We start from the raw sequence: 68,330 nt of genomic DNA on the forward strand, positions 1-68,330 counted from the left end.
TGACTTCATCCACCAAGAGAAGGAAATGGAAGGAGAGAGGGAGCCGGAAACTGAATCGTCAACCACTGAGCAACAGTCCTAAACCAAATCTCTGCCCATTTTCCCCCTACATCTGTACAGCTGAGCACAGCTAGAGAAAAATCTTGCAGCCATGCTGCCCGGTCTCAGCATAAAGTCATGGTTGCTCTCCTAAAGGTGAGCCTGCAGTACTGCCCAGGACCCATCTTGCATTTTCCCTAGAGCATCCAGTCCCCTGTCCTCCTGGGTGACTGTTCCTTTCCTGGTCCCCTCTACTCAAACCCTAAAGCCACCTTCTCCTGCATCAATCATCACTCTCAGCTGGTGACCTGAGTAATTAGAAGCATTCAGAGGAAACAAGTTCCCACCACCCACTCCTCCACCTTCTACCTCTATCCAGTTACTCTATGTTCTCCCCAGTAGCTGGGTGAACTGTTTACACAGCAGGCAAAGGACAATTCCCAGAATGATTTCTCACACACGACATCTATTTCTTCAGGAATATTGCTGCACCAATTCTCCTCTGTCTCTTCTACACCAATTTTCCCCTTCCTATGGGATCTTTCCCATCGGCATACAAACACACCACTATTTCTGTCATTTAAAATTTTTTCTCTTGATTCCACTCCCTCCCACCCCTGGCCACTACCCCATTCCCCCGTGCTCTTCTAGTAAATCCTTCAAGAGAATTGTTTTTGCTCTCTCTTTCCCCTAACCTTTCGGCAGCCCACTCCAACCAGGCTTTTGCTTCCGCCACCCCATTGAAACTGGTCTTCTCAAAGTCACCAGTGACTTTGCATTGCTAAACCCAGTGATCAATTCTCAGTCCTCACCTTACTGGATCTTGTCACAGCATCTGGCACAGCTCGTTCTCCTCCTCTCCCCTCTAAATATCGGCATGCCCAGGACTCAGTTTGAGTCTCAAGCCTCAGACCCTTACTCTTTTCTACCTACACTTCAAGTCTTGTGACTTTAAATTCCGTCTTCATTTCTCTTGGTGCCCACATTTATATTTCCAGTCTGGAACTCTCCTCTGAGTTCCAGGTTCATAAATCCAATTGCTTACCCAGCGTCTCCATTTAGATGTCTGGCACGCATCTCAAACTTAATAGATCCAAAGCTGAGCTCCTAAACTTTCCTCTTCTCAACAAATGATAACTCCATTCCTCCAGTTGTTCAGGCCAAAAACTTTGTATCGTTCTCTTCCTCTTCAGGTGGGGATGGGTCCATTTATTGGCTTTAGCTTCAGAATAGATCCAGATCCTGAGTCATGCCCCAATCATCTTGAACAAAGATTATTTCAATAGTCTCCCATCTGGTTTCTTTAATTATGCCTTTATCCCCTTCATTTCGTTCTCAACACAGCTGCCAGAGCAACTCTTTTAATACGTGTCAAGTCATGTCACTCCTCAGCTCATTATAAGTAAAAGCTAAAATTGTCACAGTGGCTATAAGCCCCAACAGCATCTGTCCCTGTTATCCCTCTGACTCCCTCTCTTCTTCACTCATTCTGTACCAGCTATGCTGGCTGCTTTGCCTCCTTGAAAACTCTAGGCATGCCTCCGCCTCAGAGCCTCTCACTGGTAATTCCTTCTGCCCAGAATGCTTTTCCCTCAGATAACCTTCCTCTCTCCTTCATGTCATTTCTAAAATGTTCTCTTCTCAAGATGGCCATCCCTGACCACCCCATTTAAAATTGAGTGATCCTCTATAATCCTTTCCTACTTTTACTTTCTCCCCAAACACTGATTTCCTTCTAATAAACTGTACTATTTTTACTTTTTTTTTTTTTTTCTATTATCTTTCTTCCTCCACTAAAGCATCAACTTCAGCTGGCTAGGAGATGTATCTCTTTTTTCACTGCTATATCCTCAAGTCCAACACAGTGCCTGGCACATGGTAGGTAGTCAATGACTGAATGAATGAATGAATGAATGAGGCCACAGAATCAAACTTGTCTGAATCCTACCCCACACCTGGACTTCTTATTATAGAAGCAAAAAATGTCTTATTGTCAAGTCCAGATTGAGTTGGGTTTTCTGTTTTCTTGTACTTTTAGCAGAAGTGAGCTGAACTGATGCCCATGTATTATCTGACTTAGTCCTCATACTAACTCTGAGGATTAGGTATGTTCTCTCCGTCTTCCAGATGGGAAAAGTGAACCCTGGACAGATTAAGTTATATGCCAGAGATCACACAGCTAGTAAATCGCAGAGCTGAGATCCTCAACCCATCTGACTGATGCCAAAGCCATGAGTTCTTGGCTGCAGCACTCCGTGCAGACCACCCTCCTGAGAAAGGACACCAGGGCTGAGCTGAGTGAGGAGCTAAAAGGTCTGGGTCAGTACTAAAAGGTCTGGGGCCACCAGGGACCTCCATAAAAGAAACACTTGCTTTTTCAAAACTCTCAAGTATCAGATGTTAAAATACCATCGTGTTTCCTGCATTTCACCATTTGTCTTGTTGTTGTTGCTTGCATCTTTATTGTCTGTCTCTCCCCTTAGACTGCCCCCCATTCTATATATCCCCAGCACATAACACAGTGAATGGAAGACTGAATTGATTCAGGTATAATTCTGCTTAATGTCATTAATTCATTCAACAAATCCTGATTAAGAACTTGCCTGTACTAAGCACTGTCCTCATGATGCTTACAGTCTAGTAAGACACTAAATAATCACATACAAAAATCACAGAGAAAAAAAAAACCTGTGACCAATGCCAGAAAGGAAAGGTATGGGGCACTGTGAAAGTATACAAGAGAAGTCCCTAATTTATTTTTTTAAGTTTATTTATTTGAGAGAGAGACAGAAAGCCAGCACAGGAGGGTCAGAGAGGGGGAGACAGAGAATCCCAAGCAGGCTCCACACTGTCAGTGCAGAGCCTGATGCGGGGCTCTAACTCATGTACCAGGAGATCATAACTTGAGCTAAACCAGAGTCAGAGGCTCAACCAACTGAACCATGCAGAAGTCTCTAATTTAGATGGAAGGCTATCAGATCTGAAGGATGAAAGGGGGGTGTGGTCCTAGGGGAGGAAATAGCCTATGCAAAGATCCTAGGTAGGGAAAGAGCCTGACACCTTCGAGAGACTGAAGGATGGTGGGTGAAACTGAGGGTCGCATCTTGCCAGTGGTGGCCTGTGCTTCCTAGGATCTGCTTGCAGGAGAGGGGAAGGAAAGGCGAGGCAGCCTCCATGTTCACAGTTTAACAACCTTCTGCCAAAGACAGGGAGCACAGGCCAGCTTGAGCTTGGCCCAAGGACAGAAGGAGCTTTGTCCTCAGTGTCTCTATGTTCAGACATTTGGATCCTGGTCACTTTTCCTTGGGCCAGTGTAATTCAGAGAACTAGTCACAGAAAGTCACTCTGTCTGGGAAGCTATTGTGATGGCTCCAGAACTGCACAGGGTGTTGGGGGGAGGGGAGGGGGTAGTCAAAGGATTCCAGCAAGGAAGGCTTTGCAGAATATGTGGTTTGTGTGATCAAGGCGATGGGTTTCACCCGGCAGGGCTAGGGTGTGGCCAGTGCAGCACACAGGGTGGTGGAGGCCACTGCCCGATGATAACGACCTCCTCACTGCAGCCCTCCCAGGGGCGGGGGGAGCAGAGGAGGCTGGGGTCCCAGGACCGGCTTGCTGCTAGAAAGCTGGAGGAAGGAGTTAAGAAGGACGGGCTGATGACCGTGGAGACAGAGCTCTGTTTATCCAGGAAAAGAGGTCGTACGTAGGCAGCTGAGGCCCCTGCCAGCTCCTCCCAGAAGGACTGGGCTGGGGGAGCAAGCCGGAGAGGAAGCTACTCCCCTCCTGGCTCTGAACGCCTGCTGATCAGAGGCCAGGAACCGGCGGCGGCCTACAGGTGAGGCCTGCACCCCGGACGTCCGACGGAGCCTGCCATGGGCTCGGACTCCCAGGCGGACGGCCGGAACGCCGCGGTCCCGCGGGTGGGGCGCGGGGGTGCGGTAAGCGAGCGGCAGCGGAGCCTCTGAGGGAGCCGCTCTGGGGGTGGCGGAGAATCAATACCGCCTTTGTGCTCAGTGGTTTCCTGGGGAGAAAAGGAGTGGAGAGTGGGAGTGGCGGCCCAACGGCCGGGCCCGCCCGGCAGACTCGGGATGTAGCGGGGCGGGGAGGCTGGGAACGGGACAGTCAGGGATTGGGGTGGAGAGGATTCTGTGTCCCCTAGAGGTGCATCTCCTTGGACGGCCCTGAGTGCTCGCAGGACAGCGGCCAGGTGTGCAGCGAGTCCGCTTCTGGCCTCGAGCCGCTCGGAAAGGAGAGGGAGGAGCAAGAGGAGGCAGGTGGGGCTGGGGCCAAAGGATGGCTCAGTCTTACGAGGATTTTGCCGAGGCGCGGGGAAGGCAGCCAAAGGGGACGCCGGACAAGATCTTGGAGGAGAGTCTGCGTCTTCGGGACGCGCGAGGGAGAAGGGGATGAGCTTGCCCAGGGCCTCTATGCCTCTTCAGGGGAGCAAGATGTACAAGCGGAGTTTGGGATCTGGGTCCGTGTTTGTGACTACAGACCTTTTGATGATTCGAGAATGTCCCTCTAATTCTCCTAACAGTAGCTAGAGTTCTTTCTAGTGGGTATGTTGGGCCTTCTTCTAACTCTTTAGAGTGAACACCGTTAGCACTAACTGCGGAGTCTGCATTTGCCGAGGCCTGCATCTGAAAATGTGACTGTCCGGTGTCCTCCATTTCTCCCCAGGCCTCCAGGCTTCACAGCCCCGTTTTTCCCGCCCAGAGAGGGGCCCGCGCGCTGGGGGCAAAGTGCTCGGCCCACCCGGTGTATGTTCGGAGCATCACCCACCTCAAGCCCTCTTCTCTCCTCCGAAGGCCTCCCCTCCCGGAACGCTGAAATTGCACTTTCTCGGCCTCGCGGAATTCGGACTTCCGCCATCCTCACCCCACTTCATGTGGCTCTTGGAGAAAGCCGGCTACAGGCTGGGGGCCCCGGAGTCCGGGCCCCGATGGGCGCCGTCCAACCTGCTCCCCAAGCGCCGAGCCCGGGGCCCTCCCGTGCGCGCCTGTCCTAACGTCCTCACCCCCGACCGCATTCCGCAGTTCTGCATCCCGCCCCGGCTCCCAGACCCCGGCGGCGCCCAGCCCCCGGCTGGGCGCGGCCTCCCCGCGGCCTGTTCGCTGCCGCACCTGGCGGGCCGCGAAGGCTGGGCCTTCCTGCCTGAGAGCCCGCACACACGCCGGCGCGAGTCCCTGTTCCACCCGCCGCCCCCCGCCGCCGCCAGGGGGCTGTCCCCGGCGCACGCCCGGCTGCACGTATCCGCCCCGGACCTGCGCCTCTGCCGGGCCCCCGACAGCGACACGGCCTCGTCGCCCGAGTCGTCGCCCTTGGGCTCGCTGCGGCCAGACCCCGGCCGGCCCCGGCCGCGCTCGGCGGCCCGGGAGGAGGCGAGCTCCGCCCGCACCAGCCCGTACGCGCCGCGCCGCGCAGGGCCGCCGCTCTTCCACCCGGACTTCCCGTGCTGCCGGCTGCGGCCCACCAAGGAGAGCGTGCTGCGCCTCGCGCCCGGAGGGGGGCAGCTGCGGCTCTCCGCCGAGTACCTGGCCGGGCCCGGGCGGCTGCGCCTGCGCCTGGTGAGCGCCGAGGGCCTGCCGCGGTCGCGGGCCGGGCCCGGGAGCGGCGGCGGCGGCTGTTGCGTGGTGCTGAGGCTGTGGCCGCGCGTCCGGCCGCGGGGCCAACGGAGCCGCGTGGTCAAGTGCAGCGCCAACCCCATCTTCAACGAGGACTTCTTCTTCGACGGGCTGGGGCCGCCAGACCTGGTGGCCCGCAGTCTGAGGGCCAAGGTGCTAGACCGGGGCGCGGGCTTCCGCCGAGATATCCTGCTGGGAGAGTGTGAGACGCCTCTTATGGCCCTGCTGCCCCCCTTGGGTGGGGAGCTGGGTCCAGGGGCCTCCCTGGCGCCTGGCCATCTCAGCCCATAGGCTGAGAACCTGTCTTTTCCTCAGGAGGCCTCCACTCGATCTGCAGTATTCGTTCTTTTCAGGCTGCCTGGCCGGTATTTATTTTTGCTAATAAAGTGCCTGCTTCTAGCAGGGTTTCTCCCCTGTTGGCACCCTATACTCTCAGATCTGCAGCCTACTCTCTTCCCTCTGCCATGGCTGTACCAGGGATGGAAGAAGCGCATTCACACTGAGTTGGAGCAGACCTCAAGTGGTGGTTCTCAAACTTGAATAAGCATTAGAATAATCAGACATCAGCAATGCTGAATGAATGTGTTAAATATGCAGACTCCTGGGCTCCATCCCCAAGAGACCCTGAAGCTAGTTTAATAGGTCTGGGCTGCGTAGGTCCTAAGATCCTGTCCAAAAAGGCCTCCACCCCTCCTGGGGGCCCTCCAATCACTGAGTCACTCCAGAAAAAAGCTCTGTGACTGAAACAAACATCAGCCACACTCCCCCTGCCCCCCACCAGTCCCCCTATCTCCGGGGATTCCAGCAGTCCTCCACTCATCTACTCCCCACTTGTACCCACATCTGTCATGAAAAGAGATGAAATTTCTGTATCTTGATGAGTGAGTCAGGAGACATCAGACACAGTGCTGAGTTAGGTGTCCTGTCTCTTGCTTATTCCTGTGCCATCCTAGGAGGCAAAGCAGGAACCGAGAGTCAGACCAGCACGTGGGGACTGAATGATGGAGATAAAATGTCCCAGGGATTCATATGGGGAGGGAGTCCCACCTGAGTGTGAGAGCACTTCTTTTTTTTTTTTTTAATGTCTTTTAATTTATTTTTGAAGGAGAGAGAGAGACAGAGCATGAGTGGGGGGAGGAGCAGAGAGAGAGGGAGACACAGAATTCGAAGCAGGCTCCAGGCTTGATGCTGTCAGCATAGACCCCGACATGTGGCTCGAACTCATGAACTGCGAGATCATGACCTACGCAGAAGTTGGATGCTCAACCTACTGAGCCACCCAGGCACCCCGAGAGCACTTCTTAAGGATGCCCAGTGAATAGGGGGAGGGTGGGGATGATGGATAAATGTAGGTCAGATTCTGTCTACCTCCTACCTAAATGTCCCGATGTCAGCAGTGACCTTCTTCTCTCTCCACCTTCCCTGGAGTAGGTTCCTCTTGGCTCAGGCCAGGCTTAGAGAAAGGAAGGAGGGAGGAGGGGAAGAAAGGGAGGAAGGGAGGGAAGGAGGGAGGAGGAGAAGACACTGGGCCAACCAGCTTCTTTCCCCCTCCCCCTTGGGCCCTTTCTCAGTTTCCATGGTGCCCTGAATGGGGGCGGGGAGGGGCGGGAAGAGCCTGCTGGATCCTGATAGCCCTCGGTATGTGTAATGCTAACACAACACACACATACCTCCATTCAGATCGCCCAGATTCCTTCTCCATCCTCTAGTTAGGTACCCCCACCTGTTGCCCCAGCCCAAGACCAGTGAAATCGTGCTCCAGATGTCCACCAGGTGGTAGCATTGACCAAGCAATAATAAGTGCTAACAGCTACCAGGATTATCACCAAGCAAGGAACTGTTCAACAACTTGTTGACTCAGTTTCTTCTTCCCAGCAATTCCCAGAAGGGTTAAGTACTATTGTTATCCAATATGACCTTGGTCTTTACTCATCTACTGAGGAGTAAAGCTAGGATTTGAACCCAGAGAGTATGGCTTGAGTCTGGGCTCTTAATCCCCTCATTATCTAATATATAGGTGCCAGCTGCAAGTTCCCAACCAGGTCACTCTGAAAGGGGTCTCCTCCTGCCCTAGGATGACAGCACTCCAATTTTTTCAATCTGTGAAGTCACCCATGGGTCTAGCTCTGTCCTTAGAACTGTCCTACTTCAACCCCACCCCACCCCTGCCCCCATAATAACCTTTGGTAAGCAACTGCATTTGATGCCCAATTGAAAGTCCCTGGAAAGAAATGTAGAGGCCCTTTAACTTTCATTCCTGCATTCCTGCAATACAAGGTAGGGAGGCCCTACGAGGTGCCAGGCAGTGATCAAAACAGACATGAGGTTCAAACAAGTTACAAAATGAGTAAGTAAAATGTAAAAAAAAAAAAAAAGTTATTTGGTAAGATAGAGAAAAAGAAAGCAGGAAAGGGGCATAGAAAAGGGGAGTCACTGAGGCGCCTGGGTGGTTCAGTCAGTTGAGTGTCCGACTTCGGCTCAGGTCAGGATCTCACAGTTTGTGAGTTCGAGTTTGAGCTCCGTGTCGGGGTCTGTGCTGACAGCTCAGAGCCTGGAGCCTATTTCAGATTCTGTGTCTCCCTCTCTCTGCCCCTTCGCTGCTCATGCTCTGTCTCCCTCTGTCAAAAATGAATAAACGTTAAAAAAATTTTTTTTAATTAAAAAAAAAGGGGGAGTCAGATAAAGAGAAGGAAGGACTATAGGAATGGAAAGAGAGAGGGATGGACCAAAACATCTTTTGTTAACCACAGTACTTTGTACCAGGTCTCATGCCTTACCTGTGTTATCCCAGTAATCATCACAACCACTCAGTAAGGTAGTTATTGTTTGTTAGTCCCATTTTCCTGACAGGCAGGTCAGGGAAAAGCCAGGCTGCAAGGAAGGTTTAGGACCCTGGCTCCACCAGATGCCCCACCCCACTCTGCTGCTCAGAGGCAGCTGTGAGGTGGGAATTCACAGAGCAATTCACTCAGTTCAAAGCTGTCAGCTGGCCCCTGTGATGGGGGCCACAATGTCCCTGGAGAAACTTCCTGGCCAGCTAAAGCCACAGAAACATGCCCTAGGACAAATCAGGTCCTAAGAACCCCTCCTGTGTGCACACAGCTGGGGCCTCAAAGCCTCCAGGACAGTTATTGTTGTCCCCTTTTTACTGATGTGGTAACTGGAGACCAATAAATGGCAGGCCACCTTCTTATCCAAGTCTTTTGGCTCTAAAAACCAGAGCTCCTGCCTTTCAACCCTCCTTGCTGCATCCAAACCTAAGTGACCACAAATGTTAACTGACAGATGAGTGATACAGGCAGGGTCACCATAGAAAGTTCAGGGCCAGGAGCTGGGGTCAAACTCCTGCTGTTCCCTCCACCCACAGTGGCCTTTGTGACAGGAAAGGGGAGGGGTGGAGGCTGTGAGATCTACAGATGTTTATAGAGCACCGGTTGTGCTTCTTCTAATGGTTTGGGGAGGAGGAGGGACAACCCCCTCCTTGGGTCACTCCAGTGGGTTGGTGGGTTGAGGTCTCCCCCCCCCCCCACCCCACCCCCTGCCCCGCGTGGACCTCTTAGAGAAGACCCAGGAAAGGTTGTCCTAATCAATGAATCAGGCTTCCCAGAGGGGTGGCCCTTGGAGGATGGGGCTGGGGTAGTATGTGGTCCGCAGCCTGCCCAGGCCCCACATATACTTTCCACCTCCACACCCCCAGGCACCCCCCTGGAAGGGCAGGCTCGCACTGAGCTTCAAGTGGTTTCTGTGGCTTAGGGGGTGGGGGGGGAGGGAAAACAAGTTGGTGACTGCTCTCCAGTTCCAAGCCGCCACCACCACCCTCCACCCTCTCCAGGCTGCTTGCTGGCCCCCTGAGTTGAGATTCCCCAGCCTGATAAGGGAACTTGGGCACGTGGGGGGTGAAATGATTCTCAGATCCCTATCAGCCTCTTCCTTGCATAAGAATGTAAGAATGCATCGGAGGAAAAAACCACTGCCTGATTTTTGAAAGGACTGATTCCTCCAGAAAAAGGGGCTGTGATTGGAGCAGGAGGGAGGAAGGTTAGGCATGGGGGTGGGGGGTGGGGACTTCCAAAAGGATGACCATGGTACCTTCTTGCCCTAGGGAGAAAGAGCCCCAGGCATGTATGCTTAGGGCAGGGAAGGAGTAGAGACCTGAGAGTGTCCAGGAGGCACGTGACTCACAAAGACCCAGAGGCCAGGACCCTGTCTTCCCGACCCCCGGCACTTCATCCTCATCCTGCACAGTGGCACAATTAGCATGGCTAGGAGAGACAGCCATGCCTGTAGTATCTGGGGTGGGCAGGACCACCTGGCACAGTGCCAGGGCCTCCACTCTGTACCCACAACTGGGATGTCAGAAAAGACCCTGGGAGACCCAGAGTCACAGAGGAAGAGAGGCTGAAAGAGGAGAAAAGATGGAGAGGTACAGAAGACAGACCCATAGACAGGGAGGAGCTGGCAGGGAGAAACACAGATAGAGGATCCTGAGTGGAAGCAAAGCCAATCACCGGGCTAGGAAGTGGGGAGCAGTCCAACATGACCCCAGCCCTCCCCTGCAGCCCTGTCCCTCAGCCTCAGGCTGACTCCTCCTGTCTGCCAGGGGGCACTGGGTGCTTTGGAGAGTTTTGCCTCCCACTCCAAGCCTGCCCAAGGGGGAGAGCCCCCAAACCAGACCAGCATCCTGTTCTGTGCAAATAAGTATATTTAGAGGCATGGACCATGCATTTACCAAAAGGACACGGGCTACTCAGAGGCACAGGCACACACAGTCAGACTCTCAGCATGAAAAGGTCCCCAGAAGGGTCCACTCCATTCCTCCTCTCTCCCTATCCCCTTGCCCACTATCCTAGGAGTTGGGGAGTCCTTCTCTACTTTTAACCTTTGTCCCTCAAGCTGCAGCCATTGGGAGACACTGGGGGGCTACCCAGGAATGGAGGTGCTGATGGTAGCAAGAGCGTGAAGCCTCCAAAGTGGGGCAGGAGTGGAGAAGGGCACGGTGGGGTGGCAGGAGAGGGAAAAGACAGCTGCCTGCCCCTCTCCACGCCAGGTGCCACGTGCTGCGGCGTGGCTGGCCCCCACTCTGCTGTTTACCAGCTGGGAGTGAGAGCAGGGGGAGGTGCCAGGGAGCCGCCCCACTGCAGCCTGGCCCCTGGCCAGCCAGCTTGTTGGGTAACCAGGAGAGCCAGGCCCAGCTAATCAAACTCTGGAGAGAAGTGGCGTCCAGGACCTGCTCTGCCCCGAGGCCCCTCTGCAGGACCCTTCCTCAGTACCGGCCCTGGTGCAGGTCAACCCAGTCTAGGGGCTCTGCTTCCTCCAACTGGTGCAGAGCGCGGCATCTCTCCTCTCCTCATCTCTCCCCTCCCATCTTCCTCTGCCCCTGCACACTCCCCTAGCCCTGCCCTGCGGCCCACCAACAGACCTGTGGAGGCATCAGGGATTCAGAGAATTCTAGGGAAGGACAGCCAGGTGCAGGAGCTAAGCAGTCAGAGGCCTCAAGGAACTGAAGAACCATGGGAGGAGTCTGACCTCATCCTGGAGAAGAGTCACAGTCCGTGCTCCCCCACCCCACAGAGAAGCCACCCCTTTCCCATCTCCCCTTTGCACATCACCTATCTTGGTTCAGATAGAAAACACACCATTCCAAAGTCACAAAGTCCTGGGTTCAAATCACAGTGCAGCCACTTAGTGTTCTTGGGCAAATCCTTGGGCAAGTCAGTAATATCTTTGAGCATCACATAGCTTATGGGTAAATCTGGAATAATGGCGGATGCTATGAGAATGGAAGAAATCATGGGTTTCTAAAGTGACTGGCAAAGGGCCTGGCACACAGTAGGTGATCAATAAATGCTGGCCTCCTTCCCTTCACTTATCCTGTTTCTCTCCAAAGCTCCAAACTCTGTTCCTCAGATCTCTCTCCTTGTCCCCTCCTGGTGCCAGGCCACTCTGCCAGCCACTCCTTTCCCCTGCCTGCTGACAGGCCAGGTGCTCCCTCCCTGCTCCCTCCTCCCTCCCCTGGGCCCTGCTCCCTGCCCTCCTGGGCAGCCGGGGCAGCAAGGACGGCACCAAGGGAGCTGCCCCATGGACAGGGCCCCACAGAGACAGCACCGAGCCTCTCAGGGTAAGAGGCCCATGGCCCTGCAGGCAGGTGGAAAGGACTTATCAGGAGGTTCAGGAGAGAGAAAGAGAGAGAGAGAGAGAGAGAGAGAGAGAGAGAAAGACTCTGGTCAAGAAGGAGGAGGAGGACAAGACAAGAGAGAAGGAGAGAGATGGATTGGCAGGGGTTGCAGGCCAGTCCTGATGGAAACTGAAGGAGAAGCAGGAGGAGGGGCTGGGGACACCGCAGAGGAAGAGACTGTAGAAAGGGGGATAAGCAGGAAACACAGGGAGGGGAAAGAAAGGGAGCAGCGGGGAAGGAAGACAGGTGTGGGGTGGTAGGGGGGGAGAACAGAGTGAAGGAAGCTAGATCCAGTGAAGGGCCAGAATGTGGGCAGGCCCTCCCAATGTCAGCACCCCCTGCGATGAGGTGGGGACACTGCTTTACTCAGCTGGCAAACAGCAGCAGTGGATGGAAGGCTGGCCACCCCACCTTCTGTTCATTCACCAATGGAGGAGCCCCTCCTGCCTTTAAGGGTGACAAAGGGTGGGGGGAGGAAGCAACCACACCCTGTTCGCTGCCCATGCCCACTAGCCTGGCACTTTTCTCCCCACTGGCCCAGGGGTGCGAGGTTTCATTTGTGCAGAGAACGTGGGGAACCAGGCCGGGGGCAGTGGGATGCACAGAGTCAGGCAGTCCTTGTCCCCACCCACAGTCTATAACTCAGAGACCCTCTCAGAGCAGAATCCATGGCCACCTGCTTGGTCAGCTGTGAGCACCCAGGGGAGTGAGTGCCAGCAAGCTCCGGGGCCACCTGGTGGAGGAAGAACACCACCGCCTTGGCAGGGAAGCACCCCCACCCCAGGAGGCCAGAGAGAGGGTGCCACGTCAGGGAGGAAGCTGGGTGGGGCCAGGCAGGATCAGTGGGAGGGGGAGGGGCCGGATGGAGTCACTCCCTCTCTGGGCAGTCCTCCCCCACCCCACCCCAGCAGAGCCCAGCCCTTCTAGTGCATTCCCCCCCACCCCCACCCCGCCCCGTGAAGGAAACCTGCCTGTGGGGAGCATCTCCTGGGCAAAGGGACAGTGTGAGGGGGATGGTGGAGAGGTGTCCGGGAATGGCCAGCAGAAAGAAAACTCCAACAGCAGAGCAGATTCAGAGGTTAGGGAGCAAGCCTGTAGGGGGCCTAAGGCAGGGCTACAGGCTTTTCTGGTACAAAAGGCTAGCCTTGTGCTCTATGAGGAGCTGTTGTGTGGTTGTAGGAAATCAACCAACACCTGGCAGGGGAGGCCTCCTCCCAGGGTCTCCCTCGGTAGGTGTTCAATAAATGCCAAAGTGAATGACCATCGCCACCACGGGGTCGCCACAATGCTCTAGCAAAGGCTTGCTCCTCAGCAGCTGCCCCTCCAAGGTGTGTGCATCCCTGCCCACCCCACGTCAAGCCGCTGGGCACCCTACTGTCTGCTCTCTACCCAGACCCACCACAGGAAGGGACCCCCTCCTCTGCAGGCTGGTATGCCACAGGAGCCAGGGCTCAGAGGGCAGAGTCTGTGTTCCCAGTCTCCATCCTCTTCCTCCAAACATCCTCACGGCCTCTCAACCTCCACACCTCTGGCACTCCCAGGTGCTTTCGGGCACGAAGGAGAGACCACAGAGATGTCACTCTGGCTGCAGAATATTTATTGTGCACCTCTAACGGGCCAGGCGCCACAGGAAGCTCTGGGAATAGCAAGGTCAACGAGACAGACACAGTCCCTTCCTCCACAGAGTTTACCGACCGGCAGGAAAGCGTCATTTCACGGATAGTGACACAATGATAGCAGTTAGGGAACAACGTGGTGAGTGTCAGGAAATCAAATACAAGGTGCCGAGTGTCAGCATGAGGGGAGGGGAGAGGGGCATGTACAGCTTCTCCAACTGGAAACTTGAGGGATGAGGGGAAGTTGGCTACACTGACTAGGGTGTCAGGGAAGAGCATTCTGAGAGAAGAGAGAAGGAAGAGCTTGGGGAACTCCCAGAGGCAGTGAGAAGCCCAGCACTTCTGAGGACCTGAAGGGCATAGAGCAAAGAGAGGGGTGTGTGCAGGATGGTCCCACCTTCTGCTCAGACATCAGGTTCAGGAGAAAGGAATGGGGTGGGATAGGGCCAGTGATGGGGTGGTGTTCCTGGTGCCCATGGTCTTCAACTTTTGGCCCCGACCCTTCTCTTCTCTTTCCAGAGCTGCTGGCCGCAAAGAAGACCCACAGCTGTGAGTAGAGGGTTGGGGCAGCACCTGGTGCTGGGTGTGGAGAGATGGCAGGAGCTCAGCGAGGCTCCGGAGCTGGCCCAGAGACAGAGGAGCTAGGCAGAGGTGGCATCTAGGGAAACAGGGAGATGGGGAGCTGGGGGTGGGGTGTGAAGAAACCTCAAGATCAGGGTGATGGGAGGTCAGGAGGAAGCCTGTGGAGTCAGAGGGAGCACCACAGGCTGAAGGAGAGAGGGATTAGAAGAGAACTGTGGGAGAAGAAGAGGAGGGGTGCTGGACAGAGGCACAGGAGCTGGCAGCGGGAGGGAGGGAGACAGAGCAGGGGGAGGCAGGGGTGGCCTTTGGGACTCGGGGAGCCTGCACCAGGCTTTGCGACAGCTGAGCCACATTTGGTGTTCATCTTGGTGGTTAACACATCCTGAGGTGTGAACAAGCCAGGCAGCGCAGAGCTGGAGAGCAGGAAAACCTTCACCTCTGTAGGAAACATGACACACAGGGACACTCTGGACCCCGAAAGACTGAGGCCATAGCATGTAGGAAGGCTAGAGCTCAGGAAGGACTTCCCAATGGACACTGGTGGGGAAGCATCTCCTCTAGGGACCTTTCAGCACATGGGATCTAACCCCTTAGTTTGTAGAGGCCATTCCCCCAGAAAATGCACCCATCCAATCTCAGTCCCAAAGCTTATATCCCATCAGGGCCAGGCGCGCCCTTAACCGCCTGAGGGTACTCTGGGAAAGGCCTCCTCCAGAAGCACAGGTCCCCGCATTAATGAGAACCACTCTGGCGCAAGAGAGACCACCTGCCTTTCTCCATGGCGCTCCCCTGGATTGCCTACCAGTTCCTCCTGAGAGCTCACTGACCTTGCTCCGGCTGCCAAGATTGCCTAGAGCCTCCCTGTTCCAAGCAGGGACATCTCAGAGGGCAACAGAGTCCCCTCGTCCTTGAGCTGGGCGGACAGGCGCCGGGGGGCTATCCAGGATGCTGCGTCCTCCTGGGTGGGGGGTTGCTTGGCTCAGCACAATCCAGATCGGTGCCTCGCCTGCCCCTAGCCACAGGGCCCCACGGAAATGCTGAGCAGGGCCCTGGGAGGAAAGCAGGTCAAGGAGTGACGTGCTCAAGAACCGGGGGATGGGAACCAGGGACCATATGTGGGTGGGGGGGGGGGAAGAAGGGGGACTTTCGGAGCAGCTGGAACTGGAGGAGCCTATACTCCATCCCGACCTTAACCTCTTACCACAGAAACCTTGACCAAGACCACGCCCCCTTCCCCTCTCCCAACCCCACTGGGCCTGTGCAACCAAGCCCTCGCCCCCACCCCAGAGTGTCCTATGAGAAGCCAGGGTGACAGGCCTTCCGTGCATGTGCATTCTGCTGCCCCGAGAGCCAGAGGAAGGCCAGCAGGGAAAGGTACTGTGCTGGGGAGCTATTAGAGGCCCGGCAAGACCAGAGACCTCTTAGAGGATCAGAGAATCCGGAAGAGATGAGGGACTCCCCCAGGCCGAGAGCCTCAGAAAAATAGGTTCTGAACTGAGACAACCCAAGGAGGAGATCCAGGACAGTCCCAAGAAGGGAGGAGCCCAGGAGGGACTCCCAGACCAAGAGAGGGCCTAATCACTAAAGGGCCCTGAAGAGGGAACCCTCAGGCCCAGGTACCCCACAGAGCAGATCTGAGGCTGAGCGGGACCCTCAGAAGGACCCCCAGGCCAATAAACTCTAGCCTCAAGTGCCAGGAAACCTCCCAAGCTGAGACATCCTCAAGAGCTAGAGGATGAACCAGAGAAGCTCTCCCATTCCTCAGGTGGGATCTGGGGCCAAACTGCCTGAGTTTGAATACTGACCCCACCACTAACTAGCTGTGTGACCTTGGGCAAGTTACTTAACCTCTCTGTGTCTCACTTTCTTCAAAATGGGGATAATGGTGCCTACTTCATAAAGTATTTTGTGAGTATTAGATAATCCACATAAGAAATTAATAACCGTTTCTGGCACATAGTAAACATTATTATTGTTTTATTACCACCACCACCACCATCATCATCATCATTGTCGTTGCCAACATTATCTGCATTCCAGTTTCAGTAGTTTTGGTCCTGAGGAAATAACCCTACCTGCGGATAATGGATATTTGTCTGATGATTATTACTGCTGCTATTATCTTTAGTCCCTAGCCAAGGGCATATGCCATGTCTGGAGGGAGGTCATGAGCATGGCGGGTGGGGTGGTGGGGCGGCCTCTCAGACTGCACCCCACTGGGTGGCAGTTGACAGTCCACAGGGTCTCTGGTGGCACCAGCCACTGCCCCCCCGGGGGCAGACATCCTGTGACTTACCTCTAGAAACATCCCTGTCCCTGGAGTCGCCTGGCAAAGAGGGTCAGGCTGTGGTCCTCAGCGGGAGGGGGAGTAGGAACCTGGCCCCAGGCTCCCGTGAGCTCCATTCTGGCTCCCCAGCCAGAACTACCTTGACGGGTGGAAACAGCTTTTACCGCGTGTGGCTGTCGCATGTGGTTTTGGAATTTTCCAACGCCCCCTGCAATTGGCTGCCCCGCCCCTCACACCCTGCCCCAGGCCCAGATTGGCCACGTTCGGCGCCTGTCATCCTACTCGCTGCACCCCAGAGCGGGTGGGGATGGAGTGGGGGGGTTGTCACTAGGCCACCTGTGTGGTGGTGGCTTCAACCCCCCTGGCCCAGAAGAACTGAGAGGGAGCTAGGTGAGGAGCTACAGGCTGAAGCTCGGCAGAGAGGGCCTCACCCCCAACCCAGCTGCCAGCTGTGCCCCATCCCCGGACCACCCCCCACTGAGGACAGAAAGCCAAGGCAGCAAAGCCCAAGGCTCAATCATGAGAAGTAAGTGAATGGGGCCACCTGGGAGTGGGGAAGCCTAGATGCCACTGTCATCCCTGGGCCTCTGGAACAGAGAGGTGTCTTGGGAACAGCATGAGCAAAGCTGAGGGCTCTTCCCCCCACCACAGGGTGTGTCCCAGTCAAGGCCAAGTTCTGTTGGGAGATGGGTGGAGTAGCTGTGGAGTCTCACTCCCCAGGCAATTTTCTTAGGGCAGGGTAATAGAGGGGGCTGTGGAGGACCACATATGTCATGAGCCCTGGAAAGGGTCTGCAGGAGTGTCTGAGGTGCTCTGCCCCGCGTTTAACAAGAAAGGACTGAGCCCCAGGGAGGCCAGTGCTTCACCCAGATCACATGGCTGCAGCAGAGGGAGGTTGGTGACTGACAGGCACACTCTCCCACTGCAGTAACTCCCTCCATGCCGCCAACCTGCCTCAGAGTGGGCTCAAAGAGGAGCCAGAGGGGTTGCTGTGCCCTGAAGCAGCAGGACAGGGAGAGGAGAGCCAGATCGGCAGATAGAGAGGGTCAGAACCCAACATCCAGGTCTCAGCATGTGTGTGTGTGTGTGTGTGTGTGTGTGTGTGTGTGTGTCCCCAGTTTCCGTCATTCATTTGATGAGGGGGGATCAGGCAGGGGAGACAGAGCAGAAAGCCTTCAGTTTCACCCCTTCCTGGTGTGAAGCCATGGGCCAACAGCTTGCGGGCAGATGTGTACAGTTCCTGTGCCTTCTAGCAGAGCAAGCACAAGTAAATCAGACAATCCCTCTGTTCACGTCAGGAAAGCTGGAGGGCCTCTCAGAGCACAGGGCAAATGAGGAAAAGGGAAGCCCCATGTCCCTGTGGCCTGAGGCCTGAGGCAGGCCCAGCCTCAACCTGGGGTCTTCCCACAAACCACAGAAGGGAGGCCATATTGGGTCCTGGAAAGACCCATGGGCTGAGAATCTAAAGACCAGATTCTGATGCCAGCTCTGTCACCAACTAGCCACGTAGTCTTAAACAAGTCACTGGGCTCTGGTCTCCTCATAAGCAAAATAAGAGCTAAATTTAAAAACAAAACTAACTCTGGAGAGGGTCCCAGTTCGAGGACCCACGACCAAGGAGAGAGCCCTGGTCCCCAAGGTGAGCACCCCCAAAGCTAGTGAAGGCATCTCAACTCTCCCAGGACATAGAGAGGCCATAGAAGAGAAGGAGCTTGGGACAGAGATTCCAGTGTGGGTGTATGAGCTGGGATGGGTCAGGAGGGGCAAGGAAAAAAGCCAAAGATTTCCACAGGAAGAGGGGCCCTTTGGAGCTTCAGTTTCCTTCTAGCTTCTTCCGACTAGCAGCAAAAGTTAGCAAACCAGTCTTCCCAGAAATGGTCCCCAGTCAGCAAATCCACCCTGGGAAGCAAGGATTGGGTGTGTTTCAGAGCCTGGCAGGAGAACAGGAGTCCCCAGGACTGGAGGAGGGAGCCACTAGGCAGTTCTACATAATTTCCCCCCAACAGCTCCATCCAGTCTGGTAGATAAGAGAAGGGGGTCCCCTCCGATCTGGGGGTAGATGCCACTAGTCCTTCTCACCTGGACATCTCTGGGTATCTCATAGCCCCAGGTTACCTGGCTGCCCCCATTCCCGCCCACACACACACCTAGTGAGTGCCAGCCACCTCTGCGCTCTCTGACTATAGCCAGGGAGAGTCTACACACTGGGGGCTGGGGACTATGACACACCCAGAGACTGAGGGGCAGACAAACAAGGAGCAGAAACATACCAGGAAATAGAGAGAGGTGCAGAGGCCAAACCCAAAGGACAGAGTCATGAAATACTTGGGGAAAGAATGATGCCCTGATGGAGCTGTAAGTGGAGAACTACCACCCAAACAGCACCGCGTGAAGCCCGACACAGAGCTGGAGCGCAGACAATGGAAAGGCACACAGACACAGGGAGAGATGGGGAGGAAAGAGGACAGGCTGCAGAGAGGAGACGCTGAGTACTGAGTGGGTCTAGGAAGGCAGGAAGGGGGAGGCATGGATTTTATGGAGGTTCTGGAAGGGTGATAGGGGCTCCCTGCCATGGCGAGCTGCAGCTAAGCCAAGAGGAAATGTCCATTAGCCAGAAAGACTCCCAGCCAGCCAGAGGGATGGTGGCCCTAGTCATCTCTCTCTGAGGGCACGGCCAGTGTGGAGGCAATAGGCATGAGCTCCCCCCACCAACCATTGAGTGTGCATGGGGCAGTAGGGGGAAGGGGAAGGGGAGGTATGAGGTCGCATGCCAGTCTTTGCTGTGCCCTGATCTTTCCAAGTCTGGTCATGATAATGAGGAGCCGTGGGCCAGAAGTAGTCCAGGTCCCCAAGGGTGCCACAGCTATTAACCTGGGAGCCCTGGACCACCTGAAGACTTTACAAAGGGCCCCCTCCTTCCCTGCATCACCCCAGAACCTTTGCCTTTTCTTCTCTTCCCGTCCCTAACTGGAATCCCAAACACCCCTAGCCCAAGGTCCTAGAGGCCGCGGCGCTACAGCCTGTCCCATCACACTGAAGCAGTATTGCTGCCCTCCTGGGGGCCCCCTCATCTCCCCTGCCTCTGTGCCCCTGACTCAGACAGGGAACAGGGACTTTCCCATGCTAAGAGCCCTCTAAGGAAGGCAGCTCTGGGGTCTCCTCTTGTCCTCCACGGCCAGTCTTGAGATCTAATCTCTACTCTTCCTGCTACTGTAATGCTGTCCTGGGACTCTGGGCTCAGAAAAGATGGGGATGTGTGTTCGGGGCAGGGTCGGTTACAGGGCAGAGCGTCAGCACCCCAGCCAGAGTCTCTCTGGGTTCCTGGTCTCCTGGAACAGCAGAGCCCTGTGGAAAGGACGCACAAGGCTGGCGGCAGGGAAGGCCGCTGACTGTGTCTTGGGGCTCCCACTCCTCAGAGCTTCCTCCTGGTGATTCATCCCCTCCCCCCATTCACTGGTTGTTTTCACTCAATTCTTTTGTTTCCCCTCCTTTCTCCTGTCCCAGACTGCGGGGGTGGCGGGGGCACCCGGAGGGGTTTCAGGTGGCTGGCTGTCTTTCGTGGCTTTTCAGAACCCCAGACTCTCCCTCGCCCACCTGAGTTTTAGCTTCACTACTTTCTCAGCCCTGGGATCTGGGTGTATCAGCAGAAAACCCTCGCCCTACCTCGGGAGCAGTGTTCAGCAGATAGAAGTGCTTCTCTCCTGGCCCCCGCCACCCCTCCCCCTCCCGCTCCCCTGTGGGGGCACACACCAAAGTGGTTTCCAGCTTTGCAGAAGCTGCGGGAAGGAGAGCTGAGAAAGGAGGGAGGCTGGTGACAGGCTGGGGTACACTAGGACCCCTGGCCAGAGCTGTGGTCTCCATAGGGGTGGGGGTGGGGGAGCTAAGCTAAGAAAAGAGGTGCATTCCTCTTTCCTGTCCACTCATTCATCCCTGCAGAGGCCTACTACGTTGTATGAAAGCCAGCCCACACCCCCAGAGGAGCTCTGTTGGGTCAGGCGAGCTGGCCTTGGACACCTTGGCCCCAAGACATGAATACAGGCAGGAGGAGGTGGCACGGCAGATGAAGAGCAGGGAGCGAGGGGACCATGTCCCTGGGTGTCCTTACACCAGGCATGAGTCCCGGCTTTAGTTCCCCGGGGGGTCGTCTCTGAATTCTGTTCCCAGCCCACCTTTCCTCTGTGGCCAGTAACCTTGTCCCGTATCCCATTTCCTTGGTTCACTTGGGCATCTCATCCTTACAGGGTGTATAGCTTAATGGTTGGGGACATGGGTTACAGAATTACAGAGACCTGGGTTCAAATGTCAGATCTGCCACTTCAGGCTGTGTGACCTTAGTCAAGCCACTTACTCCCTCCTTGACTGTTTTCTCATGTGTAAAATGGGGACAGTACAAGCAACGCCTGGTCCCTAGGGTTGTTGTAATCATTAATGAAACACGTATGCAAAGCCTGGCACCAAGGAAAATTCAGCCACGGCTTATGTCTATCATTATCATTGCCCTTGAACCCCTGTCGGCTGGAGAAACGGGTAGAGAAAGAGAAGGAAGGCCCATCTGGAGACTGACAAAGCACCAGGAGAAGATAAAGACCCCAGGGTGCCTCTGGTTGCATCCACTCTACCAGGGCTGGTGGGGCAGCAGAGGGGGGGGTGGGGGAGTGGTTCTGGGGTTTGAGGGGAGAGATCCCCCTGGGCTAGAGCCCCTCCTTCGCTCCTACCACTTCCTCTCTGTGGCATAGGGCACCTGGACAAGGCCCAGGGCTGGCTTCCTAAGAGCCAGGCTCTGGATGCATTCAGAGAGCACTATCAATGAATCTCACAGCTGTGGGAAGGGTGAGATTAGAGGGGTTGGAGGGAGGGAAAGACCACCTCCTCGCTACCGGATTTCCCCCAGAGCAGAGCAGAGGTGCACACAGCAAGCTCCCTGGGGATGCTTCAGTCTCTGAAGCAATCGAGAAGGGGTTCATTTTCTTTTCCCAGTGTCCTATCAGAATGCAGCTTTAGAGGCCTCACAGGCTGAGAATAAATGAAAATGAGCTGGGGGAAAGACGGCCAACCCCACCCTTGTCCCCCAGGGAGGAGCAGCCCTGCACAAAAGCTTCAAGAGGGACTAAATTCTCGCTACTCAAAAGTACAGACTGAGGACCAGCAAGCTTGGGCACCAAGCAGAGCTTGTCCATATGCAGGATCTGGGCCCTCAGACCAGAGCAGGGACCTGCTCACAAAATTTTCACAAGATCCCTTGGTGGGGGCTAGAGCCATGTAATCACTAGCTGATTTCAGGAGCGTTTGTAAGTGGACACCTCTCTCTCCTGGGAGTGAGAGGGTTTCCTTTGATGGGCCCTGGGAGAGAGCAGCAGTGAGGTGCAAAGATCTTCCTGAAGCAGCGGGGGCCGCAGGGGCTGGCCTAGACAGTCCTGACCTTTGCTTGGTTCAAGTTCCTGGCACCATCAGGCCCTTAGACGCTAAGTTCCTGGCAGGCCAGGCTCCAGGGCAACCGTTTGAGTAATCCCGTGATTACTCAGCTCCCCCTCCCCAACCTGGGTTCCCATCACCTGCTGCTGCAGGCAAGGGCTCGGGGGTAGGTTGTGAAGGTGAGGGGTGCGGGGTGCTTTCAGCTCCTGTTCACCTCACTGCCACCTCTGCCGGTTCTTCCCGTTCTCTCCCCACTCTCTCCACTCCCCGCCTCCACAAGTCCCCCTCGCGCGCAACGGGACTTTCTCTTTGAGGTTTCAAGCAGATGGCACTGAAAGGGGTACAGGTGGCAGGGGAAGGAGGGAGCAGGGAGAGCAGGGGCCTGGTGGTGCAGAAAGGGCCAGGGGCAGGGCACTGGGGGCAGAACATCGGTGTGGGTCTTTCTGTGTTTCTGCACCTGCATCTCCAGCTCAGGTTCTAAGTCTCTGTTGTCTGTTAGTCCTGAACCTCTTGGTCTCTCTAGCTCAGAAGCTACAAGAGTCTGAGCCTCCCAGCTCGGAACTTCTGACTCTGTGTTCATTCTCACTGTGTACCTCTGTCTTGGGACTGTGGTTGGGGAGCCCTGAGGAGTGGCTGGCCTGGTGGCTGGGGTCTAAACTCCAGCGTCCCCCTCAAGAATAGGTATTTGTGAAGGGCATCCATGGCTGGCCACATCAGCCTATGAGAACAATAAGGTCTTGGTTATAGTTCCACGAGGCTCCTGGGGCCAGGACCAGCAGTGGGTCAGGCATAGGGCAGGGAGATGTGTCTGGGTCACCTGTGTGGTTGGTGCACACACGCACACGGATGTGGCTCTTGGAGAAGGGAAGAGGCAGGGAGGCCTGTGGTTGACTGCTGGGCTGGAGTCCGAGTTCCCACTGTGGCTTGGCCTAATCTCCCTGCCGCTTACTTTTTTGGGTGACCCAAGGTGGTTTCTCCCCTCTCTGGGCTGAGGGCCACTACAGAGGGAGACCCACACTGTTGAAGGGGAAGGTGTTGACACAAGCACAGACTCCATGGGGCACAGGTGTTTCCATCAGGCCTCAAATGCCCACTGGCCTTCTTCACCTTTGGCCCTGCTCTGTAGTAACAGCATATGTAGAGTTTTGCCTCTTACACAGTGCTTCCCACAGGTAATGTCATTGCGCCTGCGAAACTACCTACAATCCCCCCATGGACAAACAGTGTTATTTGTACCCCGGCCTCACTGGCAAGGGAACCGAGGCCTAGAGAATCTAAGTGACTTGACATGCAGTGTCTCCATGTTTTCTGTCCCTTTTCCAGCTACCAATCCCCCGTCTTGTTCTCTCTTCCCCTCCACGAATTCCAATCTGCTCCTAATTTACTGGAAAGAATCTGAAAGGCTCACTTTCCGTCACCACCACCCCCCCCCCACGGTGATCACAGCCTCCTGCGTGGGGTTTGGGCAGTCGGATGGGGGCTGGGGTGGGGAAGAGAACGGACTTCTCACGGAGGGGTTTCAGATACTCATGGGCCCAGTCCCCCATGAGGAGGCGGCTGCTTACTCTGACTCAGCTCAAAGCTGGCTTGAGGGGACGGTGGTGTAAAGGCGCCCACATCACATTGGGAGGCCCTACGCATATGCGTGACCAGGGCCCAGGCCAGAGCCAGAGGTAAGCTCACTGGAATATAGGTTTGCCCTATAGACAAGCTGCTGCTTCCACTGACCCTCAGAGTAGGACACGGATGGGGGACACGTCACCCATGAGCAGGGGCTGCAGTCCTAGACCACTTTTCTGGTCTGCTCCACCCCAGCCTCCCTGCTCAAAGGGGAGGCAGCAGGACACCAAAGGCACACAAGAGACCCCTGTCCCTTGGGAGGGACGGAGTCCCCCTGACATAGTGGGAATCCCAACTCCCCTTCAACGACGAGCTGGGAGAAGGCCAACTGCTGGTCCCTGAAATTCAGGAGAGAGCTGTGGGCATTGACGGGGCCAGGGCAAAGGAGAGAAGAATCTGGAGCCAGGTATAGGTCAGGGACCCTGTGGCCCAGAGAACAAACACTAACACGCCAACGTGCAGGTGAGACTGCTGGCTCAAGCAGACATGCCCACTGGCTCACAATTATGTGTACCTTCCGTGTGTACACACACCCTCAAACATGCCCACTGGTGTGTGTACCCCAAAAGCCATGTACACAGAACAGCATAATGGAAAGCAGGGGAGCTAGGATGTAGACCCGGCCCTGGGGCAAACTTACCTCATCTGGTCTATTCCCTCACCTGTAAAGGAAAGGAAAAAGTTTAAATGAGATGGTCCCTAGTCCCAGCCAAAGTTAGCATTCATGACGTGTGGGCATACAATGGGACCCAGAGGCCCTCGTGCACACGTAAACATCCACACTCTCATGTACTGATACACACAGAGCTGCCCACTCTCTGCTCCGGGGCCAGGAGCCTCAGCACCCTGTTTGATTCTCTCCCTGGGTCCCCGGCATCTGACAGACCTGGCTTGTTGAACCCTCTCCTGGGCTCTAACTCACTTCTCCATACCCCCTGGGCCCTACTCTGTGGACCCTGTCTGCTTGGCCCCGGGGTCTCTGCTCAACCCACCCCTGAGCCTTCACTGCCTTGCCAAGGATGGCTGGCATCTGTACCTGGCCCCCAGTGCCTCCTGGCTGGTTCACCACATCTCCCCCCCCACCCCGCCCCCACGCTTCACACTCTTCCCATGGAAGCAGAGCCCTGGTGGGGGAGAGGGGCCTAGAGGAAGCCCCCTGCGCGGGAAGCAGGTGTTGTAAAGCAGCGAGGACTCTTAGGTCCCCAGGCGGGAGGGAGGCAACTGGAGCTTTTCCTCTTGAAGGGCTGAGCAGGTGGCCTCTCGGCAGCTGCATTCTTGCCCCCTTGGGGCTGCAACAGCCCCCGGCTGCCCCACCAAACCAAACACAGCCCCCCTATGCCTGTTGTGGAGCAGTGTTTGGCACTTTTTTCCTTCCTTCCATCTTGCAAGAGGGGAACAAGCTGGAGAAGGGCGAGTGAGGGGGCAGGAGGCAGATAAGGCTCCTGGGCTGACCTCCCGTTCTTTCTTTCTTCCAGCACAAATTGAAGTGATTCCTTGCAAAATTTGTGGGGACAGGTCATCTGGGATCCACTACGGGGTTATCACCTGTGAGGGGTGCAAGGTGAGCATGTGCGCGCGTACGGTCTCTTCCGAGGTGAGGAGAAGGGGTTCTGTGGCCTTTATTCCAGGATGGTCTACTGAAGCAGCTAGGGAGCTGCTTGGGAGGTGCCTTACCTGGGAGGCCCTGTGCACAGGAAGGCCTTGTCCTGAGCTGGGAACATGATGGCAGGGCAAACTGTCATCATGCTAAAACATGGAGGAGAGAAAACTGATGGGGGGTCGAATCTGGGAAAGCTGGGGCCAGAGCCGGGGCTGGAAGCACTGGGGACTGAGCTGGGCCTGGCCAGGAAAGACAGCCAAGGTCTCCTCGCCTGCCTTCCCCAGGGTTTCTTCCGCCGGAGCCAGCAGTGTAACGTGGTCTACTCCTGCACCCGCCAGCAGAACTGCCCCATCGACCGTACCAGCCGAAACCGGTGCCAGCACTGCCGGCTGCAGAAATGCCTGGCACTGGGCATGTCCCGAGATGGTGAGGCCAAGCAGGGAGCCCCCTGGGGTTTCCCTGGAGTCTCCAAAGAGGCAGCCTGGCCTGCTGTGCTAGGCAGAGGTTACCCTGTAGAAACGTCCTTCTGTGGGGCATGGGCTGGCCATGCACAACGGGGGTGCCCGGTGGGGTAGGCCCACCACCCTCACCAAAGGACTTTGCCGTCCCCAGTTTTAGGGTCTGCTAGAACAGTCCTCCATTCCCCAACATCCCCGACTCCTCCCTTTCCTCTTCCTGTGATGGATTCTCCTCAGTCCCCTCACCTGTGGCCCAGAAACCATCCAGCTTCCACATCCTCCCTGCTGCCCTGCTGCCCCATGGCTCCAGTACTAGCTCATCTCCCTTCCTGGTCTGCCAGCCCTATGATAGGACACAGGATGGTGGCTAGGAAGGGAGCCAGAGTGGGCCTGAGAACAACCCAGAAGTCATGAGCGTGGGGAGGGCTGCTGTCCCTGGCGCTTTCTCGTGTCCTCGCCCCCGCCTCAGCACAGCCCCCCATCACCACCCAGAGGGAGCCCAGGGAGGGGCTGGGGGAGGCATGAGGTGATGAGGAGCCAGAAAGAGTCTGTCAGCACTTTTCAGCGCCCAAAATAACAAAGTGAAAGGAAACACGCTGGGGTGCAAAGGGGCAGGCGGGGCGAGGGGCTGTGCCCCCACACCTGGGAGGGGTGTGCGGAGGGGAGTGAAAAGGCAGGAAAGAGAGAGCAGAAGAGGATGTTCAGAAACAAGCCGCGGAGCCTGGGTTGGGCTGTGGTGAGTATCTAGGTCACCAGGGAGCCTGCAGGCCTGACCACAGGGAGACCTGTGTTTTCAGCTCTCCTCTTCCTCCGACCCTCCTAGACAGGCGAGGTGACCCCAATACAGCTCGAGGCCCCCGACATGACCACCCCCAGCCCCAGCATCAGGAGGCCAGAGTCCTCAGTCCAGATTCATGCCATTAGCAGAAGCCAGTTTCCAGCCGGGAGAGTTTGCCTGGGAGACCAAAATGCCTGGGCTGGACTGGCCCTGCAGCAAACACCTAAGAGGTGGCAGGGGTCTCAAGCAACAGTGGGGGCCCCCGAGGAAGCTGTGCTCGGTGCCGGCTATTTAGGGGACAGCAAGTGAATTTGTAATGATCAAAATGCATGTTGGTGCCGCCCAGCACCCAAGTCCTCCTGCCTTGAACGCTCTTGGTCCCCGACCTCTTTCAGCTGTCAAGTTTGGCCGCATGTCCAAGAAGCAGAGGGACAGCCTGCATGCCGAGGTGCAGAAACAACTACAGCGGCAGCAACAGCAGCAGCGGGGACAAGTGGCCAAGACCCCGCCAGCGGGGGGCCAGGGAGCAGATGCCCTCGCGTGCCCCGTGGGGCTCCCAGATGGGCAGCTGCCCCTGGGCTCTTCGCCTGACCTGCCTGAGGCCTCAGCCTGCCCCCCCGGCCTTCTGAGAGCCCCAGGCTCTGGGCCCTCCTGCCCCAGCAGCCTGGCCAAGGCGGGGCCCAACGGGGCCTCATACCACCTGGGACACAGCCCTGAGCGGGGCAAGGCCGAGGCCAGAGACGGCTTCTATGGCACAGGCAGCCAGCTGCCCCCTGACACATGTAGGCTTCATTTCGAGGACCCCAGGCATCCTGGGCTTGAGGAACCAGGACAGGGCCCAGACAGCTACTGCAGCCCCAGCTTCCACAGCACCCCAGAGGTGCCCTATGCCTCCCTGACAGAGACTGGTGAGCAGCTGGGAGGTGGAGAGGGCAGGGACCATGAGGGAGGGGCTTCCAAGAGAGGGGCCTGAGCCAGCACTCCATGTACACCGAACCTGAGCCCAAGGGAGCCAAGGGGTCGAAGGGGGGCGGGAGGCAGAGCAGGGGTAGGCCAGGCCAGGAGTGCCCTTTGTGTGGGTAGGGTGGCAGCTGGCTGACAGAGCCTGTGCCTTCCTCCTCTGGCCCCAGAGCACCTGGTGCAGAACGTTTGTAAGTCCTACCGAGAGACATGTCAGCTGCGACTGGAGGACCTGCTACGACAGCGCCCTAACATCTTCTCCCGGGAGGAGGTGGCTGGCTACCAGAGGAAGGTGAGGCCAGGAGAGCCCACGGGAAGGGGGGACATCCCGCCTCCACTGGGGGAGTGCAGAGATGGCCACCTGCACAGGCGAGCGGGCTGGAGCAACGCACAAGGGTGTTCCCACTTTGAAACATGGGGTGTGCGTGCGTGTGTGTGTGTGTGTGTGTGTGCATGTGTCTAGCCAATGGATGAGAGCTTTTCCTTGGCCCCTGCTGGTTAACATTTTGCCTGCCCTTCATCCTACCGCCTCCAGCACCCACACCTTGGCGTACAGACCTCGGCATACTCTCCTTCCTCGTCCTCTGATGGTAACAGTAGTCAGAACCCTGATGTTACACACCCCTTCTCTGCCGGGCGCTGTGCTGGACGCTTCACATAAATTATCTTCCATTCTTATGACAGCCACCCGGGAGCCTGGCATTTATTTCGGTTCTTAGCAGACCGGGAAACTGGGCTCAGAGAGGTTCACAGACTTTTCCTGGGCCACAAAGTCGTGGAGCCAAAGGCACGTTCGGATCCACTGGGCTCCAAAGTTTACACTCTTTTGCATCACACTCTCACAATACCACCTGTTCTAAAAATACTTGTTTGTCATTCAGCCTTCACTTCTCCAGGTTATCAAGACCTTTGGGTGTGTCTTTTTGGGAGAGGGGTCAGTGTGTCCTTCTCACCCCTACAAAATGCAAACTCTTTGAGGGCAAAGCTGCATCTCAGATGGGTTTTGTTTCCCCATGGACAGCTAACCGGGTGCCAGCTGCTGGTGGGGGCTCAGTGAGTGCAACCACGTGACAGGCATTGAACCCAAGTGTGCATCTGGGCTGAGAATAGGCTAAAATGCCGGAGTGGACAGTGTGGAAGTTCTGAACCTCACTCCTGATGTTTATCAGTCCGGGCTCCCGGGGGCTTGGGAGGGTGACAGGGTCATAAACCGGGCTACAGTGGGACCTCCTCCTTCCTTGCAGTCAATGTGGGAGATGTGGGAACGCTGTGCCCACCGCCTCACTGAGGCCATTCAGTACGTGGTGGAGTTCGCTAAGAGGCTCTCAGGCTTTATGGAGCTCTGCCAGAATGACCAGATTGTGCTTCTCAAAGCAGGTGCCCAGGGAGGGTGGGCAGGCCTGGGGGGAGGGGGACAGAGCTGGCTTCCTGCTTCGCTTGACTCCTGCCTGCATGTCCCTGCCCTCTCCAGGAGCAATGGAAGTGGTCCTGGTCAGGATGTGCCGGGCCTACAACGCTGACAACCACACAGTCTTTTTCGAAGGCAAATACGGAGGCACGGAGCTGTTTCGAGCCTTGGGTGAGGGGCAGGGGGAAATGGAGAGGGAGGGGTGGGATGGCAAGCCCCCTAGAGGTTCAAGAACCAGGGTATCCTCTTTTCAGGTCAGATCACCCCCTCTGCTCCAAACATCAAGAGGGTGGGTGTCCCCGGGCACCGTGGCCTCGTTCACCCAGCAAATCCTTTGGTTTTCCGTCCCTTAGGCTGTGGGGAGCTCATCAGCTCCATCTTTGACTTCTCCCGCTCCCTGAGCACATTGCGCTTTTCTGAGGATGAGATTGCTCTCTACACAGCCCTCGTGCTCATCAACGCCAGTGAGTGTTGCTGGGCCTGCCTGGGGGACATTCGGGTGGCAGGGGGGCAAGGGATAGTGAAGGGTCTGGACCTTCAAATGTGGTTAAGTCTGGAAAACTGCTTTAAAGAGCAGAATGAAGGAGGAGCCTGAGAGAGGGAAACGGCTCCCAAGGTGGAGTTGGGACAAGTGGGGGGCCAGGGAGCCGTGGGGATGAAAGGAAGTGAGCCACATCCCAGAGAGAAATTAGCTGGCCTGTGAGCTCACGCCAGAGTGTCCAGTGTGACCATGACCACACACTGTGATCACCCGGAAGCTCTAAAAATGATTCTTCTCCAGGCTCCACTCCTAGAGACTCTAAGGTCATTGATCTGGGGTGCAGCCTGTAGTATCAGGATTTTTAACAGCCTCCCACAGGTGATTGTCGTGTGCCACCAAATCTGAGAATCACTGCTCTGCGTGAGCTAATTTTAAAACTTTTTTTTATGTTTATTCATTTTTAAAAGACAGAGAGAGACAGAGCACAAGTAGGGGTGGGGTGGAGAGAGAGGGGACACAGAATCTGAAGCAGGCTCTGGGCTCCGAGCTGTCAGCATGGAGCCCGACGCAGGGGCTTGAACTCACGAACCGGAAGATCATGACCTGAGCTGAAGTCGGATGTTCAACCAACTGAGCCACCCAGGCACCCCATGCGTGAGCTAATTTTAAGACTGTGTGCCATCACAATGGAACTCTGGACACCCTCCCCACTGGAATGGGGCGGGCTGGGCTGAGCCAGGGAATGCTAAGTATTTGGAGAACCTGGGCTAATGAGCTGAGCTACTAACCTGAGTTTGCAGATGAAGACGATCTGTTGTCTGGCTCTGCCAATGAGCAGAGACCTAATCATTTGAACTAGAAATAAAGACTTAAAAGATGACTTCTGGTGGGGTGCCTGGGTGGCTCAGTGAGTTAAGCATTCGACTTTGGCTCAGGTCATGATCTCGCGGTCTGTGAGTTCGAGCCCCACGTTGGGCTCTGTGCTGACAGCTCAGAGCCCGGAGCGTTCTTCCGATTCTGTGTCTTCCTCTCTCTCTGCCCCTCCCTAAGTCACGCTCTGTCTCTCTCAACAATAAATTAACATTTAGAAAAAAAAAAAAGATGACTTCTGGCTATCTGATGGAGCCAGGGCAAAAGGTGCTTTGTCTGTTGAAGTTAGCCACCAATTGATGCAGAGGCCTTGATGCTGGCTTAGGAGGCTTCACCAAGGCAATCTCTCATCTGGTCTCAGCCTTGGCCAGGGGGCAGGGCTCTCTTCCATTTCATCCCCCCATAGTGGAATCCCAGCATCGAAAGGGCCATGTGAAATATCAGGGTATCATGGAGAAGGCAGCTTGGGCATCAGGAAATTGGGTGTTCTTATCCGCCTTATCTCTCCCCAGTTTGCCTTGTAGACAGCTAGCCCAGCCCCAGGCCCTAGAGCTCTTCTTTTTAAAAAAAAAAAAAATTTTTTTTAAGATTTATTCATTTTTCAGAGACAGAAAGTGAGTGGGGAAGGGGCAGAGAGAGAGAGGGAGACACAGAATGTGAAGCAGGCTCCAGGCTCTGAGCTGTCAGCACACAGCCCGATGTGGAGCTTGAACTCATGAACTATGAGATCATGACCTGAGCCAAGCCTGACACTTAAATGACTGAGCCACCCAGGTGCCACCCCCCAGCCCCCAGAGCTTTTCATTATCAAGCCAGGACACATGTGCATGTGCACGTGCACTGGAGGCCGTGCTCCAGCACAGATGCCCAACACGACACACCCTGTTGGGGGAATTTGACGTCCATGTTCTTTCTTCTTCTTGCCATGGTGCCGTGCCCTCCTTCAGACCGGCCAGGGCTCCAAGAAAAGAGGAAAGTAGAGCAGCTGCAGCACAACCTGGAGCTGGCTTTCCATCACCATCTCTACAAGACCCACCGCCAAGGTATCCTGGCCAAGGTAGGAGCAGTCCCCAAGGTGGAAGAGGTCAGGCCTGGCACGAGATCTGGGACCCTGGGGCTCTGTGGGGACAGAGTGCCATATGGTGTTAGAGAGCTTGCAGCAGCAGCACGGAAACCAAGGGGACAAGCAATCGCTGCCATTTGCGTACAGATGGAACATGAGAGAGCCTGGAATTGGGGGGCGAGGCCTCCAGGAATCAGTTCAGTTTAATATAGCCATCGCTTACCTAGCACCTGTTTGTGCAAGGCACCATGGAATGGAAAGCTACAGAGAAGTGATCCTTGCCCCCACTGAGGGTTCGTAGTGCAGTAGGAAGAGGCTCGTACTGGTACTCTGGTACAGAGTAGCATATGGTACGTGATAACAATAGTAGTACGATTAACAAGGTGCTGTCACAGACATGCTGTCATCCTCAGGGCAACTCAGTAATAGGACAGGTATTCAAATATCCCTTTAGCGGTGAGGAGACTTAAGCGACTTGCCGACGTTTGCATGATTGGCGAGTAATAAATACAAGATTGAATCCCAGTGCTCTCCCACTGTGTCCCCGCGCCCCTGATGGGTTCCTTCGGTAAGAGATATTGGGGAAATGTTATAAGCATAGAATAGGGATTAAAAATAATCTGGGGTAAAAAGAGTGGGTCATCAATGATTCCTAGGGAAGGTGGCATTTAAGGTAGGCCATGAAGTATGACAGATTTTAACAGACATTCATGGTGGTAGGACAGGCATGCCAGGCTACGGGAACAATATCAGCAAAAATAAGGAGGCAAAATAGTACATATATGGGGAATAGCTCATAGTACATTTTGACTGAAGCATAAGATTGGGAGCTGGCACTGACTGATGAGGGCAGGGAAGTAGCAGAAGACAAGAAGAAGCTGGAAATCAGGTCAGGTAGCAAATCAGAGAGGACTTTGAGTGCCATATTAAGGAGTGAAGGCTTTATTTCCAGGCAATGGAGAGCCATGAGGGCTGGAGGAATGATATCATCAGAGCTATTATTTAGGCAATTTAATTTGGAACCAGTGTAAAAGAACCTTTTATGTAATCATTCAAGCAATGGACCCTTGCTATGTGCCAGGCACAGTGAGTGCTAGGTGCCAAGGATACAGAAATGACTTACACAACGGTCTAGGCCCTAAAGAACTTCAAGTCCGGTTGGACAGCCTGGAAGGAGAGACTGACTGGACCGTGGTGGGGGGGGGGGGGCAGCTGGAAAGCAGGTCTGACTCCACCTTCAGAATCACCCCCTCCACCATCACCCCCCACCTCCCCCAGCTATCAGTTCTCACTTGGCCTGTTACAGTGGCCCCTGCTCCTCCCTCCTCTGCCCTGCAGTAGCCACACAGCATAAGTCTCAGCCCTCCTATAGCCACCCATCCTGCTGAGACTCACCTGTAGGGTCTGTCATGGCTGACTGGCCTCATGTACAATATGACCCTGAATTTTTCTCACCTCCTCTCCTCTCCCTGCCCTCTCAGTCGCCTCCCGGCTATTCCTTTAACACATCACACACAGTTGCACCTCAGGCTTTTTGTATCTGCTGTTCCTGCTGCCTAGAAGGTTCCTCCCCTAGTTTTCCAAATGGCTTGCCCCATCCCTCCATTCTGGAGAGGTTTTCTGATGCAAAAAGCCCTCGACCCCACCCTGCATTACTGCTCTTTAAGAAATTCTCAGGCATATTATATTTTCTGGCTCCCTCACTAGAATATGCATTTAATAAAGCCAGATATTTTATTCTACCTTATTTTATCCATTGATCTATCCCCACACCCCATCACAGTGCCTAGCTGAGTAGGTTCTCAACAAACATTTATTGAATGGAAGGATGGATGGATGGATGGAAGGATGGATGGAAGGAAGGAAGGAAGGAAGGAAGGAAGGAAGGAAGGAAGGAAGGTTGGAAGGATGGATGGATGGATGGATGGATGGATGGAAGGAAGGATGGAAGGATGGATGGAAGGATGGATGGAAGGATGGATGGATGGAAGAATGGATGGATGGAGGTACTGTGACAGTCCAGGCAAACTCAAAGTAAAGCAGTGGAAACGAAAAAAGAATGAATCTAAAAGATATCAAGGGATCCATGTTGCCTGGTCCTCTCTGACTGCCCCTTTGCTAGGAAACTAAGATGGTGGTGGGAGAGGAGGTGGGAGCTGGAGAGCTGGAGAGCGGTCTTTTCAAGCCTACTTTGGTTATACAGGAAGCTGCAGAAGATGAATGGTTTTCTTGGCCTTTCTTCAATAAGGTCTCCCTGCCTCTGTCTCCTCCTGGGTCTCTAGGAGAGACCCTCCAACTGAGTATTGGTAGCGTTGGGTACCTGCTTCAAAACTAGTTCAAATAGTTACTGAGCAACTGTCATGTGCCAAGCACTATGATAGGAACAAAAGGTACAGAGAGAGAGGCAGACAGGGAGAGAACCTACCTAAGGAGATTAGACCTAGGGTGGGAAGGCAGACAAATGAGACCATTTTCCTACAATCAGGTTTAAGTGCTACTACACAGAGAGAAGCCCAAAGGAAATGCCCTTAATCCAGGGAGGGGTAGTCAGGGAAATATTCCCAGAGGCGGTGACACTTGAAAGTGAGGAAGAATTAGCCAAGCAAAGAACTGGAAAGGCATTCCACATGAGAACAGCATCAATGAAGGCCAGTGATAGTACATAACAGAGTCGCAGGATCCAACCATCCTAAGAGCAGAAAGTGGGAGTTGGAGCACTTACCAGGTGAGTAGCGGGAATGTGATTGGGGGTTCACTCAGAAAACACACACCTGTCCTGCAGCAGCCCTCGCTTGTCTCCGGCTTCCTGAACACATACTTCCCCCGTGATGGGATCGAATCCGGCCACCCCTCCGATGCCAAGTGCAGAGGGGAAAGCAAGGAGGGTTGCCCTAGCCCGGGAGGGCTGAGAGGACATCTTGGCTCTGGGGAGGAGGCTGGCGTACTGACCCTCCCCCCCTGTTAACCCATGTCCAGCTGCCACCCAAGGGGAAGCTTCGGAGCCTGTGTAGCCAGCACGTGGAAAAGCTGCAAACCTTCCAGCATCTGCACCCCATCGTGGTCCAGGCTGCTTTCCCTCCACTCTACAAGGAACTCTTCAGCACTGAAATTGAGTCACCTGAAGGGCTGTCCGAGTGACCCAGAGGAGGGACTGCTTTTCCCTTCTCTGGAGCCCGCTGGCCCTCGCCCCAGCCCTCCTCCTACCCTCACCTTTTTCTTTCCTATGCTCTGAGAGGGTGGACCCTGCCTGTTCTTTGGGGGTGAGCGATTGCTCAGACTGGCTTTCTGCCCACAGGCTTGCCCAGCGGTGGGCCAAGAGCCAGAGAGGGTAGGGATGAAGGAACACCATCTCCAGCCTCAGCTTGGTCGCATCTCCTTCACCATGACTCTTCACCCCCAGCTTCTGAGAGGCCTAGGGTGGCACATAGGGACCTCTAGGAGGACCACAGTGTCCTCAGGACACCAGGGGGATCCAGGACACCCTGGATGAATGGAACTCAACTCTGGGCTCAGAAGCTAAGAACAGGACTTTAAAATACCTCATTGCATTTCCCTGTGGGCTTTGGCTGGGGAGGTATGTCAAGCTCAGAGACTGGCAGCTGGAGCCCAGAAGGACCTGTATATAACATGAACACAGATCTTTAGATTTTCTGCCTTCCCTCTTCCTCTCAGCTCAGCAAGGAAGTGGTTGGACATGCTTCCCTTTACCCAGGGTCTAAAAAAAAACTGGATATGTGGAGGGTAAGGATGAGATGGGGGTAAGGGGCTGGGATAATCTTTTACGGGATTTTATGGGATTTTTAGGGATAAGGTACAATGGAGGCCAAGAGCATCATAGATTGAGTTAGAACTCAAACCTCTTATGTGCACTTTAGAAATAGACTTTAGGGGTCAACACAAACCTGATGAGAGACACACACCCATGCACAGGTGAAACACATACTCACAAACTCAACCTGCAATTATGCACCTCTGCAGTACATTTAATCTGACACAGTCCCTGTCTTCCTTGAGGTCACAGCTCAGAGGTGCATAGTGGCCTCAGGAAAAGAGTCCCAACCCTGAGGGACCCCAGAACATTTTCATGGTGGTCCAGTCCACCAACCTTAGACCTGGGGTGGCCCAAATGCCATCCCAGCCCCAGATGTCTTCTAGCACAAGAAACCCCAGGAGAAGAAGAGATAGATGGCTGGACACTGGTCAGTCAGATGGTCCCAGACAGACGTTGGAGGAGTCCTGCTGTCATTATGGAGAAAGGAAACAGACACAATTTCTTCACTCTGTGACGGGGCACTACTGACTCTAGCAGGGAGGAGACCAGGGAACAGGGCAGACACCTGCCTCTCAGGCTGCCCCAAAACTTCTCTTGCTTGGCTTTACAAATAGCTATGAGCCATCCTGTGAGAGATAAACAGCAGGTGATGCGGGGGAGGGGGTTGTATTGCTCTCAGGGGAGGGTTTAATAGGCTAGACATAAATCCTAACTTGTGCTATTCTTTATAAAATGATTTTAAAGGCCAGGGGCATGTGTGGTGGGGGCCGGGAGGGGGGAGGGTCTTAAATCAGACCACCGACCAGCTGCTCTCTCCTGTCTCATTCCTGTGTGGAGACCCAGGTTTTCAGCCCAGCAACCCATGAGCATCAAAAGGATCGCAGCCCCCACTCTGAGCAGCCCCCAGGGAGGCTTGGGAGTTGCTCCTCAGAAACCCCCACAGGAGTCTCAAACTAAGCTCCACAGCAGATGTTCTGGATGGAGAACTTTCTCCACAAAATGATACCCATGGGGGGCATTTAGATTGAAAGGCCGCATCTGGGAGAGGAAGGTGCTTGTCCCTGAGCTCCCCAGAGGGCAGTCAGCATGTCCACCAGAGACCCTTTCGGAGCTGCTGGCTGCCTCCACTTCCTGACCCCTCCTAGACCCCAAAGTCTCCGTCTGCGCTCCCTCCCCTTCTCCATCCTGTAGTGGCGCTTGCTGCAGCCCTCCCTGGTTGCTTTATTTATTTATTTTGCACCAACAGGGTTGCTGCAGACTCATTCTCGCCTGGTTTAAAAAGAGAGAGAGGAAAAAAAAAAAAAGGAGAAATGCTTTCTGGCTCTTTTCTCTACCTCGGTCTTGGCAGCAGCGGCCACAGCAGCAACAGCAGCCCCAGCGGGCAGGCGGGCGGGAGGGCGGCCGGGCAGCGGGCAGTGAGGGAAGTGAGGCCCAGCGGCCCGGGGAGCAGCTTGAATGGGACGGCCCCCAGCCCTGGACAGAGGCAGTGTCCAACTTGATGCCGCCCTCCAGCTTCTCCGGTAAGTGCCCCCACCTCCTGTCCCAAAGCTGCAGCTGTCCTTCTCTACAATATTCTCATAGACAAGGCCAGACCAGCGTCCCTTTCAGGCTAGAGGGTTTGCGCTCCTCCTGCCCCTCCCTCCTGCACCACCCCACCCCACCCCACCCCAACCAGCCATTGATCCTGGCCCCACCGGACTTTGATGGGAAAACTAAAATGTCCCAGACACCTCTATGGGGAAGGACTCTAAAGAGACCTCCCTCCGTCTCCCCAGGGCTTCCTCTACCTCTGGGAAGGGTTTCTCCACAATCAGTATGGAAATTCCAGAAATCTTTCCCCTAAGAGCCCCCTCCCCACGCAAGTCCCCATGTCTCCAGTCAGGTCTGCTTTAAAGGTTCATATGTGTCTCTGGATTGCCACATAGAGACAAGAAGAAGAAAGCTTCCTACTCCTTGAAGGGTTGATGCCCGAGACCCCACCCCATCTAAAGAAAGAAGTGGTTCTGACACCCATTTCTTCCGGCAAAGTGGCTGGAAGCCAGTCTTGTAGCCATGGAGACTGGCGAGGGAAGTTTGGGATTAAATTAGCCACGTTATAAATAAAGAAAAGGGGTTGTCCCTAGATCCCCCAGCCCCTAGGCCAGCAGGCTTTGGGGACTAAGAAGAAACTGACAGAAGGGGGAGGGAGGGAAGCTGGGTTACATGCTTCAGTGCACTTTTGCTGAGTGCAGAGCACAAAGGAGGAGCAGTAGCTGCAGCAGTAGTGATAAAGAGCTAGCTGTCGAGTGGACTTCCCAGAACAGGCGTAGGGACGAGGGAGACTGGGACACGTCTGTCCCTGGAGAACTCTCAGCATGCCAGAGATACCTGCCAGGTCGGTCTAGGGACAAGAGGAGCCTGGTCAGCTGCCTTTGCCTGCCCCGCACCATTCTCTCTCCTCCCAAGCCTCAGGATGGTGTCCTACATCCCTCTGCTCTCCGGGCCTCTTTGCTCTCTGGTTTCCTGCTACTACAGCGGGAGAGGTGCCAGAACAACTCTTCTAGAGGAGGGGTGCAGATCCTCACTCCAATCAGGATCCAGGGATGTGATCCCCCCTCCCCGACCCCGCAATGGGAAGAAGTCACACCACCTCGTAAAGTTCCACGTGGGAGAAAATGGGGTGTGTGACAGAAAGCTGACCCTTCAGGGCACAGACAGCCTGAAGCCCCAAAGGCCATCTGGATCTGCAGCTAGAAAGAAACCCAGGCATCCTGCCTCCCAGGGAGCATCACTTACCTCTTGGTCCCAACACCTCCCCTCCATGGTTCAATGCCCTGCTGACATTTAACACGGTGAGGTGAGAGTGAGTTCACCACCTATGGGGCCCCTTCTCCTCTGTCACCTCGACCAGTCCCCAGTGGCCATGATACCTGCCATTATCCTGATTCTGCCCAGGCCCTTGGTTCCCAGAAACCCACTTGCAGTCTACATGCTTTGCACACAGCCTGTGCCCAGAGATCAGCTGTGCCAGCCAAGGGCTCCCTTGCTCCCCACCCACACCATCTGGCCAGGTGCTGTCTCTCCTCCTTGTCTATGCCTCCCTGGCTCACAGTCTGTCTCTTGTGTATTGTTTGGGGACAAGAGATCTCCCTCAGATTCCCACGTTGGACTAAATCAAAACACTATCGAGGAGGGATGTAACAGGAGCCTGAACCTGAGGACCAAGCAACAACACTCAAAACCCAGGCATCCCTTGGGTCCCTCACACACCACAGTGTCATCTATAGGGGCTGCGCGTAGGGTTCTCATGAGGGACTCGGGTGCCCCCCGGTAGCCTGTGCCATGGCTAACGTGTTGCTTGGCTGTCAGCCACACAGGCATTCAGGGAGATTGGGTCTTGCTAATTCAGGGCCCCAGGCCCTGGGCCAGGCTCCAGAAGGGCAGAGGGGCAGTAGGCGGAGTCCAGGGGCACAGAGCTGAGCATACTTCCCAGCCCTGGAGGACTTCGTCAAGGTGAGGACCGCGCTCCCATCAGAATCCAAGCATGTGATTCCCCCTGAGCTATGGACAGATAGACAAAGCTATGGATAGATAACATGGGAGAACAGGGTGGGCAGAGAGTGGAGGGCAGAGCTTGGGGAGGACAAGTGTCAGGGAGAAGGGACCTGCAGTATTCCTGGATCTCACAGATATAGGAAAATGGGAAGACTCAACGTTACTTTCCTGCTTCCTGTCCATTCACGTACAACTTTCCCGGCTGAAGTCAGGCTTCACTCACGTTCCATGAGCCAGGAGGCACTCGGCCTGTTACCCAGGGCTGGGAGGGAGAGCAAAGCAGAGATTCCCCAGAGAGGAGACCCAGGAGCCCCCCAAGGAGGCAGTCCCCCAGAACTGTTCCTGGGTCTGCCCTACTTGCTGGTGATGCTGACACAGGTAGCTCAATCTCCCTCTCCTCTACGGAGGCCCAGGAGGTCCAGGGTCACCATCGTCTGAAGTCACTTTCCAAACAGGACCATGTCATCATCTATTCCAGGACTGAAGAGGGGAAGGCTATGGGTCCAGCTCCAAAGCAAGCCTGGCCCCCATGGCCCCCTCTCCTGTTCCTGCTCCTCCTGTCTGGAGGCAGTTGTGGTGGGTGCCCTGCCGTGTGTGACTGTGCCTCCCAGCCCCGGGCAGTGCTCTGCCCCCTTCGGCGACTGGAGGCTGTGCCTGGGGGACTCCCGGCGGACACTGAGCTCCTGGACCTGAGTGGAAATCGCCTGTGGGGGCTTCAGCGTGGAATGCTCTCCCGCCTGGGCCTGCTCCAGGAACTGGACCTCAGCTACAACCAGCTGTCCACCCTTGAGCCTGGGGCCTTCTATGGCCTCCAAAGCCTCCTGACCCTGAGGCTGCAGGGCAACCGGCTGCGAATCATGGGGCCTGGGGTCTTTTCAGGCCTGTCTGCCCTCACGCTGCTCGACCTCCGCCTCAACCACATTGTCCTCTTCCTTGACGGAGCCTTTGGGGAGCTGGGCAGCCTCCGGCAGCTGGAGGTGGGGGACAACCACCTGGTGTTCGTGGCTCCAGGGGCGTTGGCAGGGCTGGCCCAGCTGAGCACCCTCACCCTGGAACGCTGCAACCTCAGCACAGTGCCCGGCCTGGCCCTGGCCCGCCTCCCAGCACTAGTGGCCCTGAGGCTTCGAGAACTGGATATTGGGAGGCTGCCAGCTGGGGCACTACGGGGGCTGGGGCAGCTAAAGGAGCTGGAGATCCACTCCTGGCCATCTCTGGGGGCTCTGGAGCCTGGGAGCCTGGCTGGGCTCAATCTTAGCAACCTGGCCATCACCCGCTGCAATCTGAGCGCAGTACCCTGCCAAGCGCTCCGCCACCTGAGCTTCCTCAGGGTCCTGGATCTGTCTCAGAACCCCATCTCAGCCATCCCCGCCCGAAGCCTCAGTCCCCTGGTGCGGCTGCAGGAGCTCCGGCTGGCAGGAGCGTGCCTCACCTCCATCGCTGCCCATGCCTTCCAAGGCCTGACTGCTTTCCACCTCCTGGACGTGGCAGATAATGCCCTTCAGACGCTGGAGGAAACGGCCTTCCCTTCCCCAGACCAACTAGTCACCCTGCGGCTGTCGGGTAACCCCCTGGCATGTGACTGCCGCCTCCTCTGGCTGCTCCGGCTGCGCAGGCGCCTGGACTTCGGCGTGGCACCCCCTGCCTGTGCCAGCCCCCGGCACATGCAGGGCAAGAGCCTGAGGGAGTTCTCAGACATCCTGCCTCCAGGGCACTTCACTTGCCAACCAGCCCTGATCCGAAAGTCTGGGCCGCGATGGGTCATCGCAGAGGAGGGGGGGCAGGCTGTTTTCTCCTGCTCTGGAGACGGAGACCCAGCGCCCACGGTCTCTTGGAGGAGGCCTCAGGGCCCTTGGCTGGGAAGGGCTGGGCGAGTGAGGGTCCTGGAGGATGGGACGCTGGAGATCCGCTCGGTGCAGCTGCAGGACAGAGGGGCCTATGTCTGCGTGGTCAGCAATGTTGCCGGGAATGACTCCCTGAGGACCTGGCTCGAAGTACTCCAAGTTGAACCACCAAATGGCACTCTCTCTGACCCTAACATCACCATGCCAGGGATCCCAAGGCCCTTCTTCCTGGATAGCAGAGGCGTAGCTATGGTGCTAGCAGTTGGCTTCCTCCCCTTCCTCACCTCGGTGACCCTCTGCTTTGGCCTCATTGCCCTCTGGAGCAAGGGCAAAGGCCGGGTCAAACATCACATGACCTTTGACTTTGTGGCACCTCGGCCCTCAGGGGATAAGAACTCCGGGGGTAACCGGGTCACCGCCAAGCTCTTCTGACCTTTACTTCCACATCGGAGCTCCAGCCAAGACAGCTTCGGATACCAAAAGGGAAGAAAACCAAGGTTGCTTGAACCAGAACCTAGGCCCACCCCCGCCTGCATTGTGCCAACAGCTAATGACGCCTCTCAAGAAGGTCTGCCTCACCCCTCCTTTTGCAGTTTGAGGATGGGAGCAGAAGCTGTAGACCTGTAGTCAGTCTAGCCCTCCCCGCACCCCCCTCCACCAAGCAGGAAACATCCCCAAGGCTCCAGTCTACTCGTTCACACACACTGACGACACCCTTTAACAACCAGTACCAATTGCCAACCACAGCTACGAGATTATTGCAGAGGTGAGGCTGAGAAGCGCCGCTTGCTTCTCAACCATGCAGTCTACCTCTCTTTTCTGGTCTGTATCCTCCCCAGGAGCAAGGAACTAGGGCCAAGGATCTCAGGCTCAGAAGATGTGAGTGTACAATGCAGGGGGGCGGGGGGGGGGGGGCAGACTGCACACTGGCTGTGTCTGCATGAGGCCTCCAGCACCTGCCCCATCTGTCACATCATTAAACTTGCTGCCAAAAGGCCATGACAGCAGCAGTCTAAACTAATGTGATATCCGGAGTTTTCTTTACTTCACTCTTTCTCCCCTCTCATTTTTATCAAATCTCTCCCTTCCTACCCTTTCTGCCTGCCCACTGAGCATGTACCCCAGCAGCCTCCCCGACATATAAGCTTAACACCAAAGGAGGCCCAGAGATGTTCTGGAGAAACTCTCAGTCTGTTTCCATTTCGGCCCTTTCCCTGTACTCTGGAGTTAGAGAAGGAGGGATCCTCCACCTTCCAAGGGATCCCTCTGAAGAAATTCCAGCCTGGGGTACCTGGCTCCTTCCCTCCTTTCCAGTTCTTGTTGGGATCCCCCAATCACAGACCCCTAGTACCCTAGGGGGAAAGTACAAAGGGAACTCCTAGAAAATGCCTAGCAAAAGCACAGATCTGCAGTTGTCCCAGCAGGCAGACTGAGAACCTGGCAGGACCAGGCTTGGAGGAACCAGCCAGGAAGGGCACTGCACACTGTAGGGAGAGCGGAGGGAAGGGGCCGCAGCAGGATCTGGCTGCCTAGTTAATTTCCACTGCCCTTTTGCAGGGGCCTCTTGTTCCCTGTTCAGTGCAGCCCAGGTGGGAAGCTGTCTCTGGATGGAGGCTACTGTCTAACGGAGACCCCAGATGCAGAGGCAGGCTGAGAGGAGACGCTGACTGCTCTGAGCATGCTTCAAATAGGTGGCAAAGCCAAGCCAGGGAAAAGGAGAGATTCAAGAGGCAGCAGCTTCAGCATCTCAGACAGGGAGGAGTGAAGGGACAGGAGGGGCAGGGAGGAAGGACTGAGAAGTGGGGAGTCACGAGGCCCTGGAGAGCCTCTCTCTGCAGCAGCATCTGCTCAGTGTCCTTAGCTCCCCTCCACCCTCGAGGGCCCCCACCCACCCCTCAGGATGCAAGCATCATCAGCTTCCTGCTGATTCCTGCTGCTCTTGTCCTTGCTCCGAGGAGACTCTACTCATTAGAAGATTCCCAGCTCAAACTATCCCCACAGGGGAGAGGAGCAGACGCCATCCAGGAGGCAGCCAGACTTGACCAGCAGGCAAGCTCTTCAGTGGGGCCCTGGTGGGCCTCTGGGGGTGGGTCAGAGATGAGAACAGGAGGTTGGGAGAGGGAGGCTGGAGAATCCAACAATCTAGAGAAAAGCGTATCCCTGAGCCTCCAACCCTGCCCCTGCCACGCACTCACAATTCTCTTAGCATCCTGACAACCTCCCCTCTCCAGTTTATAAGGCACCGGAAAGATTCCACCACGCTTCCCCCCAGCCCCCACACAGCCCTTTCTCTCCTCTCCAAAACCTTCCATCCACGGCTTACTAGGTTGGGACTTGGGGGTCAAGTACTAGAGGTTCTCACTCTCATTGCCCACCCTGCAATGCAGAAGACAGCAGAAACAGCAATATTGTGCAGAGAAATCTCAGGGAAGCCCCCAGAGACAGTGGGGCACAGGTGACGCAGGGAGCAGGGGCCACAGCTGCCGAGTCCCAAAGTCTCCCGAGCAGCTCTGCCCAGAAATCGAACGTGAGGCACCCATGTCATCTCAAATTTTCTAGTATCACGTTTAAAAAGCAAAAAAACCCAGATACAATGAACTTTGATACTATATTTTATTTAACCCAAGGTACCCAAACTATTATCATTTCAGCATGTTATCAATATGAAAATTACTATTGAAATATTTTACATTATTTTTTCATATTAGGTCTCTAAAATCCAGTGTATATTTTACATTTATAGCACATCTCACTGAATTTTCACCAGAAAGATCTGATCTGTTCTTAGGTTTCATAAAATTCATTGTTGAAAAAGTAGGTTCACACAAGTTGTTCCAAACATGTTAAAAAGTTTTCCACCAAATCAAGTATCAGTTTTAACATTTCAATTAACTTAACTGAAATAAACTTAAAATTCCACTCCTCAGGGACACCAGCCATCTTTCAAGTGCTCAAAAGCCACACGTGGCCAGTACCAATCTCCTGGACAGCACAGCTGCAGACACACCACCTCTGGGCATGACAGGGCCTTCTCAGCAGAGGTGGGCGTGGCATCCCTTGAGAGGCACATTCCTGGGGCAGGGCGGGGCCCCGGACGCCAGTGGACTTACCCCCAATTACCACCCCTTGTTTCCTTAACACGGTTTTTCCTAAAGCCTTTTGATGTGACAGGTTACTGTGATGGGCACTTCCACAGCTTGTCTAATCATCAGCAAGCCAGGTCCCTATCTGACCTGCTGGGGAAGGCTGCCCTTAGCCAAGTGCGACTGTACAGGCTGGGTGTGTGTGTGTGTGTGTGTGTGTGTACCAGTATGTAAATGCAACCAGAGACATGTGCTAGTGGTGTGTGTTCACATTCAGGGATGTTACAGGTCACATTGTGGGGAAATCCCCAGGGCGGTGCAGGAGTGGAGAGAGAAGACACTTATCCAGAGCCTATGCTGTGTCGGTGGCTTTGTATTTGTTTTCTTATTTAATCCTTCCATGAACTCTGTAACACAGGACACTTTAACTGATGCCACTGAAGGTCAAATAGATTCACTTGCTTGAGGACACACAGCTAGTTAGTGAGGGAGCTGCTTTTGAACTCGGGGCTGTCAGACTCAAAATCCAAATGCCTGGGGCACCTGGGTGGCTCAGTGGGTTAAGCATCCGACTGCAGCTCAGGTCATGATCTTGCTGCTCATGCGTTCGAGCTCGCGTCGGGCTGTGTTTCATATTCTGTCTCCATGTCTCTGCCCTTCCCCTGCTCACATTGTCTCTCAAATATAAAATAAAACATTAAAAAATCAAATTAAATTAAAAGCCCAAATGCCTTCCACCACCTGTGCTGTCCTAGTCACTGCCTACTCTTTCAGCCCGTCTGCAGGGCCTCTCAGCCATGGGGCCCTGACCCAGGTGCTCTTCCACCTGCCACTCTGAGCCAGCCCCTTAGGGGGACGAAGCCAGTTGCTGGTGGTGCCCCACCTTCAGGACCCCTGAGGCACCTGACTCAGGAAGCTGAGGGTTGTTTGGCTGGTGGCTACCCTTTCTTCTCAGTGCCCTCTGCTGCCTCTGCCCCAGGGACTGGCCAGAAAGGGGCAGCAATTCCCGGGATCAGATGGGCCAAATTGAAATCCTGGCTGCCAGAAACAGAGCCTCTCACGATTTGGGGGCTTCACATTTCTAGGTCCTTTTCTGGGTTCTAATCTCAGCAAGCTCTTAGGGTATAGGAAGCTGCTCAGGAATCTAGTACAGCAGGACAGTCTACAGGCCTTGTCCGCTCTGGAAGAGTGTGCCCACCCCTCCCTGACAGAACCTTCCTGAGGTCACCCCACCCTGCCCTCTCCACCCCCTCTCTTCCATTTCAGAGACAGTCTCACCTCAGCTAAGAGAAGCTTGGACCCCAAGATACTCTGGCAGCATTTGGGCACTCCCCACCATTTTGGTCCCTGATATATTCTTTTTTTTTTTTTAATGTTTATTGATTTTTGAGAGAGTATGAGCAGGGGAGGGGCAGAGACAGAGAGGGAGACACAGGATCTGAAGCAGGCTCCAGGCTCTGAGCTGTCAGCACAGAGCCTGACACGGGGCTTGAACCCACGAACCGTGAGATCATGACCTGAGCCGAAGTCGGACACTTAACTGACTGAGCCACCCAGGAGCCCCGGTCCCTGATATATTCTAATTTCTCTATTTCCTTTGCTGTGCTGGATCCCTGATTCAAGGATGAAAGCCTTGCGAGCATTTTTGAGTCACAGACCCCTCTGCAAATGCCTGGTGTGAGCTATGAACAAAAATGTGCATGGATTGTTCTCAGTCACCCTGAAGCCACTGCAGCCTGGATGGAAAGCAGGTGAAGAAGGTCTACTGTGAGAAGCATCGGGTGGGGAGGGGAGGCTGAGCACCGGCCTGTCCATACTCTCCGGGTCCATCACACACAAGGAGAAAAGGCTGGCAAGGACTATAGCACAAAGCACACACTAGCATGGGTCATAGCAGGTCCCTAGGGCCTCCAGCTTCTCCCCTCCCCTGCTCTCCTCCTAGAGCCAGCTTCCATCTCTCAGGAGGAGGCAGAAGACTTCGGGGTAGGGGCACTTTTGCTTAAAGAAGTGAGTGTGGTGGTGATTCAGGATGGAGAGCACTTGAGACCAGGGATCCTGAGTCCTTCTTCTCCAAACTACTCTAAGGGGAAATAAGTAGGAAGACTAGAGCTGAGTGGTGGAGGCCAGAGAAGCAGCGCTTTCTTATGACGCCCACCAAAATCCATCAGTCAGAGTTAAAGAGCAAGGCCAGGGTAATTGCTGATACTAAGGCCCACCCTCTGGGTTGCTGCTTTCTGATGCAGAACCTTGAGTCATGGGGAAGAAGGGGTAACTCTTACAACAGGCAAAGGGAGATATGAGTGCTGTTTTCCAAAAACCCAAGTGGCTCAATGTTGTTTGACTGGACTGTTTGCCTGCTGTCCAGGAAGGGAACTCTGGGAGCAGCAAAGGCTCTGGAACCAGCCTACTGCCTTTGAGAACCCCTCACTGCCTGGCCCTCTAGCTGAAGTCTGCTCTTCTGCTTGGCTTATTGAATGGAAACACCTGTTCACTGAATGCTCTGGAAAACACAGACCTTTAACTGGTATCACCTACTCCCACACCCTGTTCAGAACACCCTTCAAGGAAAGAGGACTCTTCAGAACTGGAGATGAGAACACAGAAATTGCAATTTACCCAATCCCATCCTCATAACCCAATCTTTCAATCCTGACTTGGACTCTTGGGGGATGCGTGAGATGACAGATCCCAGATAGGATTGGAATCATCCCTTCTACTCCCCAACCTCCCTGCCCAGCCAGTTAGAAGTCAACCCTCCTTCAAAATGTTTCTGGGAAAAGTGATTACACCTGGCTCTTTGCTGCTCTGATTAAGAAATTCCTTGGGGCGCCTGGGTGGCTCAGTCGGTTAAGCGTCCGACTTCAGCTCAGGTCACGATCTCACGGTCCGTGAGTTCGAGCCCTGCGTCGGGCTCTGGGCTGATGGCCCGGAGCCTGGAGTCTGCTTCCGATTCTGTGTCTCCCTCTCTCTGCTCCTCCCCCGTTCATGCTCTGTCTCTCTCTGTCTCAAAAATAAACAAACGTTAAAAAAAAAATAAAAATAAAAGAAATTCCTCCTGTGGTTTGTTAATTTGTAATCCTTCTTGGACTTTCACTTCATTACTTTTTGCCCACCAAGTCCTATTGGAGCTAAAAGATAATGGTTTCATAAAGCAGGCCTACACTTTTTATTGTAATAATGGGTCTGAACTACTCGTTTACCTTTTTAAAAGTAAAAATGGATATTGCAATCAAGGCACTCAAATACTTAGGAATAATTTTAACAAGAAATAAAGTCTATAAGACAAAAACGTTAATATGCTACTGATGGGACACCAATGGCTTAAATGTGTATATAGTAAGAAGAATCTGTATCATAAATACAATTCTCCTTTGGGTAATCTAACAATATGAGGCTCCAATCAAAATTAAATTAACAGCACAATCAAAAAGTAAATTGTGGTATATTTCCACAATATACTATGTAGTAATGAGAACGAATGGACTAAAACCACACACAACAAGGACACCTGGGTGGCTCAGTTGGTTAAGCATCCCACTGCGGCTCAGGTCACAATCCCGAGGTTCACAAGTTCGAGCCTCACATTGGGCTCTGTACTCTCTCTCTTTCAAAAATAAATAAAACATGAAAAAAATTGTTTTAAACTACACACAACAATATGGCTGAATCTCACAAAAATAATGTCAAACAAAAAAAGCCAGACCCCAAGAAAGTACATACCGTGTGATTCTCTTTATATAAAAAAACAAAAACAGGCAAAACTAGTTTGTGCCATTAGAAGTCAGAAGAGTGGTTTACCCTTGAGGGGAGTATGACTACCCCCTTGTGTAGAGTGGTTTTGGGTACAGTGGTAATGTTCTGTTTCTTGACCTGGGTGTTGGTTACATTTCTGAAAATTCATCAAGATGTATTCTTTTCATCTGTGCACTTTTCTGTTTGTATATTGTACATTAGTTTTTTTATTTTTTTTAATGTTTATTTATTTTTGAGAGAGAGAGATTGAGACGGAGAGAGAATGAGCGGGGGAGGGGCAGAGACAGAGGGAGACACAGAATCAGAAGCAGGCTCCAGGTTCTGGGCTCGAACTCCCCCACCTGAGCCATCATGGCCTGAGCCAAAATTGGACGCTTAACTGACTAAGCCACCCAGATGCCCCATGTACATCACTTTTTAAAGTTGTGTTGAAAAAACACATAAAGTACATTAATTTTTTAAAACAGTATGGAATTACAATGTGAATAGACAGATCAATGGAACATGAAAAGTCCAGAAACAGGTCTGAATACAATTCAGGCAATTGGGTCTTATAAAGGTAGCATTCAAAAATAATGGAGGAAATATGGGTTTATTCAATAAGTAGGAATGGATAAAACAAAGTTGTTGGATCTCTATCTCACACTTTTACACCAAAATAAATTCCAGGAGAATATTTACATATACAAAAAGACACTATTAAAGTATTTTTAAAAACACACACACATAGGAGAATTTCTGGGGCACCTGGGTGGTTCAGTCAGTTAAGCCTAGGATTCTTGGTTTTGGCTCAGGTCATGATCTCATGGTTGCCAGATTAAGCCCCATATTGGGAGCCTGTTTTAAGATTCTCCCTCTCCCTCTGCCTCCTCCAACCCCGCCCCGCAAATGTACACATGTGCTCTCAAAAAAAAAAAAAAAAAAAAAGTGAAATAAAAACTGAAAAAATAAAAAACATAGAATTTCTTAATAATCTTAGTGGGAGATTTTTCTAAATATCATAGGAAACCCAGAAGTTATTTTTTAAATGGTGACAAATTTGGGGTGCCTGGGTGGCTCAGTGGGTTAAGCCCCCCACTTTGGCTCAGGTCATGATCTCGTGGTTCCTGATGTTCGAGCCCCGAATCAGGCTCTGTTTCAGATTCTGTGTTTCCCTCTCTCTCTGCCCCTCCCTTCCTTTCTCTCTCTCTCAAAAATAAACATTTAAAAAATTATATAAAAAATAAAATGGTGACAAATTCAAATACATAAAAAATAAAAAAGATTTGCACAACAAAACTACCACCATAAGCAAAAGTAAAAAGACATAGGACAAACTGAGAAAAGGGAAAACCATTTTTAACTTATATACCAACAAGGAGCAAATATTAAGACAAAATAACCAATACAAATATGAACAAAGTATATGAACAATTTACCAACAAAATACAACAGCCACTTAAAACATTAAAAGATGTTCAACCTGACTTAAAAGAAATGGAAATTAAAATTACAATGAAATAACATTTACACTACGAGACTGTCAAAAATCAGAAAGTATACGTTATCAAACAGGTCCCTTGCATACACTGCTGATGGGAGAGAGAATTTAAAGCTTCTGTGGAAGGCAGTTTGGCAATACATACTATACTTACCAATTTTTTTTTTTCAAACATTGCCGATGGAACGAAAATGAGAAGAGTCTTTGCAAGGGAGGGATTTTGCAAAATTATATCTATCCAATTAAAAAACAATGCACACATTTCTTTGACCTAGTATTTGCAGTCCTAAGCATTTATTATACAGATATACAAGAGCCAAATGACATATATTTGGCATCAACATGTGAAAGGATTGACTAAACATATGTTAATACATCCCTTAGGCTTACCGTGAAACATACTATGAAGCAAATACATGTGCTACTATGGTAAGCTATCTAGGCTACATAAAAGGAAATTGCAAAAACAGTATGGACAGTAAGTTATCGACTGAGTAATAAATATATATAAATACATAAAATATGTATATATTTACTATAGAATATCTCGTGAAAATTTTACAAGAATCTGGTAAAACTGGTTGCCTCTTGAGGGAAAGGAGACGGTATTCACTGTAATCACCCGTTATGCTTACGAATTTTGTAGAATGTGTATTACTTATTCAAAATACACATTTAAAAAATTAATACAAAACGAAAACCTGAGGCCCCAAGGCATAGATCGCTTTAGTTCACCAAAGAGACAATCTCGCGTTCATTAAACATTCAGAGTGCTTATCGTGTGCCCGGCACAGCAATAGAAGCTAAAGCAAAAGCCCTCCGCGCGTTACCAGGAGCGCCCAACCCAGCGTCCCAGGGTGAGCCCGGGTGCGGAGCGGGGAGGGGTGGGGTGCAGGGTCCGGCTTGCGAGGCTTGCGCAGAGGCGGTAGTAGGGCCCAACCGTCCTTAACGGTTGAGGGCCCTGGACCGCGGCTGGAATGCCCGCTTCCAAAGAAAACTACGCCCCTCCCCCCCGAGAAATGACCCCCGGCTTGTGCGTTTGCGCTGATCCCCCGACCCGTTCCCCTCCATCCCTAGGGAAAGGGGAACCCCTGACGCCGGCACCACCCGCAGCTCCCTTACCACGGGGCGCTCGAACTCGGGTTCCTCTCCATCTCTCCTGCTGCCTTGTCCGTCCACATCGTCTCTTCACTCCTCCGCGTAGCTCCTTCCCCTCAACCTCTCCAACTCTACGCCGCCTGTTTTAGGTTTTCCCCCAAAAATGTTTCCCATACCACCTGAGTCACTGCCACAGTAGATATAGGACCAATCAAGGCAAAAGATCGCAGAGGAAACAAGTGGCAGAGCATCACCCATCATAAGGCTGCTTTCTCCATGGTCACTGGGCTGTGGAGTGACACTGGCTCTGCACAAAGGCACTAATTTTTTGCGAACGATGACACACATGAGTGATTCCACGCTCTCGCACTTCGGTCCCAGCTTCGGGAGCGCTGATTTTCTCCGAGGTTAGGGGAGGTGGAAGCTTCTTCGGTAATTGGCCTAGAGGGAGCCTGGAAGGATTCCTTGAAGCCTCTAATTGGCTGTTTAATTCTCAGCAGGTGCAATCTCAATTAACAACGTCTGGTTTCCCGGGCTCCAATTGGCTGACGCGGTGGCCGGCTTTGAATTCCATCCGGGTAATTGGGTCTGAGCAGGCAGCAGCCCCGTCGCTCAGGGGCAGCCCGCTGAAGGATTGGTTGCGGCTCGGCAGGCGATTGGTCGGACTGTGAGCCGGGCGTTGATTGGTGCAGGCGGGCTGCGGGGGTGGGGAAGAGGCGGCTGAAGCGGGGCAGGCGGGGCTTGGAGTCGCGGTGCGAGAGGGAGGAGGTGACGGCCGCTGGGGTGAGGTGCGAAGCGAAGCGCGCGACGGCTGAGTCGAGGAGCGGTAAAGGCGGGGACGCGGCGCGGAGGCTTGGGGAGTGCGAGAGGCTGAGCCTGGGGTGCCCGGGCCACAAGCAGGCGGGAAAGTGGGGCCGAGCGAAGGGAGGCGTCCGAGGGCGTGGTCAGCGGAACCCCGGGGCTACTAACAGAATCCAAAGAAGTGCTCTGGCCCCACCACGAACCCCCAGGCCAGTTTGGACTCCAAGACTGGTGTTTTTGGTCTTTTTTGACACTGAGAACCGCCATCAGTTTATCGGTTTGCCTTTGATTTTTCTCCAGTGTTTTCTTTATCTCTAATAGGATGACTGTTTCCAGTTGTCAGAAAATAATAAATAGGGGTTTTTGTTTGTTTTTCCAGTTTCCCTCCTTACTAATGCTGAAGACTCCCGTGTCAAAGGTTAAATTTTTACTCTTTTCACAGCTTGAAGTGGGTTGATGCTTTCCCCCCCCCCCCCCCCCCCCCACTCACTAGTTAAAGATAAATATAGCAAGGATGGGAAAACTGAGCTGTTTCAGTTCCACAAGCCTGTCTCCGTGTTTTAGCCACTTTGTAGGTTCTGGTTATCAGGAGATACTGGGGATGAGAAATCTACCCCCCCCCCCCCCCCCCCGCTCCCGTGGAGCTTGCAGTGATTTGCTAACGATGTTTTTGAAATGATAATGTAAAAGTAAGCCATAGTTATGCATATCAGGTAGTTAGCAACTGTTTCATGTAAATGTCAAATTTCAAAATCAGTATTTACTGAAAACCATTATTTAGTTGAATTTCTTCCCTTGAAATGAGCCACATGTCTCCTCCTCTTCACTCTGCTTCCCCTGGGAACTATGGTTCTCAGTTCCAAACCTCCTTTTCACATTCATTTTTGAAGTCCTAAAATCAAACACAAGCTGGCATTCAGTACATACAGTTACATCTCCGTTGGTGTCGTGTTATTTACCACTTAAAGAGACACCGTATGAAATATGTATATTATAAATAAAATCATACTTGATTAATCAAGTAGATACTCCTTCTTTGAGACCGGTAACTCAATTAGCGCAAACTTCATTTGTAATATGTGAAAAGGAGTTAAGTGGAAATTAGCTTTGGATTCAAAGAAAAGCCGTGCAATAAATTTATCCTGGTCGCAGACATTCATCTTCCCATCACGCACATTCCTTCCACCACCAGATCATTAACATTCTCTCTCAAACACTACATCTACCAGGTGCTCAAATGAAAAACCTGATAGCTCCCTGGCTCACCCTCTAACCTTTCCCTGCTAGGTCTTGTGTATTCTACCTGTCAAAACTACTCTCCGTCTCCATCATTAACACCTGGACTAGCCTGTGAATTGGTCTCCCTACCCCCACAGTTGCTGCCTTCAATTCATTCTCCTGTAGACTGTCATTAGTCAAGAATTGCAAGCAATGCATGTGTTATGAAGGGATGTTTGGAGAACTGTGGAAGCCCATAGTGATAAAACCCCAAGCACAGAAGTTCGGGATTAAGGGGGGTTTGGCTGCAGAGCCAGAGGAATATCATATATTTTTGCCTTGATCTTGATAGTTTCTGAATTGGAGGGGAAATGCTGTTGGGGTTTTGTTTTGTTTTGTTTTGTTTTGTTTTGTTTGAGTCTCCTTAAAGAGGTGCCATTGTGACTGGTCTTCCAACCACTTTGCATACCGCATTGTATGGAAATGACTAACTGTGTAACCTTAGGGAAATCTCTTCATTTCCCTGGGCCTTGGTTTCCCCAGTGGGAACATTATTAGTAGAATCAGATCATCTCTTTGGTCCTTCCAATTCCAAAATTCTGTGATTTTTTTTTTTTTTTTAGGCATGAATTATAGCCAGAAAAGTGGTGTTAAAAGGCAGACAGCACTCCAGTGGAGATTAAGTTACTGCTCTGGTTCACAGGCCTAGATTTGTTTCCCAAAACCTTCAACACCTACAGACTCCTGCTTGTCAAGATAAAACCTTCCCTGCCTAATAGGAAGTCCTGTGAAGGAGCTACCAAGTCTGTCTGGACTGTTGTATCCCCAGGGCCAAGTACACGTTGGATACTCAATGTTTATTGGTTTGAATGCAGAAGATAAATTCGTATTTTAATGAAGTGGTTTTCAACTCTGTGCCATCTAAAAAACAATTTAAGTTCTCGCTCCTCCAGGCTGCTCCATTAACCAAGTATTTATATTGTCTTTGCATTGCCTGTAATTAGTTGTTTTGGTGTTTATCTTTCCTCCTAGACTTTATTTCAGGGCAAGAATTCTTATTCCTGCTTGTGTCCCCAGCATGTTCAGCCCATAACAAGGAGCCAGCACTCTTTCAGTGAGGCACATTAATAGTGAAGACAAGCTTTGCACTTTAGAGACTGTATGAGAAAATACATGCAGTAACCACTAGATAAAAGAAGGTGAATCTTTTCCAATTACCCAGAATAAACCATCTCGTAATATAAGAAAATAGTTTGAGGTTCAAAAACTCAAGAATGTAAGCAAAAATTCTTGTGAAACAGTTTGTTTCCTTTCTTTTAGTATATGCAAATATGATCCCACCCAAACTTTTATAGAGAGCAGTGAAAGGGTCTATTTACAGCCTAGGGAAAAAAAAAAAATTTTTTTTAATTCAGTTAGGAAAGGGATCTCCTAACTCAAACCCATAGTAAACTCCATTCTTCCTACCCACTAAAGAAAAAAAATTCCCTCATGTCTGTACTGAATCTCCAAGTGATATACTATATATATTGGACCTACTTACTAAATAATTGCCTGGAATAACAAGACACTCGAAAAGGGTCACTCACCCAGGTCATACAAGGTTTTTTCTCTTCAGGGCATGAGTAGGCAAGAGAGTGAATTAAATTTGTTTAAAACTGTTGGTTGAAAACATAGATCTGGCAAACTTCTGGTGGTTGTTTAAAGAACTTTATTTCTGCTGGTCAGTAAAGCTCTATGAGGCCACATGCAAAAATTCGGTCCTCTGTTTAATAGTAGGAAATCCACCCGCGGTCTTGACATGACTTTTCTCTGCTCCTTGGAAGGAGATTTCTGTGCGAAGACTTCTCTTTTCCTTCACTCTTCCTGAAAGGCTTTCAGGAAAAGCACATTTAAAACCAAAGTTTTATTCCTAAGTAGGTCTTTTATTAACGAGTGTTTAGCCTTCCTACGATACAACTAGTTTTTTTAAGGTAAAAAAAAAAACCACGTTATTTTCTTGGATATTATAATCATTTGGGTTGAATTTTTTACCTGGAGGCAAATCATAGCATAAATTATATTTCCTCACTCATTTTAAGGCAAGTTTCATTAAAAGCCATGCTGTGTTATACTAGATTGTACTACCTGGAAATAGACACTGTCTTTAGTTTTTTACCAGCTACAGTGTTTTCAGTGTTAAACAAGTATTTGTTAATTTTGAATTGCCAAAGACACCCAAGTACTGTTCTGCTGAAAGTTTATGTGAAAGAAAAGGGGGAGGAGCTCCTAAAGTTACTTTGTAAGGTTCTTAATATCCAAATAATACCCCAGACTCTGGGTAAGAGATTAGGTGACCTCTCTAAGCATATATACTCCTTCCTACCTTATAGGATTGCATGAAGATCAATTAAAATAATGTATGGAAAGGGCCTAGTGGCATAGTAGCTACTCAGTACATTTATCTCTTCATCTTTGTCATCCTTAGTGCCACAATAGCATTTAGCACATAGAAGTGCTTAATAAATGTGGTTGAATGGCACTGCTGAATCCATTAGTCTAGAAGACACAGGCATAACAGATACACAGTTGCATACAGTGTGAACAAGTGCCATCAGGGAAGTACCATTTACGGGGCAGCATGAACTAAGAAGAAACCCTAAGCCAGCCAGGGGAAATCCTACAGGCCTTAGAAGGAGTGTACCAGTCGAGCTGAGACTTGAGGAAGGAGTAGGGTTTTGCCAGGGAGATCAGATGGGCTAGGGAGTATAAGGAAGACAAGTGAAGTGACACATGGGTCAAAGTAAGGATATACAGGAGAGCATGTCCTTTTCCCCTAGTAGCAGTGGGGTTAGAAAAGAAGGCTGCGAAGGTAGTAGGCAGAGATCAGATGATAAAGAACTTTCATGCCATTAATGACTTTTCATGAAAGCAACAGTCGTTGAAGTTTATTCATTCAACAAATGATTATTGACTGGCTACTGTGTGCTAGGCACTGAAGAATGAAAACATTCCTGCCCTATAGAATTTACATTCCAGTGGATATACAATCAAAACGAAGACCTCGCAAGTCATTATAATAACTTTGGCTTAGAATCATAGTGAGATTGAAAACCACTGGAAGGTTTTCAGTGGAAGAGCAACATTATCTGACTTATTCCAGCTGTTGAGAATAAACTGGACAATGGCAAATGCTGGGATATAATTCATTGCGATAATTTGGGCAAGAGATAGTGATGTTTAAAGCAAATGATGGTCATAGCAGTGGAGTGGTAAAATGTCAGATTCTGGATAATTTGAAGGTAGAATGAATAGGATTTGCTGATAGCCTGGAGGTGCTATTTGAGGGTAACCCGAGCAAAAGAATGGAGTTGCCATTTACTGAGTCAGCCAATACTACAGAAAAGTGTTGCACCTGTTGAGTTTGAGTTTGAGATGCCTATTAGACATCCAGTGGAGATGTTGTCTCCCAGACATTTACGTATACAAACCTGGAGTTCAGGAGAATGGTCCTAATTGGATCTATGAATTTGGGAGTTCTCAGCGTAGATGGGATTTAAAGCCAAGCTGTGAATGAAATTTGGCAAGATCACCAAGGAAGTGAGGAGAGGAGAGGGCAAAGGACAGAGCCCTGGGGCACTGCAATATTTAGAGGTTACAAGAAGGAGAAGGAAACTGACTAATAGAACAGCCAGAAAGGAGAAAGAAAAACCAGGAGAGTGCTGTCATGGAAGCCAAGTGAAGAAAGGGTCTCCGAGCAGTGGGAATCCCCAGCTGTGCCAGATGTGGGGGCAAGGGCAGGTAGAGTGAAGACCTTAGCAATGTGATGTCACTGGTGACCTTGGCAAGAGCAGCAGGAGTGGGTTCAAGAAGAGAAATTGAGCACAGAAGTATTGGCACTTGTGAGTTTTCCTGTAAAAGGAAGGGAAGAAATGAGAAGTATTTGGAGGAATAAGTAGAATCAAGAGTTTTAAAGAAACTAGAAACAGTGGTATGTTTGCTGATGGAAAGATCCAGTAGAGAGGAAAACCTTAATGTATGAGAAGGAAGGAGAGCGACACTTTTATGAGAGACTTCAGTGCCCAGAACAGAAATGGTTCATCCATGGTCACAGGAGAGAAGGTAGGGATTTGGGCATAGGTAGAAGTAGGTGGGTAAATGTGGTGGAACTTGGCTAATGTTTTCTCTGAATGCTCTACTTTCTCAGTGGCGTAGGAAGTGAAGAGAACATGATTTGAGAGTGAGGATGGAGAAGGAGGCACTAGAGGCTTGAGAAGAGACCGTATGAATTGCCTGGGAGGGTGAGAAAGACTAGAGAATAAGGAAATATAGTGAAGATGTTAAGATTAGCTAGGCAGCAAAATGAAGGTACAGAGTCAGACTAAGCAAGAAGGCTGTTGCAGTGGTCTGAATGAGATTCAATGAGCTTCTGAATCAGGTGCCGTGTTGTTGGAGTTACTAGCATATAGGTAGTAGTTGAGGCTGCAGGTGTGGATGAAATTGCCCAAAGACAGCAGAGTGACAGTAGCAGTGGATAGAGGCCACAGGAAAACAAGACCAAAACCACAAAGGCACCTCCAGGGCAAGAGAAGGAGAAGCCAAGAGAAGAAGGGCACATAGGGGAGATTAGGTAGGGCTTATACGTGCCATCTCTGTTGGCTACCTGGGAGGTTGTCGTTTCGGTAAAGGAGTAGGGCAGACCTCCTTCCAGTGTTAGCTGAGGAATGACTAGAAATCAGGAGTATAGATAAAAGAAGAAAATGAAGTGGAAGCAGCGGAGTCTAGAAGTCGAAGGGAGGAGAGCCTGAAAGGCCTAGAAAGCTATTCCTTGCAGAGACAACAGCTTCTGGAAAGGCCTAGAGACATGGAAGAGCACAGATAAGGAATTTGAAGCAGTCTGATGTGAAATTTAAAGGCGTATTTTTGTAATGTTTGATTCATATAATATTTTTTTTATTCCTTTGTCCTATAAAGTCGTGATCAACGTATAGTTCTCCCTAGGAGGGGGGAAGGAATGAAGTATGCCTCTGTTGTGTATGTCCCTTAGCAACTTTTAAAAAATACCGAGACCTTTTTACATGAAATAGATTTTGGGAAAAAAAGATTTTGATACTGCTCAAGCTCTTGATATGGGAAGGTAGGCAGTATTCTTTTCAATAATATTGAAGTAGTATTCTTTTCAATAATATTGTCATATGTTCCCATGCTTCTCTGCCAGTCGTAAAGGTTGGGATGAAATTGCTTCTTTTCCCTCATTTGCTTATTTCAGGATGTAAGTCAGAATACAGCAGAAAATGTCCACTGAACGAACTTCTTGGACAAGTTTGTCCACTATTCAGAAAATAGCGCTGGGCCTCGGGATCCCAGCCAGTGCAACAGTTGCCTATATCCTATACCGCAGGTACAGGGAGAGCAGAGGTAGGTGGACCCCCGGCTGTAAATATGGAAATGTTCAGGCTGTGCTCTGGCCTTGTTAAATTGAAATGAAAATTTTCCTTGTTGGACTGGGTATGTCTATTGGGATGTAATTGGCTTTCTTTGAGGGGGTCTTTGAAACTGTTTGGTTTCTTCTTTTCTATGTTCTTAATGTGAAGCTAGTCTGTGGAATGAAGAACTCCTAATTCTATTCTCTTTTCCCTTCAGCAACAGCAGCACTGCAATGGGTTCTTTTTCTTTTTTATCTATAGATAGTAAAGAGTATAATCTCTTTTTTTACAATAGTTTTTTTTTTTTTAATGTTTATTTTTGAGAGAGAGAGCATGTGCACACAAGCGGGGGAGGAGCAGAGAGCGAGAGAGACAGAATCTGCAGCAGGCTCCAGGCTCTGAGCTGTCAGCTCAGAGCCCAACATGGGGCTCGAACCCACGAACCATAAGATCATGACCTGAGCCGAAGTCAGACATTTAACCAACTGAGCCTCCCAGGCGCATATACTCTTATCTTTTTTATATGCTTTTTGCATTTAGTTGTTAGAAAGCTAACCATGGGGTCTAGCTTCCACACAGGCTGAACCTAGAGAAAGGATTTAGGTACAAGCAGAAGTTCTGAGCCCAGTGTATTCATTGGGCAATTTAGCCTTTGTTCTTCTCCAGGAGTCCTATCTTGGGAGACACAGCTTACCCAAAATCCAGCACCCCTTTCTTGCAGAGCCAAATGCTTTTCCCATTTTAGCATCTGAAACAGTATCCCAGAGACAATGCCTATCTTCTGGGGCCCTCTAATTCCTACTCAGGTGCTACTTTTCTTTGTCATTATGGTTGAGATCCTTAGTCTGTCTTGTGGATCAGTCTCTTTGACACCTAGTTTCAGGGGAGGGCTGGGGTACTTGGATGCTATCTGAGTCTGATCTGATGAGCCATGATCTATGCAGAAGAACGGTTGACATTTGTTGGGGAGGACGACATCGAAATAGAGATGCGAGTTCCCCAGGAGGCTGTAAAGCTCATCATTGGCCGGCAAGGAGCCAATATTAAACAGGTAAGTGTGTAAGCAAGCAATTGGCTTTCCCAGGGATTGATTCTGCTTAATAACTTCTTGCTTCCCTCCTCTGCCCCCATCCCACAAAAGCCACCTGCACTATGTAGGTCTTTAAAAGAAATAAATAAAGGAACATTTAGCTAACCGTGCTCTTTTCCTTCTAAAGAAGAGTACTTCTCCCCAGAGCATGCATGACTTAGCTTGAAATGGGTATTTTTTTAATGTTTATTTTAGAGAGGCAGAGAGAGTGAGCATGCACGCGTGAGCAGGGGAGCAGCAGAGAGGGGAACAGCAGATCCTAAGTGGGCTCTGCGCTGACAGCAGAGAGCCTGCTGTGGGGCTCGAACTCACAAAATGGGAGAGCATGATCTGAGCCGAAGTCAAGACACTTAACTGGCTGAGCTACCCAGGTGCTCTTGAATTTTTTTTTTTTAATGTTTATTTACTTTTGAGAGACAGAGTGCGAGCAGGAGGGGGCAGAGAGAGAGAGACACAGAATCTGAAGCAGGCTCCAGGTTCCGAGCTGTCAGCACAGAGACTGACCATGAGATCATGACCTAAGCTAAAATCGGACACTCAACTGAGCAACCCAGATGCCCTGAAATGGGAATTTTTGATTGTGTGATTCTAAACTTGGTGCAATCTGAACCATTCTTTTCTACTGTGGAATTAATTAGCTCTCATTAATTGATAGTAAATATTGAATTGGCCTAATTGTTCTTATTATCTATTCAGTTTGTTAAGAAAACAAAATATTTGACTCTCTGATCCAAATAAAATGAGAGGGAAAGAGGGTTCTAAATACAAAGAGAGTGGCGCCTGGTTAGTTAGTTAGAAGCTTAATTGGTTAAGCTTCTGACTTCGGCTCAGGTCATGATCTTGCAGTTTGGTTAGTTCAAGCCCTGCATCGGACTCTGTGCTTGACACCTTAGAGCCTGGAGCCTGCTTCAGATTCTGTGTCTCCCTCTCTCTCTGCTCCTCTCCCATTTGCACTCGTGCACACTCTCTCAAAAATAAATAAGCATTTAAAAATTTTTAAAAAAATATAAAGAGAAACTGTTTTGAATGAACTATTATTTGGGGTTACCTTTGTCACTAATCGCCTTTCATCAGTACAGATAGTTGAGGACAGCTTATAGCATCTTGATTTAACTGATAACTGTCCAGTTCCATCTACTTCCAGGGTTAAGTTGAAAGTGTACCTAGCTGACCCAAATGGGAGCTATTCCAGAGCGGACTGCCACGTATCCTTTTCTCTGCAGCTGCGGAAACAGACAGGTGCTCGGATTGATGTGGACACAGAGGATGTAGGCGATGAACGGGTGCTGCTTATCAGTGGGTTTCCTGTGCAGGTGTGCAAGGCCAAAGCAGCCATCCATCAGATCCTGACAGAGAATACCCCTGTGTCTGAGCAGCTTTCTGTTCCACAGAGATCCGTGGGCAGGATCATAGGTACCACTGGACAGCTTCTTCTGCTGTTTCCTTTTTCTTTCACCTTTGCCTTCCTTTCATACCTTCCCAAGGGTTTTTCCTGGCCTTCTTCCCCATCACCTTCCTGAGGGAGCATGGGGAGACAGGGACATTGAGACCAGAGCTGTACATTTTTACAGAAGCAGTGGTAAACCCAAACCCCATTACCCCAAGAAGCTATATGGTCTGAACTTTACAAATAGGCTCTGGAAGGGTTCAGGTAAATGTATTTACCTCACAATAGATTTTTAAAGGAGAGCTAAGCCTGCTCATATTTATCCCAGATCTTTCAAGACCGTGCTCTTCCAGAGAGCACCTGCTATGCCTTCCCCTAGAGCAGTCCTTATGCTACTCCTAGAGGCAGAGAATTGTCCATTCTTGCCTCAGTGCCTCTCACACTGTGTAGGATATCTTCTAATAAAGTGCAGATATAAAGTGTGCTGAGTGGCCAAAAAATGGGAATGACGTGAAGTACACTAAATGTTTAGAGTTTAAGTAAAGCAGAAAGAGAAGATTGTCCCTGTTCCCCTTCATATAGTAAGGATTGCAATAGTTCCTGCTTTCTAGTCAATATCTTACATTCTGTTCACTTTGAAAATAAGAACAGACTCTCCTAGTATATACAAAATAGTGATTTTTCTAGTGGTTAAAGCTGGCCAAGAGGGAAGGACAGGTTTTTATGTGTTTTTCAATGCAGGGAGGGGTGGTGAGACAATTCGTTCTATCTGTAAAGCCTCTGGAGCCAAAATTACCTGTGACAAAGAATCAGAGGGGACGCTACTACTATCAAGGCTTATAAAAATCTCAGGAACACAGAAGGAAGTGGCAGCAGCCAAGGCAAGTAGTTAGTAGACTTGAATTGTGTCTAAGAATGAGAAGAATCCTTTACTCCACCCTGGGTCAAAATATGTGGCCAAATCGATCTCCTCTCTTATTTTCCACAGCATTTGATACTAGAGAAAGTTTCAGAAGATGAAGAACTTCGGAAGAGAATTGCTCATTCTGCAGAAACCAGAGTCCCACGCAAGCAGCCAATCAGTGTAAGAAGAGAGGAAGTGATAGAGTCTGGTGGAGCTGGAGAGCCAGCTTTGTGGAAGAGCACTGATACTGGTGCCGGGCCAGAGCCGGCTACACCACTGAGAGTTCCTCCCCGAAAAGGAGGCGGTGACATGGCTGTCGAAGGGCCAGAAGGTGCTTGGGAGAAACCTAATGGGGACAGCTTTCAGAAATCTGGAGCCCAGACCAGTCCAGAGATGTCCATGTTTGAAAGTATGTAACAAATGGGAACCCATTTACCATATGGAAGGTAGAAATACTGGCTTAGACAACCCAAAAAAGGAAGCAGTAAAAATAATTTGTTTTCTTGACTGCACCTATGAGCCTCTTCACAGATGTCCTTTTGTGTGGTGATATTTTACTTGGGTTACTACTAAACATGAATAATTTTCGGAACACAAACCAGACTAGTGATGGAGAATGATAATATACTAGTGAAATATACTAGTTCACAGGAAACTAGTCTGAGTAATATATCAAGTAATTGAATTTACATGGTATTCATTTCTAAATGGATTTATTAAGTAAAAATACTCAGCCTGATTTTTTTTTTTTGGCTTATCTCATTACTGCTTTTAAAAATCATCACCATTCAAGGAGGATGAAAAGATTGTGAGCATTCTCTTCTGTGCGTAGGTTTGGGGATGGACGGGGAAGACCAGGCCCCCTAAGAGGTTCATAGACTTGTTTGGGGGTCACACAATGAGTCCGTGATAGAGTAGGATCTGGAACAGGCCCACATCTTTCCTTTGGTCCATGTTGCAGTTATAATTGATGTCTGATTTGAATACATGGCAGATGACTAGAAGTGTAAACTTATTACTCAGTTACATAGAATGGTACACAGCTCAGCTTAGCACCTTTCTTCAGGATGTTCTTATATGAATCATTCAGTTGTCCCTCCAGCCATTTTTTAAATGGTGATAGCCACTTGGTTATTTTTGTAACTCTCGCTTCTGATGCAGTCTGCCTTTTTTTTTTTTTTTAAATTTTAGAGCACGAGCAGGGGAGAGGGGCAGAGAGAGGGAGAGGGAGAGAGAATCCTAAGTAGGCCCCGTGCTGTGTGTGGAGCCTGATGCAGGGCTCGATCCCACAACCCTGGGATCATGACCTGAGCTGAAATGAAGAATAGGATACTCAACCCACTGAGCCACCCAGGCACCTCCAGTCTCCCCATTTCAACCATAGTTTTAATATGGTCACCAAGTTAGATGGTGAGGATTCTGTAGCTTAACTTGCTCATCCCTGTGTTTAGTCCCTAGTCCTGACTTCAGTTTCCATGCCGATGAGTTCCTGGAAGTCTACGTGTCTGCCTCTGAACACCCTAACCACTTCTGGATCCAGATCATTGGCTCCCGCAGTCTGCAGCTGGATAAGCTTGTCAGTGAGATGACCCAGCACTATGAGAACAGTCTAGTGAGTTACTGTAGGGACAGGGTTGGGTTTGATGAAAAGGGGGCCTTTTTTATTGTGATGTGTTCTCTTTTTCTCCTAGGGAACAACTACTTGTTCTTTCTCCTCCTCGTATTTACTGCTTATCTGTTTTTTAGCTTGCCCATCCTAACTCTCCCAATCCTGATCCCCCTCCTCATGTGCAGCCTGAAGACTTGACTGTGCATGTGGGAGACATTGTAGCAGCACCTCTACCTACAAATGGCTCCTGGTACCGAGCTCGGGTCCTTGGCACTTTGGAGAATGGGAACCTGGACCTGTACTTCGTTGACTTTGGAGATAATGGTGATTGCCCACTGAAGGACCTCCGGGCACTCAGGTCAGTGTGGAGGCCGGGGTGGAGTCCCAGCTGTTAACTCAGCCCTGGCCATCGCAGGTGGTGTGCTCTTGGCACTCATCACTGGGGGGTTGGGAAGAGAGCCTGCTGACAGAGAGCAGATGATTATCTTCTCCCTTGGGTTCATTGGTGATGTCTAGAAACACAGACCTTGTAAGAGGCCCTTCTGGCACTGGGATTCTAATTTCAGTTTCTTTCCTTTAGGAGTGACTTCCTAAGTCTTCCATTTCAAGCAATAGAATGTAGTCTGGCACGGATCGCCCCCTCAGGTAAATTGGTCACAATACCTATTGACCTTGCCTCCAAATAAAATAACTTCCTTATAGCACTTGGCAGGATTTCTCACATTCCCAGGCTTTTTGAGTTCTGGGCACTCAGTTGTCTTTTCCCTCCCAGCAGTAGAAAGCAGTAACCAGGAACACGCCTGGCAGGCAGACATAGGTGTCTTTTGGAGTAGAAATAGGTGGGTATAATCTCATCCCATCAGTAGGGACCCCTTCTTAGGCTCTCCCTGCAATCTTTTGCCAGGTGAACAGTGGGAAGAGGAAGCTTTGGATGAGTTTGACAGACTCACTCACTGTGCTGACTGGAAGCCCCTGGTGGCTAAGATCTCCAGCTATGTCCAGACTGGGATCTCAACTTGGCCCAAGATTTACTTATATGATACTAGCAATGGGAAGGTACGACTGGGGTCCACTCATGGCTCACCGTCTTGTCAGTATATTTATATCCTCATTCACTTTTTCTTTCCCAGAAGCCCTTATCTGATATTTGCTATTATTCCTGCCTCCTAAGATCCTGCTTACTGAAGGAATGTCTTTAATTTTTTTTTAATGTTTGTTTATTTTTGAGAGACAGAGACAGAGTGTGAGCGGGGGAGGGGCAGAGAGAGAGAGAGAGAGAAAGACACAGAATCTGAAGAGGCTCCAGGCTCTGAGCCGTCAGCACAGAGCCCGACACGGGGCTTGAACTCACAAGCTACAGGATCATGACCTGAGCTGAAGTCGGATGCTCAACCGACTGAGCCACCCAGGCACCCCTGAAGGATCACTTCGAGTATCACTCCTAACCCTGCTGTCCTGGCTCCTCAGATATGCCCCTCTCTACAGAGAACATCATTCCCTTTGCATTTTTCTTCTTAGAAACTTGATATCGGGTTAGAATTAGTTCGTAAAGGATATGCAGTTGAACTTCCTGAAGACATGGAAGAAAACAGAGCCATCCCAGACATGTTGCACGATGTGGTGAGTACACGTAATGTGCTGCTCCGGGGCGAGTCTGCCCCGGGAGACGGGAGGGCTTCTGGTCACACGTGATGTGCTATGGAGGGCTTTCCTAAGGGGGCGTCCTTGTTCCTCTCAGCTATCTGACTCCACTGCCTTAACCAGAGCCTGAGGACAAAATGAGAGGGCAGCCTCTCCTTTCCCACCAGCCACTACAGTCTTCTTCTCTCGTCTTCATCCCTGCAGGCCACAGAAACAGAGGTCTCTCTCGGCAGCATGCTCGCTGAGACTAGGAAGAGCCCTGGAGAAATAGCAAATACCCTGTCCTGCCTCAGCTTGTCAGGTACAAACCGCATTTCCTCCCCAGAGCATCTTTGGGAATTACTGGTTTTCAGTGAGTCTCTCCAAACTAGGGACAGTGTTAAGACTTAGCTCTTAAAAAGCGGCCACAGGGCACCAAGAAGTCCGTATTCCCTGAGTCTCAGTGGCCATGCCTAACTTCCTCCCCTTTCTGCTAAGCAGAAGCTGCCTCTGTGTCTGGTGATGATAATCTTGAAGAGGACTACTTACTGTGAAGTCAGCTGACGCCGTCTGCTGTGCCGTGTGAGTACACCTCTCCTCTGTCTAGCAACAGGAAAGTAACCAGGGGGACAGCCGGGGCTTGCTCTGTCCTCCCTTCCCTAGCCCATCTTAGCATGACTCTACATCTGTTTTCCTGCAGTTTCACTCGTTCTCAGGTTGAGCCTATTCAGACTTTTGTGTCTATGTGTTTGTGTCTTGGCAGGATTTGGTGCCTGGAGAGAGGAGCCTATGATAAAGGGATCTATGCAGTCCTTCTCTATTACCTACATGATCTGGCTTGCTGTGGACCAAATGCAAGCTCTCCTTCTGTTGGATTACCACAAAGAGTGTGGGGTGGAGAAGAGGACAAGTACATGTCCCTTCTCCACCTGCCCGACCCCATCTTCTTCGAGTTTGCTTCCAGGCTGCTCAGCCTCTGGTCCGCTGCTCTCTGCCAGGCGATTATTGTATGCTTATGCAAGGCTGTGTCCTTTTTGAGGCTGGAAAGCAGCCAGGTTTTGGTCAGTGGAAGTGATGATTCTGCAGACTTCTGACTCACCTCCTCAGGTGACTCTGTTAATTAAAGGAGGTTTTTGAGTGGTTAGCTCAAAGACCGCAGTTGAGTTGGGAGGCACAGGCACAAATCAACATGATTATATTAAAAAGCCTCAGGAAATGGGAAGAGAACACTGCCTCCCAGCCTCAACTGCTGAAATGTTATTGGAGGTAGGTTTTTTGAAACAGTGCTCCAGCTATTTCCCTGTTAACTTTGGTTAAAATACAAGTTAGACAAAGAGAGGGCAGCTCAGGAAATACTCTAAAGTGCTAGTGTAGTATCTATATGTATACACACACACACACACACACCTCCATGAAGTGAAAGAGAACTTCCATAGCCGTTTAAATCATTTGGGGGATTCTTTGATGAATAAAGTTCTCAAGAAAATGATCTAAAACTAAATGTTGGTTGAATCAAGGTAGAAGCAGGACTATGGGTCCTGGAATTTGTCACACACCTTACGTGGAGGGCCCGTCTTTGAAGTGAGTGTCCATCCCATGCACAGATCCTATCCTTTCCCTAAAGGTATTTCAGAATTAAACATTCACTAAGAACCAAACCAGTTTAGGTTTGGGCTTTGTGAATAAGGACCCCACCCAAACTAGGTATTTGGAAGAGGCCTGGGTTCTGGTAGGTCTCCACTATGACCTTACGGTAAGCCTTCCGGGAGGCCATGTCTTCACGCACCCCTGCATCGTGGCCAGTAGCATTCAGCCAGTGAGAGCTGTGAAAGGGACTTGGCAGCAAGTGTAAGTGTGTAGTAATGCGAGTGGTGGGGTAATGGCCGATGAACAGGGAGGGCTTTTTTTTTTCCAATATATGAAATTTATTGTCAAATTGGTTCCCATACAACACCCAGTGCTCATCCCAAAAGGTGCCCTCCTCAATACCCATCACCCACACTCCCCTCCCTCCCACCCCCCATCAACCCTCAGTTTGTTCTCAGTTTTTAAGAGTCTCTTATGCTTTGGCTCTCTCCCACTCTAACCTCTTTTTTTTTTTTTCCTTCCCCTCCCCCATGGGTTTTTGTTAAGTTTCTCAGGATCCACATAAGAGTGAAACCATATGGTATCTGTCTTTCTCTGTATGGTTTATTTCACTTAGCATCACACTCTCCAGTGCCATCCACGTTGCTACAAAGGGCCATATTTCGTTCTTTCTCATTGCCATGTAGTACTCCATTGTGTATATAAACCACAATTTCTTTATCCATTCATCAGTTGATGGACATTTAGGCTCTTCCCATAATTTGGCTATTGTTGAGAGTGCTGCTATAAACATTGGGGTACAAGTGCCCTATGCATCAGTACTCCTGTATCCCTTGGGTAAATTCCTAGCAGTGCTATTGCTGGATCACAGGGTAGATCTATTTTTAATTTTCTGAGGACAGGGAGGGCTTTTTAAGGATCTGTAAGATGAACTACAAAACTTAAAACTAGCACATGAGGATGCTTTATGCAGGGTTTTGTTTTTTTAACCTAGTAATTAGGCCTACCCATATACCGCATGGGTTTTCCCATAGCCAAAATTTTCAAAATTTATTTTCTCAGAAAACTCTCAGTACCGTGTGTTAGAGAAAGGCTCCAGTGAGGGAGCATCTCTGATGAGTTTGTGGGATCTTGGAAGAATCCTTGGAGGGCTGCCATTGATTTGACAAGGTTTCGGACCTTGGCTGCAGTGAACTACCGCGGTCCCCCCCTCCCCCCCAAAGCAGGCTCAGCCCTGGGGTTGGCAACTGCTCCACAACAGGGTCACGAGGCCCACTAGTCAGTCACCAGGCTCCTCGGCCCCTTGGCCTTCACTCTTAAAGGGGACCCTGATGTAATTCATTGGTAGGACTTCTTGCTGAGGAAAACAAGCAGTGCCTCATTCTTAGCCGTGGCTTCTTCCCGTGAGTACAAGTCTGTTCCATTTATGTGGCCTTTATGTCTCATCAGTTCATGTCCCAGTTGGATGGGCTCCAACACACCCTGTCCTTGTCTGGAACACCCTCTTCCATTCCATATTTATTTTGTCTTTTGAAATCCTCCCCTTGAGCCAAAGCTGTGGGGTCCAGCTACCTTCTTGGATTTTCTCCACATCCAAAGAGAAGGAATTCATACTTGTCTCTAATCCAATCTGATATATGTGAAGGAAAAACTCCCAACAAGGCTTGTCTTTCTGAATTCCCTAGTCCCTGGCTTTTGCTCTTGGCAAGTACACAGTTACTGGTTAGAATAAGTAAATGGATTTTGGAGTAGAGGGGAAAGCAAAGGAATCTAAAATCCTTGGCTCTCTTCCCTGACTTTTCCATCAAACGTTTATTCTATAGTGAATTCAGTTCTGTAAGGCTAATGTTCCACTACAGCCAACCCTGCCTTCCCCCACACCCCCAAGAAATAGTGAACACTTGAGGATTGCACTACCCTTTATTTCTAGAATGAAAGGTGTCCTGAATCACATCCTGGTTCGCAGTGGTCAAGGCTCCCAGCCCCTCAACAGGAATAGGCATGTTCAGGGAGGCTCACTGGGCAGGTGGCCAAGTTCCCTTTCAAGGGGATATACCATAAAGATGACATTGTCCCAGGGAGGGAGGACAGGGTGATCTGGTCTGACCACTTCAAAGCCCATATAGCTGAAGGCCCGTAGCAGGGCACCTGTGAAAAAAAATTAGAACATTTTTTGAGGCTCTATACAACTGTTTCCCTGGATTTGGCTTCTTTAGGGAGTGGCTGAAGGGAAGCCATGTAGTGCAAGCATTAGGGTGGTCTGCTTTGAACTAACAAACCTACACTCCACCCCTGGCTCTAAGGCTTGCTAAGCTTTGTGACACTGTACAAGTTACCTTTTCGGAGCTTTAGTTTTCCCATTTATAACATGGTGATCTTCCTCAGAATTTGATTAAATAAGATGATGATCATGAAATGCCTAACAATGATGGTGTACTAAGCTCTTGACCATCTTCTGTCCCATAGAAGCGGGGGAGGAGGAGGGAGGAGGTCGTAGTTTCTGGAACGTGTGCTCCAAGCATCCGGATAAACCCATTCCTGTCTTCCTGGCCCTATACCCAACACTTTCACACTGTAGGTGCTTAATACATTTGAGGTCCTTTCTGTCCTACCAGCTACATGCCTTGAATAGTTCTGTTAATGTCACCAGTGCTTCCTCCGTCTGGCTTCTGAAATCTACCTTCGAGGCTTTCCTCACAATCCAAGTGTAATCTAACAGAGTGCTAGTTGCCTTCATTTCCTTGGAACAGGGGTGGGGATGATGGTGGTTAAATCCCTGAAATGTGTATGAGTGTGATCTTTTTTAAAAAGTTGGGGAAGAGGGTCTCCTACAAAGGAAAAGTTGCTGTCAGCTGCTTCAGCACCATGGGCCAGAAAGGACTGCCAATCCCTACCTCTGTCATTCCGGTTATTTTGGAAGCTTACAAACACCAAGTCCACGCTGGTCTTCTCCTCCACATACTCCAGTGTTGCAGTCAAACTAGGGGCCAGAAAGAGGAATCCTAGTTGGTGAAATATTTAGTGAATTCAAAATCCAAACACCTACTTGAGTAGAAGAAACCTCATGGCTTAATTTTTTCCTGACCCAAGCCAGGAAATGAAAGTTGATAAGCTGGTGTTGGTAAATGTTTCTCCGAAGCCCAGGGATTACAACAGGACTGACCTCCATATCCTAGAG

General features: G+C 51.4%; 5 protein-coding genes across 10 annotated transcripts in view; 4 read left to right on the plus strand and 1 right to left on the minus strand.

The window, feature by feature from the left end:
- Positions 1-3,741: 3,741 nt before the first annotated feature.
- On the plus strand, positions 3,742-6,089 carry C2CD4D (C2 calcium dependent domain containing 4D). The gene is made up of 2 exons (XM_019433059.2): positions 3,742-3,871; positions 4,717-6,089. The coding sequence occupies exon 2, from the start codon at positions 4,923-4,925 to the stop codon at positions 5,949-5,951; it is 1,029 nt and encodes a 342-aa protein (XP_019288604.2). The 5' UTR covers positions 3,742-3,871; positions 4,717-4,922; the 3' UTR covers positions 5,952-6,089.
- Positions 6,090-11,672: 5,583 nt separating this feature from the next.
- On the plus strand, positions 11,673-34,616 carry RORC (RAR related orphan receptor C). The gene is made up of 11 exons (XM_019432934.2): positions 11,673-11,778; positions 13,971-14,000; positions 24,828-24,913; positions 25,237-25,378; positions 26,584-27,096; positions 27,319-27,440; positions 28,393-28,525; positions 28,620-28,727; positions 28,910-29,020; positions 30,855-30,964; positions 33,947-34,616. Exons 1-11 carry the CDS (start codon positions 11,739-11,741, stop codon positions 34,106-34,108), a joined length of 1,557 nt encoding a protein of 518 aa, XP_019288479.1. The 5' UTR covers positions 11,673-11,738; the 3' UTR covers positions 34,109-34,616.
- A 125-nt stretch (positions 34,617-34,741) lies between these two features.
- LINGO4 (leucine rich repeat and Ig domain containing 4) lies at positions 34,742-41,026 on the plus strand. Of its 2 annotated transcripts, XM_053889442.1 has the most exons (3): positions 34,742-36,262; positions 38,099-38,234; positions 38,755-41,026. In XM_053889442.1, the coding sequence occupies exons 1-3, from the start codon at positions 36,241-36,243 to the stop codon at positions 40,547-40,549; spliced, it is 1,953 nt and encodes a 650-aa protein (XP_053745417.1). In that variant the 5' UTR covers positions 34,742-36,240; the 3' UTR covers positions 40,550-41,026. The 2 variants fall into 2 exon arrangements, with proteins under 2 accessions (XP_053745417.1, XP_019288477.1); XM_019432932.2 differs by lacking the exon at positions 38,099-38,234.
- A 9,213-nt stretch (positions 41,027-50,239) lies between these two features.
- Positions 50,240-65,050, plus strand: TDRKH (tudor and KH domain containing). 5 transcript variants are annotated; one of them, XM_019432936.2, is made up of 14 exons: positions 50,240-50,319; positions 56,799-56,947; positions 57,900-58,006; positions 59,269-59,458; positions 60,174-60,313; positions 60,421-60,745; positions 61,788-61,948; positions 62,131-62,303; positions 62,526-62,590; positions 62,850-63,001; positions 63,464-63,565; positions 63,791-63,887; positions 64,067-64,147; positions 64,329-65,050. In XM_019432936.2, exons 2-13 carry the CDS (start codon positions 56,824-56,826, stop codon positions 64,117-64,119), a joined length of 1,689 nt encoding a protein of 562 aa, XP_019288481.1. In that variant the 5' UTR covers positions 50,240-50,319; positions 56,799-56,823; the 3' UTR covers positions 64,120-64,147; positions 64,329-65,050. The 5 variants fall into 5 exon arrangements, with proteins under 5 accessions (XP_019288481.1, XP_019288480.1, XP_053745434.1 ...); XM_019432935.2 differs by having other exon boundaries at positions 50,251-50,357; XM_053889459.1 differs by having other exon boundaries at positions 50,295-50,314.
- A 2,003-nt stretch (positions 65,051-67,053) lies between these two features.
- OAZ3 (ornithine decarboxylase antizyme 3) overlaps positions 67,054-68,330 on the minus strand; it is a gene marked incomplete at its 5' end in the record, with an annotated part of 3,234 nt that continues 1,957 nt past the window's right edge. Inside the window, 2 exon segments of the mRNA XM_019432994.2 lie at positions 67,054-67,300; positions 68,047-68,132. Of these exon segments, the coding sequence (XP_019288539.2) occupies positions 67,158-67,300; positions 68,047-68,132 (229 nt within the window).

This window comes from Panthera pardus, unplaced genomic scaffold, assembly GCF_024362965.1.
Source record: "Panthera pardus isolate Hobbes unplaced genomic scaffold, ASM2436296v1 HiC_scaffold_11, whole genome shotgun sequence".
Lineage (NCBI taxonomy): Eukaryota > Metazoa > Chordata > Mammalia > Carnivora > Felidae > Panthera > Panthera pardus.

What these genes read in the sequence shown, in the direction of transcription:
- RORC (XM_019432934.2), top strand. Translation starts at nt 11,739, where the DNA reads ATGGACAGGGCCCCACAGAGACAGCACCGAGCCTCTCAGG. An exon ending in ACAGCACCGAGCCTCTCAGG is followed by an intron (nt 11,779 to 13,970) that starts GTAAGAGGCCCA and finishes TTCTCTTTCCAG; the next exon opens with AGCTGCTGGCCGCAAAGAAG. An exon ending in ACTGGGCATGTCCCGAGATG is followed by an intron (nt 25,379 to 26,583) that starts GTGAGGCCAAGC and finishes GACCTCTTTCAG; the next exon opens with CTGTCAAGTTTGGCCGCATG.
- LINGO4 (XM_053889442.1), top strand. Translation starts at nt 36,241, where the DNA reads ATGCCGCCCTCCAGCTTCTCCG. An exon ending in GCCGCCCTCCAGCTTCTCCG is followed by an intron (nt 36,263 to 38,098) that starts GTAAGTGCCCCC and finishes TCAGCCACACAG; the next exon opens with GCATTCAGGGAGATTGGGTC. An exon ending in CCCTGGAGGACTTCGTCAAG is followed by an intron (nt 38,235 to 38,754) that starts GTGAGGACCGCG and finishes CATCTATTCCAG; the next exon opens with GACTGAAGAGGGGAAGGCTA.
- C2CD4D (XM_019433059.2), top strand. Translation starts at nt 4,923, where the DNA reads ATGTGGCTCTTGGAGAAAGCCGGCTACAGGCTGGGGGCCCCGGAGTCC.
- TDRKH (XM_019432936.2), top strand. Translation starts at nt 56,824, where the DNA reads ATGTCCACTGAACGAACTTCTTGGACAAGTTTGTCCACTATTCAGAAA. An exon ending in AGAGATGTCCATGTTTGAAA is followed by an intron (nt 60,746 to 61,787) that starts GTATGTAACAAA and finishes CCCTGTGTTTAG; the next exon opens with TCCCTAGTCCTGACTTCAGT. An exon ending in AGCACTATGAGAACAGTCTA is followed by an intron (nt 61,949 to 62,130) that starts GTGAGTTACTGT and finishes CCTCATGTGCAG; the next exon opens with CCTGAAGACTTGACTGTGCA.